Raw genomic sequence first — 72,089 nt, 5'->3', positions numbered from 1 at the left:
CATAAGCTGCTTGTATTTTCTAGTCTTTACCTTTTTAGTATTACATGCATAATATTCAATAATAAACAATTCTCCTAATGTTAAATGTTTAGATTGAATCCAATGTCTTCCTACTTAAAGCAGAAATGTTTGTGCATATTCTATTCAGTGATATTTTTAGGGTAATGAAATGGCAACCCACTCCAGTATTTTGCCTGGAGAATCCCATGGACGGAAGAGCCTGGTGGGCTACAGTCCATGGGGTCACAAAGAGTCGGACACGACTGAGCGACTTCACTTTCACTTCACTAGGGACAAGCATATTTGGGTCAAATTGAAGAGCTCTGTAGATCACTCTATGTTGCCACATAGCCTTTTTCTTTTTTACAAGAGCACTGTTTGTAATGTCCCCAAATAATTGCTAAAACTTTGCCAGGACTGGGTATCTGGGTATTTTGCCCACCTGAGCAGGTATAAATTGATATTTAAACACTGCTTTATGTCTGGTTTCTCTGCTTATTACCTAATAAATAATGGAAAAAAATGCTTATTTTACTTTCCTTGTGTGAACTGTTTGCATCCTTTGCCTATTTGCTGGAAACATTCTCATTAATTTGAGTTGTTTATAGCTACATAAATGTAAAGAACACACTCAAATTTATGAGAAGGTTTAAACACATTATATATAACTCAAAGGTATATATAAGGTATAAACCATATTATAAAGAACCACCTTGTTGGGTTATTTTTTGTACTTTGCTTGCCATTTACTTTCTACTATAAACAGAATTAAAGTTTTATATATCCAAAGCTTCAGTCTACTTCTTCAACACAATACTATGAGAAAAAGAAATCCTTACACTGGCAAGATCGAGAAAAATATCTTGCAAAACCATGAATTTAAATAAGGGCATAAAACAACAGGCTCCAAAGAACGTTAGAAATTCTTAGGAGGAAAAGTAGTGAAGCCAGAGAAACTGCGAAGACAAAGAATACCGGAATTAGCATCTCTTAAGTTTTGGTAGAATTAACATCAGTTGAGCAACAAAATCCAAGGAGTGAATTTGAGTTTAATCCCAATACTACCACAACCATTCCTATGACCTTCACCGGGCCATTAACAGCACTTAGGAAAAACAGTGGCACAAGCACTTACACTGAAAACCAGCCGGGGGGTGACAGCCCTGCTGGTTTCGGCTGCTCCCTCTCGGGTGACTGGCTCCCTGCAGCCTCAGTCTGCACCAGAAAAAGTCACCACCTTTCACTTTCACGTTGATAACTCATATGATGCCATCTCAAAGACCTACATACTTCTTGTTGCTTGTGACTTTCTAATTTTTATCCGAGTTTGGAAGCAGGATTTTACTTCAATGTGTTAAACTTTAAGCCCACATTTCAAAAAATGGTTCTTTCTTAAATGAAGATTCAACTTCTATAGGTTGACAAAGTACAATACTTTAAGGTTGAACAATTAAAGACTTAACAATAAAAGCAATTAGTAAATAAAAGTCACTTTTGGAAAACTTTAGTCAGTGAGCCTTTGACCATATTCAATATCCCTTTATAGGCAGAAAATGAGAAAGCTGAAGTATGATTACATAAAATTATGTTAAAGGAAATTAAGCACAATCTTTCCAAGCAGAATTTGCCACATTACCTAAGACTACTACTGAATATGAATTAAACACAGTGAATCCAAAGCATGCTGTGTACACAATCCTGTAAGTACAGAAAATTAGGTTTCTATACTTTTAATAGAATAAGACTAACATTTGAAGTACTGTGTTAAACATTTTACATTTAGTAACTCATTTAATAATTCAACTAGGCAGGATTATAATGAATAACTCACTGTTTAAGTCACAGACCTAGTAAGTAGTAAACAGGATCTGAACCCAGGCGTCCAGCCCCATTACTAATCAGTAACCCTAAACACTTCTAATAAGACAAAATTTAGTAACACTTAACATTATATTTTCAACAATCCCAAATGCACATTTTTCTCACTTTTTAATATTTCTGAAAACAAAATACATCTTAAAATGGATGACATCTTATAATTGGCAGCATTTTTTTTTTCTTGCTGTGACATAAAATCATGGTACATCTTAAAATCAATGATGTCTTGTTTTGATGAAGTACATGTACTTACTCACTGTAACTGTTACGTCTGACATTCACAGGTTGTTTACAATATTCAAAGTATTCAGAAAGAATGGGAATCCCACAATAATGGGGATGATAGTGGTGTTCCAACTAGTGGTATTTTAACACTAGCAGTGTGCTACAGTGTACTGAGATTATCTATGCCTAATTTTATGTGGATTCTATCCAGTTTTAATTGAACTAACCCTCAGAAAGGGGTACCTGAAATAACTACTCATTGAGGATAACAGTACCAATGCAAAGTATAAAGAATAAGAAAATAACAGCACTGTGACATTAAAAAAGATGGTTTGACAAGCACTGTATTAACAGAGTCCTGAAGACTATTTGAAATATGGCAGTATATAAACCTCACTTTAAGTATACTTTGAACCTTGACATATTATCTAATTGTAAACAAACATATTTGAAACATATTTCATTTTTTCCTATCTTTTTTCCTATCTTTTTCCTAATAAATGATGCACAATCAAAAAGTTGAGAGACCACAGAATAGCACATCTCAATTATGACTTAAAAACCCCTTAGTAACATCTCTTTGTGTTACATAAACGTTAAGTTATACCCTCTTACAACTGATGGGGTGGGGGAGTGGTTTGTGCAGAAAAGGGAAACCACCACTGTATTTCACATGATAAAGGCACCAATAAAAGGAATGGTTATTCATGGATTCTGTATTTGGAAATTTGCCTACTTGCTAAAATTTACCTGTAACTTCAAAATCAATACTGGAGGAGCTTTCTCTCTTTCACACATGCATAGAGTGGGAAAAATCTGAGTAGCTGAACATGCACATGTTCCCAGCTGAGATTAAACCTTGTTTCAGCTCTCTTACTGTAAATGTGTCCTTTTCACAGTCCTCTTTAGTGCCATGTTTTTTGCTTTTTTGGTGAACTGGCTGTTCAAAATGGCTCCCAAGGATAGTGCTTAACTGCCATCTAGTGCTCCTAAGCCCAAGAAAGCTGTGAAGTGCTTTACGGAGAAAATATGCGTTAGACAAACTTCTTCATTCAGGTATGAGTTATAGCGCTGTTGGCCATGTGTTCCATGTTAATGAATCAATATATATTAAATTAGGTGTCTTTAAACAAACAAATTTTTAAAAGGTGATGAAAATGCTGTGACCACCAGCTTACAGTAACCTATTTTTATATTTCTTCTAGGACTAACAGTTCAGCATGAACTAATCCAGCGTTTGTGGTGACTTTACAGAACGTAATTACTCAGGACACTGAGAATTGACTTAAATTCCTAGTCATTTTCACATTAATTAATAAGATTATTTTGCCTTAAACTCTAGTTCCAACATTTACAGACAGAACATTACACTATATTTTTTTAGTTTCTTTAAGTGCATTGTAATTGAAAGAGCTATTTATTTCAGTCCTTTATAAACAAAAGGAAAAATACTGGGTGTCATTAAAGTTAAACATTACAAAAAGTTTGTTTCAAATACGTTCAACTATACTTTCATTGTTTGCATTCAAAGACGCTCTCATAAAGTCACTAATATTGGTTGTATGAACTGTGACATAAATAGCAATGTACATTGTATTACCAAAAGAATTACTTTATTTCTTTTATAGTCATACAACACTTACCATGAAAAAACCCGTGCCTTTTACTACTTAGAACCAAACATCATAAACCTCAATCAATTAGGGCTTGGCAGCTCCCTTTGAAGATAGGACTATAACCTTCTAATTTAGACAAGTCAAGGCCAACCGCCCTGAAAAAGGCCACTCTTAAATGAATCTGCCCTGGTAGCAGCTTCTAGAGAAGGAGCAGCCCTGTGTAAGTAAATTAGTCTAGTAAAGTGGCTTTCCAGGCAGGACTTGGAAGGTAAATCCTAATCAATTTATATAAAGACGCCAATACACAGAGTGGGGCCACCAGAAATTACAGCAGACAGGTTGAGAATAAACAGAAGTAGGGAAAGACAGAAGAAAATCTAAGCAGCTACTTGGTAGCCAAACAGAAAGAAGCTCACGTTGGAGAATAACTAAATAATTTAAATGCTACTGAGAACCACAGTGCTGCCGCCGAATACCCTGAAGTCATGTAAGAGCCTTCCATAGTTTGGTTTTTAGACTATCTTAGTCTTCCTGTTACAGCTATGTCTGGTAAGATTCTGTTTTTTTAGTCCCATTACATCCCCCAATCTGAAGCAGCTTACCCCAAATAGAGGTTGGAAAATTGCATGTCGGAGAATGTAAGAGTCAAACACCCAGGAGTAGGAGAGTTGCTAGGTCCTTTCCAACCCCCAAAGGCCACGATTCTAAGCTATGATCTTACTTCATGTTTTCCTCAAGACAACACCATCACTAAACTGTAGTTCCTTTTAGAGCTCTAAAATGATCTTTTTAAACAGGTGTGCCCTAGTTCCAATATTCAACGTTTTCGGGAACATCCTAATTTTAGCTTTATGACTTCACAGATTTCAACAACTTTTCTTAAGCCTTATTTCCAGTATGTAAGAGTCCTTATATGCTATCCCCTCTATGACTTCTAACCTAGTGTTTTATTTTACACTATATATTATCAGTTTTCCATCCTTTTTTTTCCTACTGAGGACTGCACCTTGGGTATCTTTCTCTGAGCCATTAACATCTATTTCATTCTTTTAAAAGGCTGGTCTATTTTCCCATTATACTAATGTACTATAATTAATATTTCACTAGTCCTTCTTAATGGACCTTGGGTTGTTACCAATTATTTACTATCACATACAATACTATAGGTCAACATCTTTTCACTTACGTATTTGCGAGTATGCAAAAGCAACTAAATTATCATGGCATCATTTTAACTTGATACTTTCTGAACTGTTCTGAGCTTAAATATGTCTTTCAAGAGGAACAAAGACTAGAAAACATTCAAATTCCTGTTGCAGATTCAAAAATAATTAGCAATAAGTAGCTTTCCATTAAACATAGATCAGACTGGGGAAATGTCTGTTTCTTTTAATGCAGAGCTAATGACAAACCAGGACCCAAGGGAGTGAATGTGGCACGATGCTTTTCTTTCGATAATGTTCACCTAAAAAGGAATGACCGTGGAGGAAGGGCAATTAGAAAAATGGAGAAATCTCTTTTACGGAGGAGTCTCTTATTAGTCTACGACTGCATCTTAAAGGATTTCCAATCCAGGAAAATGCACTTTAATTACTGAATTTTAGACACTCGGATACGAAGTGAAGTAATAACTCTTAACAGGTGAAGCTTTACAACTTCAATTTGATTCTTTAATATTCCCAATCTCCAAAAGCTTAAAGATCCTGATGTATGTTTTAAAATTATTATATATGTATATATGTTAAACACACACACACAAACACACAGTAAACGTCATGGCTCTTGCCTTCTTTATAATCACTCCACCCCTAAGCCTGGCCGGCGGAGGGAGACCTGAGCCGCGCAGGGGCCGCAACTACGCAACCGCCCCGCCCGCCGGCCGCGCTCGGGCTCGGGATCTGGGGTTGGTCCGGCTGGGGGTCTGCAACGGCACCGGGGGAAAGGTGGGGCTTCCCAGGCTGACCCGGTGGACGAGCGGCTGCCCCTCTCGGCTCTCACCTCAGCTCTTCGTCGACACTCTTGCCGGGCTGTTCGGCCGAGGACACCACAGAGGAAGTCGTAGAGCTCTTGTTCTTCAGGATCCCCTTGATGGGCCGGTGCGAGGCCGTCGAGGCCGCCATTGCCTGCTGCTCCGGCGGTCGGCTCAGCGTCGCTGCTTGGCGCCGAGTTCAGGAAGGAAAGGGCTGGGCGCGAGCAGAAACTCGCCAGGCAGCCGCCGAGCCCGCCTGGGGCTGAAGCGGCCGCACCTGCTGTCGCGGAGACAGCCACCAGAGTTGTTGTCACGACACAACGACTCGGACGCTCTGGCGTCTAGCCGACGCCGCGTGGCTGGCGGCCCTCCGCGAGCCCTTGGCCACCGGCACTCTAACCGTGGCCCGCGGAGAGAAGCCGGCCTAGCGCCGGAACGACGCCGACGCTAATGCCAAGCGGGCCCGCCCTCTCGCGATATCTAGGGCGGGGCGGGGGCGGGGCGGGGGCGGGGCGGGGGTGGGGGCGGGACAAGAACAATGCCAACCTCCTCGCCCCGCCCCCTCCCCGAGCCCTCTCGGGGAGTTAGCGCCAACCGCGGCTGGGGCTCTGAGAGCTGTTTGATAGACCCTTAGGAGAGGTTTACAGTTTGACTCTGTACCGAATGGTAAATCTCTCCAAGCACCGTCGCTCCCACCACTTCATGAGGTTCTTATTGTTAGTTCTGTATTTTGTAGATCGGAAAATTGAGGCTCAAAGGTGACATCATTCCCCAAAGACATTAACTGACTTTCAGAGAAATGCAGTGTCTCTTCTTTCCTTCCATTTAACAACCATAAAAAGCTTAACTCTCCATTATAAAGTCATGAAATGTCAGCGTTGGAACGGTCCTTAGAGACCTATTGTGGGATCATAGAATATTGACTTTTATGAAATCATAGAACATCAACATTGAAATAGTCTAACATTTTTTACCATTGGAAAAGCTGAAGGCTAGAGAGAAGTGACCTAACCACCACTATTACAAGACCCATCTGTAGTGTGTGGTCGTAGGACTTCATTCAGACTTATGCTTCTGGTCTGATATTTCTCCATTTTACCCCATTCTGCCTCTGTGTTGGTAATCCCATGGAAGGGGTCGCTGGCAGAAGTTCCTAGAATGGTGGTTTAGCATCTGTCTCCGCCGCCCCCCAAATCTTGGGAACTCAGTGTAAGGAGCCATCCAACACTGTGAAATAGGCCAAAAAATTCTGGGACTGTCTAGGTCTTTGTAAGATGAGTCTCAAAAGAGAAATACAAAAAAAAAAAAAAAAAAAAACCCTCCCACACACAGTCTCCTCACCTTATCTCTGCCTGGGTGTGAAAGATACCAGGGATGACTTGGATGAGAGAGGAAAAGAGAACTCAACGCTGTAATGGGCCAGGATATGTGTATATCCTGGTTGTAGGTGCTGTGGCTGCTGTGAGAATTGGGTTCTAGGGAAAGGCAGGAGTTTAAAGCCCTGGGAACACTCTTAGGACTCAGGCGTATCTCAAGTCAAGCTCAGGCCAGCGGAGCGGGTGGTATCCACTCCAGCTACACAGGCTCTCTCCGTGCAGCGCCAGCACTCAAGTTGTACAGGTGGGAAAGGCAGAGGGCTCAGATTAAGCAAGTTGCCTCCTTTTATGGATTAAGTTATGTCACCCCAAAAATGTTAGGGCTTCCCTGATGGCTCAGACAGTAAAGAATCTGCCTGCAATGTGAGAGACCCAGGTTTGATCCCAGGGTCAGGACGATTCCCTGGAGAAGGGAAAGGCTATCCACTCCAGTATTCTTCCCTGAGAATTCCATGGATAAAGATGTCTGCCAGGCTCTAGTCCATGGGCTTCCCTCATAGCTCAGTTGGTAAATCATCTGCCTGCAATGCAGGAGACCTGGGTTTGATTCCTGGGTTGGGAAGATCCCCTGGAGAAGGAAATGGCAACCCACTCCAGTATTCTTGCCTGAAGAATCCCATGGACAGAGGAGCCTGACAGGCTACAGTCCATTGGATTGCAAGAGTTGGACATGACTTAGCGACTAAACCACCACCAGTCCATGGGATCATAAACAGTTGGACACGACTGAGCGACTAACACTTCACTTCTAAAATAAGTTATATTGAAGTCCTAACCTCCAATACTTCAGAATCTAAACTTATTTGGAAATACAGTCACTGCAGATGTAACTAGTTAACATGAGGTTGTACTGAAGTAGGGTGGGCCCCTAATCCAGTATGTCTGGTGTCCTTATAGGCAGAAAGCCATGTGAAGACAGAGGACTGGAGCGATGCATCTATAAGCCTAGGGCCACCTGGGGCTTCCCAAAGCTGGCAGAAACATGGAGAAAATTCTCTTTTAGAGTTCACAGAAGGAACCAGCCTGCTGACACCTTGATTTAGGGCTTTTAGTCTCCAGACTGTGATATATTAAATTTCTGTTGTTTAAAACCAACCCAGTATGTGGTACTTTGTTATGGCAGCTGTATATACTCCTCCCCTTCTGCTCCTATATTTCATCCCCAGCTCCCTCATCACCAGGCTTTTTCCCATCACCCTTTGCCTTTTTTAAAAAAAACTTTAAACTTTTATTTTGTATTAGGGTATAGTCAATCAACATATAGTGGTAGTTTCAGGTGAACAGCGAGAGGAGTCAACCATACATATACATGTATCCATTCTCCCCCAAAACCCCTCCCATCCAGGCTGGCACATAACACTGAGCACAGTTCCATGTTCTATACAATAGGTCTTGTTGGTTATCCATCCTAAATATAGCAGCCCATCACCCTTTCCTTGATCAGGCCTTCTTATTATCCTCATGACAGGTCCGAGCAGCAGACTAGTTCATCCAGAGTTGCCACCTCCTCAAGTGGACCAGCCCCCTGTGGATTCACAGACTACTAGGTCTAGAAGGGACCTTGTTAATCCACCAGTTAGCTATCCAGACTCATCAACAAATCCAGTGGCTGGGAGCTCTCCACCCCTCAACACAGTTCATTTTATCTTTGGATAGCTCCGAGTCAGAAAGTTCTTCCTTAGATTGATCTGACACCCTGGTTCTCAGCAACATCTGGCCACTGGCATGGGGAATGAGAGGAGAGAAGGTAAAGATACTGTTTCATACCCCGATGGCAATGGTCTCATTCAGGTCTCCTATTCCTGGCCCCAAACCTAGTCTCCCTTAACACAGGCTCTGTGCCCTGAAGAGCAACACTTAGTTCATTACTTTAGAACTTAGCTCCTCAGAAACAACTGCAGGATTCCTGAAAACTTGCTATTTAGTTGCTAAGTCGTGTCCAGCTCTTTTGCAATGCCTGGACTGTACCCCACCAGGCTCCTCTGTCCATGGAATTTCCCAGGCAAGAATGCTGCCATTTCCTTCTCCAGGGGATCTTCCCAACCCAGGGATCAGACCTGCATCTCCTGCATTAGTGGGCAGATTCTTTACCACTGAGCCACCAGGGAAGCTACTCTGTTTTCATTGCCTTGGCCCCAGCCTGTAGCTGTGTTTCTGGCCTGGAACAGGGCCTCAGTAAAGGAATAATTACTACATGCAGACAGTGGAGAGGGGAGTGAGTAGGAAGGGCAGGAAGGCAACAAGTTTGCTAGTCAGAGCTGTCTGTGTTCTGAAGACGCCTCCACAGCCCCTCTTGGCACCTCCTCTCCTGGAGCCACCTCTGTTCCTAAGCACAGGTCTTCCACTGCCCGGTGGATTTGTGCTCTTTACACTCCGATGGCCCTGCCCAGCCCCTGGGGCAGAGAGAGGCTTCTCATCCAGGGGGAAGCTGGATGGTCACCTCCCTTCCTGAGTTCTTTCCATCCAAGTTTCCAACACCTGCACTGCCTCTCTGTCAGCAGGAGCCCCGCTCCGCGGTGGTAATCCTGTTTTCAAAGGAATACACAAAACTTCTCTTCATGTTGTAAATTATTGGGCAGATTGGGACAGATTGCTTGGTTCCTGCTTGGACCCTGCAGTCACCTCCCTGGACCTAACATGACTGGGCTCTAAATTAAGCACTGCCTTGCTTTGAGACACTCATGAAAAGGGCTAGCACAGTGTGACCTAATGTGTTTTATTACAGTTAATAAAAAACACTGGAACAGGGAATGATATAGAGTTCTCTGAAGAATCTTGAAAAAATATTTCCATCATCAAAAGTCAAACTGTTGCCTCTTGTATTATTTCTTCTGCTCCCAACCCCACTAAAAGTGAATGTGGATGAAGATGACTTTCTTGTGTAAAAACATTAATGAAATATTAGCTTGACTGCAAGATTATGAATGCCAGTACAGTTTTTCTTTATATTTTAGAATAATTGAACCACTTTACTCCTTACTATAGTGTCCTTAGTATAGTGTTACTTGTTCAGTCATGTTTGACTCTTTTCAACCCCATGAACTGTAGCCTGCCAGGCTCATTGTCCATGGAATTCTCCAGGTAAGAATACTGGAATGGGTAATCATTCCCTTCTTCCAGGGATTGAACCCAGGTCTCTCACATTGCAGGCAGATTCTTCCATAAAGAAAACTGAGCACCAAAGCTGATGCCTTCAAATTGTGGTGCTGGAGAAGACTCTTGAGAGTCCCTCAGACTGCAAGGAGATCAAACCAGTCAATCCTAAAGGAAACAAACTTTGAAGATTCATTGGAAGGACTGATGCTAAAGCTGAAGCTCCAATATTTTGGCCACCTGATGCAAAGAGCCAACTCATTGGAAAAGACGCTGATGCTGGGAAGGATTGAAGGCAAAAGGAGAAGAGGGCAGCAGAAGATAAGATGGTTAGATAGCATCCCTGACTCAATGGACATAAATCTGGCAAACTTCGGGAGATAGTGAAAGACAGGGAAGCCTGGTGTGCTGCAGTCCATGGGGTCACAAAGAGTTGGACATGACTTAGCATCTGAACAACAACAACAACACTCTTTAGTGTGGCCCAAAGAAGGTTTCCAAATGACAGCCCAAGCACTGAATTTGGCTGTATTTGTGTTAAATTTCTTGTGTGGGTTTGGCTGCGAAGAGATGGATTGTGGATGGAATCTTCTATTCCGGTTTCAGTTTCTAGAGATAGCTATTGAAGCGAAATATATATTTAACAATATCTACATGTTTAAGAATTACCTGTTAGTTACCTCTGCTCTTCTTTTGAAGACCTCATCGTGGTTGCTGATTCAGTGCTACACATAAAGAGGAGAAGAGGAGCCGTGTTGAATGTACCTCCTTGCGTAGCTGAGCCAGCTGGCTCTCTTCTCACTGGAGTAGGCCACTGAGGCCAATACCACCTCGTTTCCCACCAGGAACAGTATTCCAAGCTAGAAGTGGCTTCTGTGACCAGCCTGCCTACGTCATCACCAGGGCTCACTAAGCAGAGGAGCACTAGTGCCTGCCCCTAACCTCTGGAAAAATACCCAAGGCTTGGGCCTTAATGACCACTGAGTCAGCAGCAGCTCTTTACTTGTCAAGAATAGCACTTTTTTTTCATTTCCTGTAATCCCTCCATGGGACAAGAAAAATCACAGATTTTATAGTGAAAGCGAAAGTATCAGTTGTTTGGTCATGTCTGATGCTTTGCAACCCGTGGTCTGTAATCTGCCAGGCTCCTCTGTCCAAAGGATTTTCTGGGCAAGAATACTGGAGTGGGTTGCCATTTCCTTCTCCAGGGGATCTTGTCAACCCAGGGATTGAACCCCAGTCACTTGCATTACAGGCAGATTCTTTACCATCTGAAATCACAGATTTTATAGTACCTGGTAGAAATTTGGGGTAGCAGGGGCAAGATTATTTAAACAAAAATACCAAAGGATTCAAGAGAGAGAAAGAAAACCAAGGATAGAGACTAATCATCTTTTTACTTTAAAAATGGCTTTGAGTTACAACTCTCCACTGTCTGTCATCTCTTCAAAGATGCCTATGAAAAGGATGTCTTTCACACACCACGAAACACTGCCAAGATACTTTTCTGAGAAGATCCACACAGCATAGGTACACCTGTCAACTACACAAGGTTTCATTAGTTCCTAGATATTTTCCTGACACTTTAAAAACTAGTTAAATTGAGGAAGTCTAGAAAAGTACTTATATTTTTCAAAACCTATCAGACAAAAAAGTAGAAAGAAAAAAGAAGGCAGGATGAGTAGTATGAAGAACCCTGAAACTGTAAGTAGGAAATGTGAATTATTTTCTTGGCTAGGCTACAAATGTCTCTTGTGCCTGCCAAAAATCTTTCAGCTTTTTTGTCATTGTAAATTTTCCGTAAGTGTCAATGGATCTGGTTTGTAAATTACTGTGCGTAGTAAGCAAGCAATGACATATATTGTAATTTTGTTGTGCTAATACTGCCAGATTCTATTGCATTTTATTATTCTGTGAACTCATAATGGAATAAAGAGTATAGACTTTTGATTCAGAATTCGTGTGATGTTGGTATAAATACTTCATGGAAAACCCTAAATATATTTTGAAGCCTATAGTCTTTGTTTACAGTGGGAAGACTTCTTATTTTAAAAACTGTATTTATGCTCACTTGCATCTGTTCTACTTTGAAATTTATCAACTATGTAATCTTATTTTTTAATTAATTAATTTTTAATTGAAGGATAATTGCTTTACAGAATTTTCTTGTTTTCTGACAAAGACCAACATAAATCAGCCATAAGTATACATATAGCCCTCCCTTTGGAACCTCCTTCCCCGTCCCACCCCATAATCTTAATTATTTTTATTTGACTGTTAACAGTTCTAGACTGGTCTTGGGCCTGATCTCCATTTTTCCTTACAGTCCATTCATCTTACTACTGCTGTCATGCTAAAAAAAAGTAATCATGTTATGTAATGATATATAATGTATAAAATCAACTCTGCTTTGGCAGATGCAGTGTTAGAAATGGAGCAATTAGACCCTTCCCCCCTTTTGTCTTTTACTCAAAGAGCTCAGTCTTCAGTGACTGCTTATGACATAGGATAAAGTCCAAACTCCTTGGGCCTTCACTATCTAGCCCTATCTGTTTTCCTAGGCCCCCTGTCTTTTCACATCCATTTTCTTTCTCTTTATGTTCTTCAGACCAGTCTCACTACCATTCTCAAGGTGCTAGAAAGAAACTGTGGCCATGAGTCAAATCTATTTCACCTACCTTCACTAATTCAAGGTTATTTTAAGACTCGCTTGTCCTCCATGCAGCATGTAGCCTAAACAATAAAGTATTTGCTAGAGTTGTTTTCTAGAAACTTGAAGTCAGCTATATCTAGTCTAAGCTGAGCTGGACATAAGTGAGTGTCTGCTCAGTGACCTTCTGACATCACAGGGTCAAGCACTCTACCCTCAAATGGTGCTCACTGCCCTCATTTTTTAATGTGCAGAGGCCCATAGCTTATTTACACCTGCACAGAAAGACAGTTACCACCCCTTTCCAATCACCTTTTCCCATACTTCCCACACCTCAAGATATCATGCAGTTTTATTCCATAAACGTCCGGAGCCCCAAGCATTTGGTAGGCATATCTGAGATTTGGCTCCTCTTCTGGATGCCTTACAAATCAGTTCTTGCTGCTACAGACCTCATCGTCTTTGTGGTCTGGCTTGCTGCAGGACCGGCAGAACAAACATGGCTCAGTAACAAAAGCACCCCATGTTCCTTCACTTTTTCACGCTCTACTAGTCTGTGTGAAATGCCATCCCCCATTCTTGCCCTGGAATTACCCCAGTTCAAGGGTCACCTCCTTCCCGCTCCACTCAGGCAATTAGTCTTTGCCTCCACCTGGATCCTGAGGAACTATTTGCCTGCCTCTGTCTTGTGGTATCGTAATTCTCCAAGTGCCTGTCTGTCTCTCCCACAGTGGCCTCTTCAGGAGCATTTCCTCTCTCAGCTCCACAACAGTATAACGTAACAGATGCCGTGTCCGCCCATGAGCAGCACCCTATGAATGTTGGTCAAATCTGTGAATAAATAAAATAAATACTTCTGAAATTTTCCTCAATCAATGGTTCCCTTAAAAATATCAGTTTCTTGGAACTCTATCTGATTATATATCTTGCTCCACATGGCAGAGTGAGTTATTAACCAGCTATAATGCTAGAAACAGTTGAGATAAGCGAGTCTGCTGAATAAAGCAGAGACGGCATTAAAGTGTGTGGAGGGGTTGTCTGTCAACAACAGTCTGTCAAAAATCTTTATCAAGGGCTTGTTATGTGCCAGGTCCTTTTCTACGTGCCACCAATGGTTTGGTTTCATACACTGAACGACAGCAACTATTCTTTAATTTAGGTTTAGAACCCTTTCTAAAAAAATTCTTTGTTCCCACATACATGCATTCAGTTTTAATTTGATCTGTACTCTTTTAGAGCAGTATTGCTGTGTTCATAAAGGATCTTCCCCTGCATCATCAGGTGTTCTTATGAAGTGGGCCTGTGGTCTGGGAGTCCAGACCCTCTTCATTCTTCTGTGGCTAAAGCAAGTGGAGAGGGGACCCTCACTAGGAACCACAAAGCCCTCACAAGAGCTTTGTGTCTGGTGACTAGATGTTTCCTCCGCCTGGACTAGCAGTCAGGAAAGCTGGATGGGAAGACTGCAAGAAAAGCTCACATTTGGGAAGCCAGCAGTGGGCCTCCATTAGTGGGTGGTTTCAGTGCAAACGTTCTCATCTGTGAAACATAAAGCAGGAAACACTGAAGATGGCCAACAATTTTCTTTAAAAAAATATTTCCTATCAAGAACATTCTAGGGCACAGAGGAATTTTCTTTTCACTTTTTCTCATATGTGGGGTTTTCTAGCTAGCGTCATGAACTGAATTGAACTAAAAATGAAGCCAAAGTGAATACTAGCTTTGTCCCTAGAGCTTTGTTTTTAAACTGTGGCACCTATGCTGCTGTATTGTAGGTAACTAACTAGAATGTTCTTGTTACTTGCTTGTCATTAATGTTTGACCTACTTGGAAACCCAACTGTGTCCAAGATAGACCCTTGCATGCATGCCAAATTGCTTCAGTCTTGTCTGACTCTTTGCAACCCCATGGACTGTAGCCTGCTAGGCTCCTTTGTCCATGGGATCCTCCAGGCAAGAATACTCGAGTTTGTTGCCGTGTCCTCCTCCAGGGGATCTTCCCAACCCAGGGATCGAACCTGCATCTCTTAAGTCTCCTGCATTGGCAGGTGTGTTCTTTACCACTAGCGCCACCTGGGAAGCCCAAGATAGACCCATAGTAAACATTGACTTTCACTCCAGTACTCCTGCCTGGAAAATCCCATGGACAGAGGAGCCTGGAAGGCTGCAATCCATGGGGTCACTGAGGGTCGGACACGACTGAGTGACTTCACTTTCACTTTTCACTTTCATGCATTGGAGAAGGAAATGGCAACCCACTCCAGTGTTCTTGCATGGAGAATCCCAGGGACGGGGGAGCCTGGTGGGCTGCTGTCTATGGGGTCACACAGAGTCGGACACGACTGAAGTGACTTAGCAGCAGCAGCAGTAGCAAACATTGACTTTATCTTAATTTTATGAAGATCCACTGTACCCCTAACACTCTAACATTCCTAATTACAATGCTCAGCTGAGCTTATCAAAGGCAATGAATTATATTTGCCACATCTCAGAGGAAAGTCCAGAAGCATATTTGATTCTGTGCTAAAATGGCTACAGTGCAGGATTGTAGACCTCATGGGTGACTATAGTTGAAACTCACTTTGATCTTGCTAAATCCCTCTAAATAGGAAACAATGAATTAAGCCTGCAGGATAAATTCCTTCCAGCTCTTTCAGGGTCAAAGAGAACACATAAACACATTAACTGCTTTTGTTTCATATTTCTTCTCCTTCCATAGCAGAACACAGAAATAAAGAAAATTTATACAGAGTGGGCAGGAATAAAGTCTTCTGGTTAATCAAGTTAGCACACTTATTAAATATAAGATTATATTTCTTGAAGAATTAGAATGTAATAAAGTCAGTACTAAAATAACTCTCAGTGGAATTTAGCATAAATGTCTTTTGCTCCCACCTCCCCCACACAGGCATCAAACTCCATTTCCAATCTTCCCAGGCTCTGGGACCTGGCCAAACCCTTTCTTTCTGAGCCAGCTGCTTCCAGGAGCCAAGTAGGCTAGCATGCTTCTCTCCTAGCTCAGGCAGCTTTTAGAGAGTTCACATGGCACCATGGACCAGCTGTTAGACACCCAAGGCCAGTTCCACTCACTTGGCCTGCAAGCCTGTTACCCCCAGCCTCCCTGGACCTGAGACCTCATTCCCCACTGTCACCTTCAGGCATCTCAGTGCTCATTCTCCTCCACTGCCTTTGCTGCTGGCACTCTAGCTTCCAAGCCTCACAAACAAGCTGCTCAGAATATTGGATAACCAAAACGGTGTGGACTAGCTCCAAACAGGCAGAAAGAAAAATGACCATTGTACAGGTAGGCAAGTGTTCCTCCTTTAGTTTCTGGGCTCACTGGGGGACCTAAGGACGGCCAAGTGATGGGGAACAGTCTGGAGACTCAGAAGAGTGGCTGTATACCAAGCAGGTCTGTTGTTATGGCATACATGCTGAGTGTTGGCCTGAGACTCCAAATGACTTTACCAGAATATTGCCTGCATTCATCACCTTAGCGGAATTCTGGTTTTTCTCTCCCACGCAGCTCTTATAAGTCATGGCTGGCAGCTCACCCATGTGTCATGGAACCCTGGGATTGGAAGGAAGGGTGGGCCTTTCTCCTTGATTCTCAAGGCTGCTTCCTTTATCATCACTCCCACTACCCTGACCCGTACCCCAAGGTAAAAACTCCTTCGGGCTCATATCAGCTAAAATATCAGATAAATACTCTGTCTGCCCCTTTCAATTGCAGCCATCTCCTAAGCTCCTGCCAGTCTCTAAATTGCATCCAGAACTTTGACTCATTTTTTTTTTCTCATATAAGAAATATTTGAGAATTTCCTGGTGGTCCAGTGGTTGGGATTTGATGCTTTCACGGCAGGGGCCCAGGTTCTAGCTCCAGTTGGGGAACTAGGATCCTATAGGCCACATGTCATGGCCAAAAATAAATAAATGAAAAGAAAGAAATATTCATTATTAAGCCTTCATTGTTCCAGTGTGCAGTATGTACAAAGATGTGTAAGAATTCTTATCTTTAAAGATAAGCTCATAGTTTAAAGAACCAGACTAGATAGTAAATGCCTGCACAGACATATAGCATTTACAAATATGGAAATATGAGCACAAAGTAATAGTTGGTATATTAGTTTTCTGTAGCTGCTGTAACAAAGTACCACCAAGCAGCTTGAAAAAGCAAAACTTAATTCTTCACAGTTCTAAAGGCTAGAGGTCTGAAGGCAAGGTGTCAACAGGGCTGTGTGCCCTCTGAGACTCTGGGCAGAATCCATCCTTAGCTCTTTCTGGTTTCTGTCGGTGGCTGACAATCCTAGCTTTCCTTAGGCCACTTCATCATTCTAATCTCTGCCTCCATTGTCACATGGTGTTCTACCCATGTATTTCTGTCTTCATGTGGCATTTTCTTCTTCTTATAAGGACAGCAGTTGTATTGGATTAGGATATACTTTAATAACCTCATCTTAATTTGATTAAATAGACAAAGACCCTGTTTTCAAATAAACTCACATGCTCAGGTCCTGAGGGTTAGAATTATCAATGTATCTTCTGGGGGGATACAATTCAACTCATAACAGTTGGGTAGGAAAGAAAGCAAGGGAAGGGCCAGAGAAGGCTGGCTGGACAGAACTGGTGAGCTGGTAAGTTGCAGTCATCCAGGAAGGGAGAAGGGGAGCGTATCATGTCATCTGGAGCTATGTGTACAAAGGGACTAAGATCTGAAGGGTAAGCACCTTTGGGAAACTGCAAGTGATTCAGTCAAGCAGGTGAAAAGGATCTATACTCAGCAGTGGCAAGAGGTAATCCTAAAAGGTAGCAGGAAGCAGGTCATGAGTCTAGTTATCTTCCCATACAAACATGCCTTCACACCTTGACTCTCCCTCTACACCTCCTGGTAACCATTTATCTTAGACACCTACTTCCCCATCACTTCCCACATCCAGTTGGTCCCTAAGTCCATCTGATTCTGCCTGCTAAGAACATCCTAAGTCTGCCTTGTCCGTTTCATACCCACTGCCTTAGTTCAGACCCTCAACATTACACACATTAGTGCAACAGCCACCCCACAGAAGATCCCACTTTTATGCTCACCTGTCTCTCTCCATCTTCCTTTGCTGCCGGGGCCATCACTCAGCTCAGAACAGTGTCCTTCCCAGGAGGAAGGTGTCTGGGAGGTGGTAGGTAGATGTGTGAAGGTGGACCCTAATCCAATATGACCACATCATGTGTGGAGTGGTCTTAGCCTGCTGTCTGAATTTCACCAACTTCTTCATCACACCCTGGCATCCCCTGCAGCCAGCTGAAGGCAGAGCACTAGCTTCCCAGAGGACTCCAGCTTCTGATCTACTCTTTAGGGACTGTTTTCACTGTGGCTTAGTAAGCTGGCATTCTGGTTTTATTTTTCTAATGCAAGTTCTATTACTTCCTAGATTTGAATCCTTCAATCCTTCCCCTTCACCTTCAAATTGACATCGGAACTCCTTGTCGTGGTTTACAAGGCTGTGGGTGATCTGACCTTGGTCACTTACCTAGCTTCATATTCCACTGCTCCTCCATAGACCATGGGCCCCAGATCTACTGAGTTCTTTGAGTTCTCTCGAGTGACAGTCTTTCTTCTGCCTGGGATGCCGCCTCTTCATCCTTCTATTTCTGGCTGCCTTCAGCTTGTGTTTCCAAAGGCGCATCAGGATTTGCTCCTGAGAGAAACCTCCCCTGACCCCTCAGGCTGGGGTTGGGTGCCCCTGCTTGGTGCTCCCAGTGCCCAATTCTCACCTCGATTACAGCTCCTAATCCTATGAGGCTTCTTAATCCTACATTGTAATGGTTGATTTTTCTTGTTTATCTTCCTCTCTAGACTGTGAGCAACTTAATGAGGCTCCACGTCGATTCTCCTAAAAGCAGTGTACCCAAAGCACTGCACTCTTGGCACCTGTGGAGGCATCCTTTGCTTTTTTGGCCTAATGTTTGACATTTTTGTTTTGCTTATTCTTGATGGAATTGCTGGATTCCCACAGACGTTAGAGGTGTACTCTAAGACAATCTGCTTCAAATAGGTAATGTTGGCAGTTTCCCTTGATGAAGCCTGAGCAGCAAAGCCCCAGTGAGGTGGGGATGGAGCCCTTGCAGGCAGCTGGACACATAGCTGCGGATGAGATGTGGAGGTTATATGGACTCTCTGAAAACCGTTGTCTGTGGGTGGATTCTAATTGTAAATACTTGAAATAACTTGCTCTCAGTCATCCATAATACTTGGTACAAGTTCGTTTTTATCATTTGTAGTACTTGTAATTGGAGAAGGCAATGGCACCCCACTCCAGTACTCTTGCCTGGAGAATCCCATGGATGGAGGAGCCTGGTAGGCTGTGGTCCATGGGGTCGCGAAGAGTCTGACATGACTGAGCGACTTCGCTTTCACTTTTCACTTTCACACATTGGAGAAGGAAATGGCAACCCACTCCAGTGTTCTTGCCTGGAGAATCCCAGGAACGGTGGAGCCTGGTGGGCTGCCGTCTATGGGGTTGCACAGAATCGGACACAACTGAAGTGACTTAGCAGCAGCAGTACTTGTAATTAACATTTCAGAATCCAGAATATTATTTAGCAATTTGAAGATCTTGACTCATAGTAAATAAAAGAAAAATAACAGCCCCAAGGGAACTAACAATATCATCCTTCATAAATGGTGCAAATCTATTATAAGCTAAAGTCTAAGGTGCTTTTGGTCAAAATAGTTTAAAAAGTCCTTCAAATGCCAAAAAGATAGGTATAAAGAATAGAACAAATAAAATTTTAAAATAAAGGGAATTGATTTTTTTCCCCACACTTTGAACTTTTTTTTTGTATTGGGGTACAGCTGATGAACAATGTTATAATACTTTCAGGAGAACAGTGAAGGGACTCAGCCACACATGTACATGTATCCATTCTCCCGCAAATCCCCCTCCTATCCAGGCTGCCACATAACATTGAGCAGAGCTCTATGTGCTGTACAGTAGGTCCGTGTTGGTTATCCATTTAAAATATAGCAGTGTGTGCGTGATAGCCCCAAACTCCCTAACTCTCCCTTCCCCGAAGCAACCATAAGTCTGTGAGTCTCTTTCTGTTTTGTAAGTTCACTTGTATCATTTAAAGGGAATTTGACTTTTGAGGCAGGCTTCACACCTGTCCATGTGTTAACTCCACTCCTCTGTACTAGAAGTGAGGGAAACAAAACTGAATGACTGCATCCCTGCGCTAAGGCCCTCATCATCTACTGGGAAAGGCCAACCAATGACTAGGAGTGAAGATTATTTAGCGTTGACACATCGGATTTGTCTTTGGAGTCAGTAATCCTAAGAACAAGAAGAGCTGCTTTCCTGTCAAAGCTAATAAGTGAGCTGTTGGCGTTCTTAGGCATAATTTTAATAATGAGTCAAACCAGTCCCCTGAGCAGAGAACTGAACACATTGCAGGAGTTACCAGTCTTTGTCCCTCAGGCAGAAAACTATCACATTGTTTCTTCACCATACTGAATTTGGTGGCCTAAAATCATGTTTTCTGGAATGTTCTTTGGATTCTGTTTTCGCAAGGTTTCTTTACTCCCTGAATAGTTAACTTTTATTATGATGAAATAACAATTTTTTCTTAATTTTAAATTGCTTTGTAATTATTTTTTTTTCAGTTTGTGTTTAACATTTAGGGAACCATCATTCTGTATTGAAAATTTTTCTCTCAGGTAGCCACCTGCTGGCTGTTCTTGGTGACTTTAAGGGAGTTGTCTTTTTTAAGATGGTGGTGGAAGTGGTTGGTACAATACTAGACATTATTGATAAACAATATCAATGAAGGTAAGGTTCGTTTGAGAGCAAAGAAAGAGTCTCTAAGTTAGACTATTCTTCTGTAAAACACTAGTGTTCATAGTCTCCCTTTACTGTGGGTAACTCTTTTGCTGTAGGTTGGCAGTGAACTTACTTACAAGAAGATCTGGTACCTCAGGGCTTTTATTTGTTTGAAAGGGAAAAATTCCTTCTCCTTTCAATGGCAATCATACTTTCCTATTATAATTCAAAACAAGTTTCAGAAGGAATGACAGTTTCAGAGTAAAAAGTAAGAAGGAGTGAATGAATGAGCAAGGTATACTTTCTATAGCGTTGTTGCAGTTGTTTAGTCACTAAATCGTGTCAGACTCTGGCGACCCCAGGTAGCCTGCCAAGCTCCTTTGTCTGTGGGATTTACCACGTGAGAACACTGGGGAAACACTGCTATTTCCTTCTCTAGGGGCTCTTCCTGATCCAGGGATTGAACCCACGTTTCCTGCATTGCAGGCGGATTCTTTACCGTTGAGCCATCAGGGAAACCCTTCTGTAATGTGCAAAGGGAGAGCTGAACACAGAGAAAGTATTCACATTTAGTAAGAAATTATGGTTTTCCAATCAACACATTAAGTACATAAAATCGGCATTTGTCCCTCAAATCAAGAGGAGGCCTCAGACACTCATGGGAAGAGGGGGTTAAAAGCTTCTGTTCTTCATGCTTCCTGTCCTGTCTTTGTCCAGATGGCTCTAGATGCTGGGAAGGCCTCATGAAGTCAGTAGGTTCCCTGCTTCCTGGTAGAGTTGCCGCTTGGCCATATGAAACCATATTCCTAATGCTAAAAATAACCAGAGTCTGAGTCCAAAACTTCCTTGTTGTTGACTTCTCATGTGTCTCGTAGCCCTGGGAAGCAGGACATCCTACTCTCGTCTCTAATAACATAGAGGATCACCAATCTTGGCCAAAAGTCCCGCCATAGTAACTATTCCTTGACTACAGCCCCATATAGAGAAGTTATTGTCTTCTCAAATGTAACACTGACTTTGTCCCAAATATTTTTCTCATAGCAGGTGTTTTGTTGTTGTTTGTGGCAAAAGGAACAGAAAAAGTTAAAAAAAAATTATCCTGTAAATTTCTTCTGTGGTAGAAATGAGTGCTCAAATTCAAGTCATCACTGTAACTAACCATGTAGTTTTGTTCAAGTCCTTTCACTTTGCTGGGCATCAGTTTCTCTATTTGGAGAATGAATATGCATATGAGGGGGATGATATTCCAGTAGTAAATTGTAGAAATGTAGCAGAAACAGCAAATTGGAGGCAATCTTAGCTGAATATGTCAAAGCACATTAATTAGGATATTTGTATTTATTTGGATTCTACTTTCATTTTCCATGACTGATTCTTTTTGGGCCCTAGGGCATTTATTCATTTGCTCATTCCCTCATTCATTCAATAAAAATTTACTTTGAGTGTCTATTCTGTGTCAGGCATCATTCTAAACTCTGAAGATGCAAGAACGTACCAAAAAGCAAGGTTCCCATCTTCAGAAAGCCTACATTCTTTTTTTGGCTGCACCATGTGAGTATGTATGCTAAGTCACTCCAGTCATGTCTCTTTGTGACCCTGTGGATGGTAACAGCCCGCCAGGCTCCTCTGTCCATGGGATTCTTCAGGTAAGAATACTGGAGTGGGTTGCCATGCCTTCCTTCAGGGGATCTTCCCGACCCAGGGACTGAACCACGCTGCATGTGAGATTGTATATCCCTAGCCAGGGATTGAACCCACACCCCCTCTATTGGAAGTGTGGAGTCTCAATCTCTGGATTGCCAGGGAAGTCCAGAAAAACCATATTTTAGTGGGACAAATAGATAATAAATACTTAAGCAAATAAGTAAACATGATAATTGCAGATTGTGAAAAGTGGTAAGTAAGAAATTTTTAAAAACATATGGGATGGATGGTAACTAAGGCAATCATCTTTAGGTATATGGCTGTTGTGATGCCATCTGAGCTGAGAAATGAATGTCAAAAGATATGCCAACAACCTCAGCTTCTAAGCCTGGCAAAGTAGAGAGATTATTCACATTAATAACTCATAGGTGCAAAAATGACCTATGTAGTCTGTTTCCCATGCACAGAACACTTTGTTGACACAGTGCCTTTAGGCAGAATGCAGAGATGTCAGATTTCCATAGCATCCTCCAGTAGGGTTGGTCTTGGTCATCACCAACCAATCCCTCATTTGGGGAGGGTGGACACAGGCAGTCCTCTGACTCTGTGCAGGCCCTAAGCTCACCAGTCCTGCTCTGACCAGGCTGCAGACAAAGAATGAATATGCGCTTAGTCACAGCCAAACTGTGCTGACAAAGGAGTGACCAACTGCTTTTCCATGTACCCATTCTGGTCGGGGAGCTTCTGAGCCCATTTGTCACCTCCTGGGGGCAGAGCAGACTCACAGAGCGCTGGTAACTCTTTTGACCTGGGAAGGGCTGGAGACAGAAGGCTTGGATTAAAGGTAGGTACAGCTGGTGACTGCCTATGTATTATGACTAGAATTTTTCTCCCCTGACCTGTCCTCAATGCCTGAAATTCTACTGCTAGACGTTAGCATCCAATCCACTCAGTTTTTGAAAGGTTTTTTGGAGGGAGATTTGTTTATTTTTTACTCTTCCAGTCCCTGAAGACTAAATTTTCTTCAGGGAAGACTTGAGTCTTCCTGAAGTCTTCTTCAGGAAAAGACTTGAAAGTCTTTTGGAGAAGTAAAATGTTTCACTCTCTAAACATTTTAATATGACACCTTAAAAGAGACTCACAAAAATTCTAAAAACAAGAGGAGTCAGTTTATAGGTGTCATGCCCTGAATCTTACCTGAGCCAGAATTGACCTGTGAAATGACAAATGCATACACCCTACTCTTAGAACATGACTCCTAGTTTTCTAAGCTTCCCACTGAGTTACTCCCACTACACCTGCTCTTCAATCTCCTGGAGACCTCTCCTTCCTCGAGAGGTTCATGGTCATGGTCAGTGTCCGATGTAAGATACACGCACAGATAACAGTATCTCATGGTAGACAGCTATGGGCCTATATGTGCTATCTCTCCCCATTGAGCTCAAGAAATAAAACATGGCTGTGGTAGCTGAAAATGTACCCCTCCCAAAGATATCAGGTCCTAATCCCTGAAACTTGTAAATGTTAAATTTGGAAAAATGGATCTTTGCATGTGTGCTCAAATTAAGGGTCTTGAGATGCAGGGGGAGGATTATCATGGATTATCCAGATGGGCCGTAAATGCCATGGCAAGAGTTTCATAAGAGGGAGGCATAGGGATATTCACATACATACATTTGTCTGCACAAGGAGGTCTTGTGAAGATGGATCAGAAAGAGATTTGAAAATTGGAGTGATGTGGCCACAAACCAAGGAAATGCTGGCAGCCACCAGATGAGGGAAGAGGTGAGGAACAGATTTGCCTCTAGAGCCTGCAAAGGAAGCATGGCACTGCCCACACCTTCACATTTTGAACTTCTGGCTTTCAGAACTTTCAGAGAATAAAGTTCTGTTGTTTTCAACCATCAAGTTTGCAGTAATTTGTTACAGCAGCAACAGGAAAATAATACAATTCCAATGCAATGGTAGCTACCTGTGTTGCAATCCAATTGCAACCCTCCTCTCTCTGCCCTCTGGAAGTAACCTTGAATTTGGTGTTTAATACTCTCTGAATTTCCTTATGCTTTTATTGCATATGTTTGTAATCTGAAATAATAAGCCACTTTATATATGGTATCATACCATATCCTTCTGCCTATTGCCATTTGCTTTTATCCTCTGCCTCCCTCTGCATATTTTATATTATATATATATGTAAACACATATTTTATAAATTATGTATGTTGACGCATGTAGCTATAGTTCACTTTAACTGTTGCATAGTATTCCTTTTACGTGTGCGTGTGTGCATGTGTGTGTGTGTGTGTGTGTGTACCACAATTTTAAGATCAATTCTGCTGATGGACATTTAGGTTGTCCCTGGTTTCTCAGTCCTTCAGGCAGTGACACAATGAACGTTTGTGCTCATATACAGGAATATTTCTAGGATATTTACCAGAGAATAGAATCACTAGGTCGAAGTCTGTGTCATTCTCAACTTTGCTAGATATTGTCAAACTGCTCTGCAAAAGTACTGATGTACACCTGGTGGTTAAATAAGGATTTTGACAGCAGCAGATGTTAGTAAGGGAAAGGATATGCATGAAAAGGATTGGGATGGGAGACACAGGGAGAGGTAAATAGTTCTAACAAAGAAAGAGTTCTTTACTGAGGCATGAAGCAATTTTGAATTGCTTGGGGAAATTTTTTGTAAAATTTTCCCTCTTAAGCCCACACTCTCCCCATTCTGGGATGTCTTCCTAAGGAAAGTATGTATTCTCTCAGGAAACCGGCCTGCATTAGTTGAGAGCCAGTAGACTGGGTGCCTGAGAAGTAACAAAGGGAGGAGAGACAGGAAAGCTGGAATTGAGGGACCACCAGGAGGATGGTGCTAGGCCAGGAGGGTGTGTTAAGCAAGGAACCTGTTACATGATGCAGGGAGCTCAGGTGCATGCTCTGTGGTGACTAAATGGGTGGGACAGGGGTGGGGGGAGGACCAAGAGGGAGAGGATATATGTGTACATATAGACGATTCACTTTGCTGTGCAGCAGAAACTAACAGCGTTGTAAAGCGACAGTACCCTCCCTCTGGAAGAAAAAATCAAGGGGCACCGAAATAAACAGAAGTGAGCACCTACCCCTCGCAGGTGTCCAGAGGCATCACTAGGGCTTCAGCATGCTTGAGTGAAGGGATTGGGACAAAAGTCCAAATACTTGACTGTGCTTATCCAACTTTGGCTCCTGACAGTGCTTGTCCCAAGCCCTCTTCGAAATTTTGTTATGGAAGAGTTACTTTATAATTCAATAAACTATTGCCCCCCTGGGTCTCTGAAGAGGCTGAAGAGTTAAGGTTGGCATTTTTACATTGGAATTAGCAGCCTAGGAAAATTCAGGTGAATTAAATATAATACTCCCAATGCATTTACAGAACATAACATGTTATGGAAGTAAAATAGTCATCCAAATACTGTAGAGTAGGAAAAAAGATACATGTACTGATTGAAAAACAGAGTAAAGTGTGCGTTTGTATGTGTGTGTGTACACTGATAAGGATGAGGAGACAAAACGATTCAAAGAATTGGTCTTTTAAATTTATGATGTCTTTTCTCTATAAATCTACAGGTATCCCTCCCCTCTTAGAAAAATTTACTTTATTAACAGTTAGAACTGGACATGGAACAACAGACTGGTTCCAAATAGGAAAAGGAGTACGTCAAGGCTGTATATTGTCACCCTGCTTATTTAACTTCTATGCAGAGTGCATCATGAGAAACGCTCGGCTGGAGGAAGCACAAGCTGGAATCAAGATTGCCGGGAGAAATATCAATAACCTCAGATATGCAGATGACACCACCCTAATGGCAGAAAGTGAAGAAGAACTAAAGAGCCTCTTGATGAAAGTGAAAAAGTTGGCTTAAAGCTCAACATTCAGAAAACTAAGATCATGGCATCCGGTGCCATCACTTCATGGCAAATAGACAGGGAAACAGTGGAAACAGTGGCTGACTTTATTTTGGGGGCTCCAAAATCACTGCAGATGGTGATTGCAGCCATGAAATTAAAAGATGCTTACTCCTCGGAAGGAAAGTTGTGACCAACCTAGACAGCAGATTAAAAAGCAGAGACATTACTTTGTCAACAAAGGTCCATCTAGTCAAGGCTATGGTTTTTCCAGTGGTCATGTATGGATGTGAGAGTTGGACTATAAATAAAGCTGAGTGTCGAAGAATTGATGCTTTTGAACTGTGGTGTTGGAGCAGACTCTTGAGAGTCCCTTGAACTGCAAGGAGATCCAACCAGTCCATCCTAAAGTCCTGGGTGTTCATTGGAAGGACTGATGTTGAAGCTGAAACTCCAATACTTTGGCCACCTCATGCAAAGAGTTGACTCACTGGAAAAGACCTTGATGCTGGGAGGGATTGGGGGCAGGAGGAGAAGGTGACGACAGAGGATGAGATGGCTGGATGGCATCACCTACTCGATGGACATGGGTTTGGGTGAACTCTGGGAGTTGGTGATGGACAGGGAGGCCTGGCGTGCTGCAGTTCATGGGGTCGCAAAGAGTCGGACACGACTGAGCGACTGAACTGAACTGAACTGAACAAAACTATAATGTACAGAACTACAAATGTTTGACCTGGAAGAGTCCTTAGAGGTGCATCATGTAGTTCAGTTCTTTTAATGACACACAGGTGAAGAGACAGGCCTGGAGGGGAGAGGGATGCTGGCTAAGTCCTCTGAAGACAGGACTAGAGCCCTGAATCTCATCTGAGGTCCCAACATGCTTTCCATTACACTCCCTCTCAGCTCTCCCAACAACGTAGTTCAGATTGTCTTATTCTGCTGGAAAACCTACATTTGATGAACCTATTTTCATCTTATATTTGATTTTAGCATAAAAGTTAACCGTATTTAACAAATATTCAAAATGTTAATAGTTTCTCCTAATTATTAAGATGAAAGTGATTGTGTTGGGGGGAACTTTTCAATAAAATAATACAACAATTAGACAACTGTGAAAACAGACATTTTCTAAATTTCTATTTTTTGGCATTTGGAACTCAGCTTGCCAGAGGGTCGGGCTGAACTAGAAGAAAGTTTTGGGGTCTAAAGTTTTAAGGCCTACATGACAAATACCAGCAGCAAAAATAAAAAAGGAAAGCACATCACTCTGTAATTCCACTATTCTAAGACATTAATTGCCTTCATTTCTTTGTTCACCTTCAGTCCTTGATTGCATGCCATCATTTTATGTAACTACAAGTACAACTTAAGTACAATACTGCTGTCTTTTTTCACTCAAAAAGTGAACACTTTTGTCTTAGGGCTATTTTAGGTTGCAAAGAACATTACTCAGTCAAGTTAAATTAGCTCAAAAGAAAAAAAAGTTGTGTGTGTGTGTGTAGGTAGGTGTATGTGTGAGCCTAATCTTAAAGAAATCCAGGGACAGAAACCTAAGACAGCTAAGCCCCACAGGAATTAGAGCTGGGACACAGCCATCGGCTACTGAAGCTGCTGTCAGAGGCCTTAGGTGGGGTATGAGCTTATCCGTGCATTTCTCTTCTGCACTCTTATAACTTCAGTTGTGGATCGACAAAAATGGCCACCCCAAACCACACGACCTCTCAGTTATTACTTACAGAGTTTTCAATTATCCTTTCTCTAGATCTCTTAAAGCCAAATTCTGATTAGATTGGCCTAATTTATCTTTTCCATCCAGGTAGGCCGTCAGAAGTTTCTGTTTAGCTTGTGGATTGGCAGTCATTAGCTCAGGTGGACACACCTTGGTCCTATTGGATGTGGCGGGGTCAGCACAGCACATGTTCCAGACTCTCTCTCTGCAGGCAGCAAGGCCACATGCAGGGACCCCTAATCTCCCTCCCCACTCCTCCTTCATCCTCCCTACCCCCATCAGTAGTGAGTGTGGCGGGCAGGCACCAGCTCTCACGTGACCTCTATCTTCATAACTACAAATTTATGGAGTATACCACATTACATCAAGTGGCTGTTCCATAATGTATGATCTCACTCCTCTGCATGCATGCTAAGTCGCTTCAGTCGTGTCTGACTCTCTGTGACCCCATGGACTGTGGCCCACCAGGTTTCTCTGTCCATGGGATTCTCCAGGCAAGAATACTGGAATGGGTTGCCTTGCCCTCCTCCAGGGGATCTTCCCTTCACTCCTCTGCTGTTAGTTTTCATTTTACTTTAGCTCCTTTTAGTTTGGGGGCTACTACTAGTAAAAGTATGATGAAGACCTCTGTACATGTATCTTTCCTTTCATATGGAAAATATAAAATAATTTTTATATTATATAACTTAAATTACATTCTCTGAGTACTTTCAGGATGTGAGATATAACCTTGCTTTTCTTTTTTCTTTTGGTTTAAAAAGTGCCTGTACTTGCTAGAGATTTATACTTAAGTAGTTAACAGGAAAAATAATAGGATGTGCTATTTAGTATTTGCTTCAAAACACTATTTGAAAAAACACCAGAGGTGGATGGGTGATAGCTGAAGCAAGATTGGTGAAATGTTGATGACTATTGGCACTGATGATGGGTGCATGGGGGTCATTTATTTATGGGCACATGGGGGGTTGCTACTGTCTCTATTTTGCTGTTTAATTCCCACTTCTCTTGCTTTCTCTTCTGAAATTTTTGTTATTTTACCCCATGATGCCCCCATGCTACCCTCTGAATTCCTCCCATTTTCTCAGATTCAATGACCCCTGATACTTGCTTCTTAGTTTCCTTATCCTTTCCCAAACACCTCAAGTCCACCCATCTATTGACTTACTCAGTAATTGATTCACACAAGAATTGTGAGCCTATGTTTGGTCAAGACACTGTAAAAGGTGCAAAATGTAGTCACGTTTGTTGTTTTAGATGCTATTAGACAGCCATTAAGAGCTATTAACACAATCATAACTTATCTTGTACTATGAGCTAAGAGCTAGACAATCAGCTTAACACTCTGGGAAGAACTATAGAAGTCAAGCCAGGCGCCCTCCACTGGGGTGGGCAGTGACATAAGGCACAGGAAGCAGCAGAAGGCTGAGATGTGGGAAGAGGCTCTTCTTTAATACCTACAGCTTCATTCCCACCTCTTTGTCTAGTGAGTTTCAGCCTTCAGGAATTTTGAATTGCAAGCTACCTTTTGAGGTCATATTTATTTAGTAAAATGAAAATGATACTATTAAGTTTCTTGTAATTTTTATAACCTTTAATATAAAGCAGTGAAGAGTCTCAAAAGCTCCAGGAAATGAATATTTTATATTTGTGCTGAAAATGCAAAAATCTAATCAAATGGCTTCATTTTCTATTCATTTCCCAAACATTAATGGATTACAAATTTTGTGCGAGATAAGAATAATCGCAGGGTGATCATTTTGAGGTTGTTTTGATTTTAAGAGTTAAAATGTAAAAAAAAAAAAAGAAAAAGAATCAGCAGCAGACTCCAGGTGCTTCCTGACTCCTTGAAGCCGGAATGCCCCAGTGTGTGACCGTACCACCTTGTAAGCGCCTGTGTCTGGCAGGGGTTGAGATTTTCTCAGAGCTTCCCGGGCTCCCGCCACACGCCTCTGCCTTTGCACCCCTCAGCTTGGATTAAAATCCATATCTCTACTTGTCAGTCTCCCTCGATAGTCTGTGAGCTTCTGTGGGAGGAAATGGATTCTATTTCTCAATGTCTGGAATGCTCTTGAGTCCCAATAAATATCAGCTGAATAAAAGACAAAAAAATTATTTTCTTAAAAAATTCCCATAGCTTCTCCCTCACAGATTCTCTTCATTGCACAGACTCAAGCTGATCCCATTCTTCACGTGGTTCTGAAGACCTCCTGAGAGCAAATGTTTCCAGGAAACTGCCTGTCAGAGACTCAAAACTTCCATAGGATTCCCCCTACTAAGGACTGCCCATTGCAGGATGGGGGCACCTGGATTTGGGTCACTTGGAATGTGTCTTTGCCATCAGCTTTCTCTTTCTAGAAACAGGATTGTTACCTTTAAACTGTTCAGGGCTTCATTTTTTTTTTCAACATCACTGCTTAAGGATTTCCAAACATAAGCTTCTCATTAAAACCCAACAATAATTAGTCCAGTTTAGAATCTACTGTGAGCTCAGCAGGTCAGCAGCAAGTTTATTATCAGACTCGCAAGGTAACAGAAAGGTGCATGGCTAAATGTCTGGGCCAGCTTGCCTTGGGTTCTTCTCCATTAGCTTCTGCTGCCACGTTTCCCTTCTGGTAGGTGTAACAGTTTGCTCTGGTGGTTTGGTTTGTCTTTATGAGGGTTGGTATAGGGGGAAAGCAAAGCAAGGGAAGGAACATGGAGTGAATGCAGCTCCCTTTAGAGCCTGGTTACATGGACTCGGGACAGTTCACCTGATCTGTGATCGTCATTTTCTCAATTTCAATGTTATTAGAGGTCAGGATATCTTTGAGATAGGTCACTGTTTCTGGAGGGAGATAAGGGTTTCTTCCCAAGATCCAAACATGATCCATGTGAAAAAGCCAGATGATTGTGGTACAGGAGTACACGAGGGCGTAGTTCTCATAGTCGGTGGCCAGGACCCAGTACGGAGCTGACGGCATGACTGAGAACCAGAGGAAGGCAGTATTAGGAGGGACCAGGGCAAGAGAAACCTTCATCTCCAGGGTCCTGGAAGCCAGGCTCTGGGATTCTAGTTCTTCTACATCAGTGGGTCTGAATTCTGGCTTCATGTGGGAATCATATGGGACCTCTGAAAAACACCAGGCCCATCTCTCCCCACCCCAACTCCCAAAGGCTGAACTGGAGCTTATTGGTACTTTCGAAAGCTTCCCAGTAATTCCAATGTGCAGCCAGAGTTCAGAGCCATCATTCTGGATCCCCATTCCCTGACTGCAGGTTGGTACCTGGAAGCCCGTAATATCTGGAGGTTTGGCTGGATCCCCTGGACAGGTGCACTGAGCACAAGTGCCTATGGAGCCATTACTCAGTAAGTGGAGTCAAGAATGTACGGTCAGGGGCCCCAGGCTTTCCAGGTTTGTACCATCCAGCTTCCTCTATAATCCACCTACAGGAGGAGGTAGGGGCTAATGTTGGTTTGCCTGTTTTTCTTCTTGTGTGAACTTTGAAAACCCCACTATTCTTAAGAATATGGTAAATCAGGTGATGGCTGTTGTTCAGTCACTCGGTCATGTCTGACTCTTTGTGACCCTATGGACTGTAGCCCACCAGGCTCCTCTGTCCATGTGATTTCCCAGGCAAGAATACTGGAGTGAGTTGCCATTTCCTGCTCCAAAGGATCTTCCAAAGGGTCAAACCCACATCTCCTTCATCTCCTGCATTAGCAGGCGAGTTTTTCACCACTGAGCCACTGGGGAAGCCCAAATAAGGTGGTAACAGTTTACAAATTCTTCCTCACAAAGGGCCTATAGAGATTCACTGATTGACATCTGAGTAGTGTTGAAAGTTCAGTATTAAAAGGGTCTTTAAGAAGACAGATGGAGGGTTTACTTTCTCCATTTGAATCCAGAAATGTCCTTTGTGAACTTGACCTCCACAGCCAAGCCAAGTGTGTGGCTCAATGGCACTGGCTCCATTGTGTCAGCTCCATCTTAGGCCTGAACTCCTAGCCCTCCCGTTTTTTGCCCTACTGAGCTTTAGCTTACTCACAAGGAAAGCACCCAAGCCAAATAAGTTCCCTACAGTCTTTATCTGATATGAAAACTGAAAGAATGTCTTTTGCTGACACAGGTGGTTAATGGTCATGAGACCCCTGGGGTGAGGGTGGGAGGAGGCAAATCCCTCAGTTTCCATCAGTGTGGACATGCTTCCTTTAGTAGTCAGATTCTATTTTTAGCTGTGGCCCCATTGAGTGTCCCTGTCCTCCTTTTGGCAGAACGCAGTGCAGCTGGGAATACCTCTGATGGTCGTCTACATGATTCTGCCTGGATGTAAGTTACCCATAATAAACATAACCGTTCTTTATGGAGTTGCCTGCTTTCTTTTCCAGTCTCAAAGCTCCTTTTAAATTCAGAGGATATTATTCAATAACTCCACCTCCAAACACCAAGGAAAACCCATTGCCCAACTGGAAGGGGAACCAAATGAAACCCCCAAAATTTGGCTAGAAAGTGGCAAAAAGAGCCAGAACTCCAACTTACCTTTACTCTTACCAGCTCTTGTTTTTAAGCTTTCTCACATGTTAGTCGTTTTTCTAATAACTACTAATTTTGCAGTTATTAGTTCCCTCTGGGAAAGAAGACTGGCTTGAGTCTCCTAATACTCATGCCCAACGGGCCTAAATCTGTGCTTCCTCCATTGACATACTTCCTGTAGTTTTATAATAAATCACCTGGCTGCTTGTCAGTATCCACACTGACATGTAAGCTTCACAGGGACATTGGCCAGCTCTGTCTTGCTCATCTTTGCATCTCCAGGGCCTAGCCCAGCATATGGCAGGCAGGAGGTCGTCCACAGGTAACTATGCATTGAATCAGTATAGGTGACACTCAGATGTGACAGGACTGCTCCGACCCAGGGCTCTAGCCTTCACTTTGTCGAGCTCCTGTCCCCGACGCCTCCTGAGAGAAGTGTATACTTACACCAGAAAAACTTAACCGCCAGCTTGGCAGGCTCTGTGATGTTCTCCTGGGTGGCTTCACCTTCAATTTGATTCACAGTTCCATCAGCTCTGCAGTGAGTAAAAAACAGAAACAAAAAAACCTGAACCAGTTAAAAGCCACAAATCAATGAAAGGCAAGACTTGTGACACCAACAATCATGGTGGCCAACAGTGCAATTTCTGGGTAGGAGATTCTTGAAGGTAGGCTGGGTCCTGGGTCCATTCCCTCCCCTTTGCTTTATTACTGTCTCTGGACTGAGCAGAGAAAGACAGTTTTGGGGTAATAAGGATCAACAATTGCAATGGCCAAGGACTGGATGATATGCGAGACCCTGGCACTTCAACCCTTTTTTTCAGAGTATATGTAGTGGCCTGCAAGGCTGTTTCTTGCTCCTGGACGCCAAAGCATGACAGAGGAAAAAGGGAAAATTTACAAACAAATGAATCAACCTCACACAAAAAGAATATTCATTCTTTAAAAATGACAAGGGTCCAAAGGAAGACATAAAGGCTGACTAGATCACTAAAAATCCTGCAAAACATGAAGTCTGCAGATCTGCAAAGTTTTCCCCCTCTTTGGGCCTCAGTGATATCAGAAGCTCTGAAACGAGTCTGATTTTTCTTTATTCAAGACTCTTCCAGTATTGTTTTGGTTCATGCAGGGTCAGAGAATCAGCCACTGTGTTGCAGCTCACAGGAAGCTTAATGGGTAATATAATGGCCACGGGAAGTCTTTCTGAGCCTGTGTGACTACCAGTCTGACTGGTACTTGTTTTCTTGGAGTTGAACACACTTCTTAGACAACTTAGGAAACAGGAATGGCAACCCTTCATGCCCAGCTTCTTTCATTTGTCTTCTGGTTTTTTCTCCATTTCACTTCTCCCTGGTTTTAATTTACTTTAAAACTTTTTAATTTATTTTCTAATTTTTACTTTTTGGCTATTTCTGCTTTATTGACTATGCCAAAGCCTTTGACTGTGTGTATCACAATAAACTGTGGAAGATTCTGAAAGAGATGGGAATACCAGACCACCTGACCTGCCTCTTGAGAAACCTGTATGCAGGTCAGGAAGCAACAGTTAGAACTGGACATGGAACAACAGACTGGTTCCAAATAGGAAAAGGAGTACGTCAAGGCTGTATATTGTCACACTGCTTATTTAACTTATATGCAGAGTACATCATGAGAAATGCTGGGCTGGATAAGCTCAAGCTGGAATCCAGATTGCCAGAAGAAATATCAATAACCTCAGATATGTAGATGACACTTCCCTTATGGCAGAAAGTGAAGAGGAACTCAAAAGCCTCTTGATGAAAGTGAAAGTGGAGAGTGAAAAAGTTGGCTTAAAACTCAACATTCAGAAAACGAAGATCATGGCATCTGGTCCCATCACTTCTTGGGAAATAAATGGGGAAACAGTGGAAACAGTGTCAGACTTTATTTTTTGGGGCTCCAAAATCACTGAAGATGGTGATTGCAGCCATGACATTAAAAGACGCTTACTCCTTGGAAGGAAAGTTATGACCAACCTAGATAGCATATTAAAAAGCAAAGACATTATTTTGCTAACAAAGGTCTGTCTAGTCAAGGCTATGGCTTTTCCAGTGGTCATGTATGGATGTGAGAGTTGGACTGTGAAGAAAGCTGAGCGCTGAAGAACTGATGCTTTTGACCTGTGGTGTTGGAGAAGACTCTTGAGAGTCCCCTGGACTGCAAGGAGGTCCAACCAGTCTATCCTAAAGGAGATCAGTCCTGGGTGTTCATTGGAAGGACTGATGTTGAAGTTGAAACTCCAATACTTTGGCCACCTCATGCAAAGAGTTGACTCATTGGAAAAGACTCTGATGCTGGGAAGGATTGGGGGCAGGAGGAGAAGGGGACGACAGAGGATGAGATGGCTGAATGGCATCACTGACTCGATGGACATGAGTTTGAGTGAACTCTGGGAGTTGGTGATGGACAGGGAGGCCTGGCATGCTGTGATTCATGGGGGTCTCAAAGAGTCGGATACAACTGAGCAACTGAACTGAACTGTGGCATCTTAGTTCCCTGACCAGGGATCAAACCCTCACCTCCTGCATTGGAAGTGTGGAGTCTTAACCACTGGGCCACCAGGGTAGTCCTTTCTCCTGGGTTTTGAATCTCTTGAATCTCAGCTTTGTCACTTACAAGCTCTGTGACTCTTGGGCAAATTACTTTACCTCTCTGTATCTCAGTTTCTTCATCCACAAGAATGGATTTAATAATAGTACCTACCTCAGGTTGCTGTGGGGATTAAATGAATAGCAATGCTCATTTACATATACATAAATACATGCACTTGTACTCACACAAATATATATGCATACAGAAGAGTGCCTTGCACATAGGAAATGCTTAATTAATATTAGTTATCATTGTTTATTGTTACTCTCATGTTTGTTGATGGTGGATGGGTAGCAGTTCTTACTGGGTTTCAAGTTTATATTTGCTTTTAAAATATGAATTTTGGGATCAGTGAAGAAGCCCTCAATGATAGAAAAGTATATCTCTGTAGGCTCTCCTGTTCACAAAACCTAGAATGTGACTATGTATGCATTTCATTCTTGCTTAATAAGAAAAGGAGTTGTCTAACAGTTAAAACTGTCTGAAGATGGAATAAACTGTCATGGACATTGATGAGCTCCCAGTTTCTGGAAGGATTCAAGCTAAGCTAGATGCTCTCAATCAGCAGGTGGTATAGAAAGGGCTTCTCTTTTGGTACTGGAGATCAGACAAGAGAGTCCCTGCTGTCTTTTGCTTCCAGAAGGTCTATTTTGGAGGGAGAGCAGGAAATCTTGCAGTATGTGTTACCATTAAGTCCCCAGGGTCTCTCACAGGCTCCGGGACACAATAAGTTGCTCAGCAAGTAGCCATGGAAATGAATGAGTGACTTGTAGTCCCTACCATCCTGCCTGCCAAAAGCTGTCTTTTCAGGACCTGTTGTGAGCAGGCAACCAAGACCCAGCGATGTCCCCATCCTTTCACACTAGAAGGCAAGGGCACCAGTCATCCCAGGACAAGTCTGCAGGGCTGCCTCCAGGATGTACAATGCCTTTGAAACCACAACCACTCACCTCAGCTCCTTGTTTATCACTTTGATGTTTCCATTTTCCTTTAGTGAGTAGTTGGCTTGGATGCAACTTCCCTTCTCAAAGCTCACTGGGATCTTCTCAATTTCATACCATTTTCCAAGATACTGCAGAGACAACGACAGGCAGAGAAAACCCTGCGGCTCTCTGGGGACCTGAAGACTCTTCCCCATTGTTGTCTTTCAGAGCAGAGCCCTTTCTTGGGGAAGCCAGGCAAAATGGGCTGCATTGTTCCCAGAAGCCACTGAGCAAGATATTGATTCCAATGGGAATAAGTGAATCGGATGTGTGGGCATTGGTTGAATGCCACCATCCATTCCTAAAGTGCTCTTATTTAGCTATGTTCTTGGTGTCCCCTTCAGTCAAAACCTATGTGAAATTCTAAACTCTGTAAAAGGAAGGGATTGGTTTAGATGATGTAAGATGTCATCTCAAATATTTTATGATTTTACAAGGCATCTTTGAATTGTGTGCAAAGTCAGATATGTATACTGTGGGGAGCTGGGACTCCAGAATCGACTCAATTCTCCTCATAAGATCCCACACGAGGAGTTGGTCACAGAGGCTTTTGGCATGAGATTAGGATTTAGAAGACCTATATCATTCTTCCCCTGGGAGCTTGCTCTCAGACCATAACTTCAGTGCAGAATCAGCTTTAGAGGAACTGAGCAACTGTGGGTGAGAGTGAAGGGAGACAGTCACACCCTGCTTCTACACATTCCCCGGCATAGCGACTGCTTCAGTCTACAACCTTCGTGAGGGCAACTTGGTAATGTCAAGCAAAACTAAAACTACATTTACTCTGGCCCAGCAATTTCACTTCTAGAAAGGTATCCTCCTGAAAATAAGAAATGATGTATGTCTAAGATCATTCATTGCAGTTCTCTTTGTAATATTAAAAGACAGGAAGTGGCTTGAGTGAGCATTAATAGGATTAACTAAATGATGACACATCCATACAATGGAATGCTATACACCCTCTTTTAAAACACAACAGGCAATTATCTCCAAGATACACTTAATGGGAAAAGAACCAGGTGCAAAATAGTGTATATATATTAAGCTACCTTTTATGTAAAACTGGGAGAAAAGGTTATATCGGTTTCCTATTGCTAATGTAACAAATTACCACAAGCTTGAAACATCACAAATTTATGGTCTCATAGTTTGGTACATCTGAAGTCTGACAAGGATCTCACTGGGTTAAAATCAAAGTGCGGCAGGGCTACATTCCTTTCCAGAGGCTCTAGAGGAGAATCTGTCTTCTTTCCAAGTCCTTTCCAAGTCCTAGATGCCGTTTGCATTTCTTGATTTGTGAATCCCTTTCTCCATCTTCAGAGCCAGCAAAAACAGGTCAACGCCTTCTCACACTGCATCTCTCTGAGTCTTCTTCCATCATCACACCTCCCTGACCACAGCTGGGAAATGATCTCTGCTTGTAATGATTAGATTAGACCCACCTGATAATCTAGGATACCCTTGCCATCTCAAGCTCGATAACTTTAATCACAACTTCAAAATCCCTTTTTCTATATAGAGAAACATTACTTGCAGATTCTGGGGAATAGGACATGGACAACATTCTTCCTACTGCAATTATATATGTGCTTTTTAATATATATACACATTATCTCTCAAAAGACACCATAAGCTGTTTTTACTGGTTGTCACTGGGGAGAAATGAGGCTGGGTTACAGGGGTGGAAGCGAAAGTTTTCATTGTATCTTCTTTTGCACCTTTAGAATTTTGAACCTGGTGAATATATTTACCTAGTCAAAATATTAATTGAAATGATTTTAGAAATTTAAAAATGTATTACTCAGCAAAACAAAGCAAAATTAAAGAGATGCAATCAGAATTTGAAATGAGAGCATACTGCAAATAGGTGGCAGTATTGCTTCAGTCACCTGGCTCTTTGTTAAAATATATGTCCACATTTAGGACATAAATTTTCCTCTCATTTGTTAAAGGACATCTTTCAATTAAAATCACTGAACTGAACATGCATTTAAAGCATCAGAGAATAAGCTAAAGGTCAATTGGTTTCATAGGCATCCTCCAAAAATATCTCCATTTTATACAGTGCATTTAAAATAGTTCCATTACTGTTAAGGTGACTTTAATGGTCCACAATTTAAAACAAGGAAGCTTAATTTTCCAGAAAGGAAGAAACTCAGAGGTGGAAGATTGCTCTTCGTGTCATGTTCCCTCATGATCTCATACTATTTTTGTGAAGGGTCTTCGTTTCTCTATCTCTATAAGGAGAATGCAATGTTTAGAAATAATTATGAAAAGGAAGAAGTAAAACTATCTCCATTTTCAGATGACAGGGTTTTGTATATAGAAGATTCTAAGGAATACACACACACCCCCACACACAACTATTAGAACTAACAAATGGACTCAGCAAGGTTAAAGGATAAAATAACTAATATCTAGGAAAAAAAAGTATTCCTATACTTACAATGACAAATCTGCAAATTAATTTAGAAAATTTCCACTTATAATAGCATCAAAAAAATAAAATTCTTATGAAAATTTTACCAAAGAAGCATAAAACACACTCTGAAAACTACAAAAGACTGCAGAAATAAAGAAGATCTAAATAAATGGAAAGACATCCTATGTTCATGGATAGGAAGACTTAAACTTGTTAAGATGGCAATACTCTTCAAATTGACCATAGACTTAATAGTACAGTCTCTATCAAAATTCCAACTAGCTTCTTTACAGAAATTGACAAACTGATCCTAACATTTATGTTGAAATACAAAGGACTCAGAATACCCACAAGAACAAAGTTGAAGGACTTATATGTTCTGACTTCAAAACTTACTACAAAGCTGCAGTAATCAAGACTATATAGTGCTGGAATAAGGACAGACATATAAATCAATAGAAGAGAACTGTGAGTCCAAAAATAAATTCTTACACATATGGTCAATTGATTTTCAACAATTGTATCAAGACTATTCAGTGGGGAAAGACTAGTCTTCTCAACAAACAGTCTGGAACAGCTGTATATCCTCATGCCAAAGAAAGAAGTTTCCTTGTACAAAATATAACTTAAAATGAATCAAAGACTTATATGTAAGAACTAAAACTATAAATCCCTTAGAAGAAAATATAGGAGTAAACCTTTATAAACATAGACTAGGCGGCTTTTTTTCTTTTTTTTTAAGATATGCCACCAGAAGCACAAGCAAAAAATGAAAAGATAATTTGGGCTTCATTAATATTGAAAAGTTTTGTGTTCAAAAGACATGAATAAGATGATGAGACAATCCTTACCATATATGGGGGAGTTGATTTTATTGATATCTTTTTAGCACAGGTGACAAGAAGGCCCCTGGGGGAAGTGCTATCCTATCCTGGGTCCTATTTGAGTCACCCATGGGATCCTGCACTCCTGGGAAGCCTAGTTTTGAATCCTACTCTGCATTTACTGGCTGTGTGACCTGAGCAGGTGGCAAGCTCCCTGACGTTCAGCTTCTTCATCTGTAGAGTGAGGATAACACCTCTGCAACATCTGCTGTTGATGTCCTGTGTCCCATTGTCCTCTCAGCCCACCTCTGGGCTCACCTCCATCATGGCAAGCACTTCCCACACACACTGCCAGCTTCCACCTCAAGCCCCTGGGTCTCCTTCCCTGCGAGAGGCTTGTCCAGTGTCATGGGAGCTCCCACTGCCTGATGGCACCTATCCATGGGACAAGCTGAGGCACATTCTGTGCATTTCCTCAGAGGACCCCCAGCAGAAGTGAACCCTGTTCACAGAGTAACCTGCTCGTGAGCTCACCCTTTACTGCTTGCCTGCCTGCTCTGTTTCCACACAAGCCCACTCAGGCTTCTTGGGATCATCTCCCAAAACCTCTCTGCTCCGCAGTTCTTGTCTCAAAGTCTGCTTTTGGGAACTCTTTGGAGGCTAAGTACCTACCCCAAGGCTTGCTGTGGTCATTAGAGCAGGAAAAAAAAAAACCCAAACCTGGTAGGATGCTTATTCAAACAGGAGACAGCAAAACAAGCAGGGATTTATTCTTTTACTGCACCTTATTCACGTCGAAATTCTCCTGCACGGGAGGATGGGGGCATTTCCCGAGATGGAAAGCTTGTCCCTCAGCTGCTCCGAAGAGGCCAGCCAGGGCAGGGAGCAGCAGCAGCGCTGGCACCATCCTTGGGCTGGGTGGCTGGAGACGGACCTGGAGTGGGGAGAACAAAGCAGCTGGAGGCGTTCGGAGCCTCTGAGGCCACAGAGTCCTTGGAGGAACATGTCTGGGCTCATCAGTCTCTGGGTGGGCAGCCTCCTACTCAGCCCCTCTGAGCCCCTCGTCCTCCGGGGCCACCTCAGTCATCGGTGTGGCTGTGAGGTCTTCCTCCTCTGTGAGCCTCACTAGAACCTTCTGTGCCTCCATTAGAACACAATCTGCCTGGCATTACAGTTTGTTGGGCTTATTTGGCCAGCTCCCCTGCTGACCCCACACAGCTAATTACATATTTTTCAAGGATGGGCATGATGTTTAATTCTCCCTGGACTCTCCCACAGAACCTCCCAGTGCCAGGCACAGTAGATGCTTGTTGAATGAACAGAAGCCATGTGTGTGTGTGTGTGTGTGTGTGTGTGTGTGTGCGTATGTGTGTGTGCACTTGTTGAATGAACAGAAAAAAATGTGTGTGTGGGGGGTTGTGGTGGCGGGCATTGGGAGAGAGTGAAGCCCTCAAGTGAACCATGAGAGAAAAAATCAATCGAAAACAAAACCTGCATTTAGCGCCCTATGAGGTTCATCAAAGAAATGCCTCCCCTGACTCCACCTCCCCACACTACCCTCCACTTGCTGGCTGTTTACCAGGCCGGGAGTAGGCCTGGGAACCTTGGGGACCCCAGGATCACCTTGACTGGCTTTGAATTCTGGCTCTTCACACACTAAGTATAACTGTGTCCAATGGATGCTTTAATTTCCTTGGCTGTTAAGTGGGAATAATAATCATACCAACCTTGTGAACTTCCGAGGGAATTAAATGAGAAAATATAGACAGCATTTAGAGCAGTATCTGACACAAATGCTCAATAAATGCTAGTATGAAATGCAGAAGCAAATTATTGTATTTCCTGAATTTCTCTTCCTTCCTTACTTTTTTCCTTCCTCCTTCCCTTCCTTTCTTTCTTAATATTCTGTTGAGGCTACTTTTCGTACATGCTATACATTTAAGCAGAGAAGGACCAGTAGCTGATGTGAGCCCAGAGCCCTTGGGTGTGGAAGCTGCTTTGCGGGGGGTGCACAGTGGGCAGGGGTGGGGGCTGCAGCGCTGCTGGCGGGGTCGAAGCCTGGGTTGCTCCCCGCTTCTTTCACTGACTTGCTCTCAGCCTGTTCTCTTCCTTGTGAGTCCTCGCCTGTAGCTGCATGAGAGCTATTTCCAGCTCTTTGCCTTTCTCCCTGTGATGAAGAGGCCTGAATTGAGGCAAGCAAGATGTTCTCAGATTTGAGTTTTTAAAAGAATGTGTCATAACTGGGATAATTATAACCACTTTCTTAAGAATCTCTAAATCTCCAAATAACCTTTAATAATCAATAGCTCTTCTTCTGGAGGTTTTGTTGCGTGTTTTTCAAAAGAACAGTTACATAATGAGTAAAAGTTGATGTGAGGTTGAGGGGAGGAGGGACGGTCCCCGAGTCCCCGCCTTGAGCACGTCTGCCCGGTGGAGCGGGGAGGGCTACTTTCCTTGGTCTCTGAGGCTCCGTTTCCCATCAGCCCCTGCCACCAGGTAAACAACATCTGTTTTTAACCTTTTGCGGGGTGATGGATTTGCCAAAATCCAGCCTAAACCCACAAAAATTTGCATTCCTTTCCAAGCCCTTCTTAAAACCACTGAAGTTCTACTCTTGGCCCCTAGTCGGCTCCAGGCTCAGTGCCCTGCCCAGGAGTTCTAAGCTCAAGGATGGCCACACATTATGCACATTCGCCACAGCCCCTAAACCGGGCAGAAACTTAGAGGTCATTTATCCACCCCCTCCCCTCAGATGTACCGATGGGGAAGCTAAGGCCCAGAGGGGCAGAAGGCCAGGGCTCAGGCCCCGTCTCCAGCTCTCCATTCTGCCATAGCCCTGAACTTTGCTGCCTTCTGTGACCACCTTCAGTGGCTTCAGTAAACACCTACCTCTAATACCTGATGAATCTCATTTTACCACATGACAGTTAGACCCAAAGTCAGCTCCTGACAAATATCTTGTTACAAAATGTTCTGTAGTGAGCTGAAATGTGTTCTTTAGCTCTGCAGGATTTCAGAGCATAACTAATTTTCCCTGCCTGCATCTCTTCCAAAGATGCTTCTTTATTGCAGTAGTTTTAGTCCTATGACTAAACTTCTTGTGAGAGAAAGAGTTGATAATATCCATCATTTTTTCCCAGTGCCCCTTGTATTCTAATTCATGCAACGCTTGTTGAGCAACTTCTGAGAGTAAATCACATTATTAACCTGTATCTATGAACTCGGATATGTATGACTTACTTTTGCATCTTCTTCTAACACTAATGGGAAGATGGTCCTAACGAAGAGACTTCAAATACTTTTAAAAATAGATATAATTTAAATGTTATATTAACTGAATATTAAATAATTAGAAAAGAATTCTACTAAGGTTATGGTGCATCCACCCTGGGCCAGAATTGACTCTGTGTATTACTACTTACACTCCTTGAGCTTCTCCAGGGAGAAGCCCTGGTTTCAGTATTTTACATGGACCTGAGTCTCTACAACACCCAGTCTGGAAGAGTCCTGCACTAACATTCTGCATGTACTCAGTGAGGTTACTTCCTGATAAGCTGTGAAGCCAGAACTTAGACCAGGTTTCCTAAGAGTCTACACACTTGCACAATACTGTGGACCTGGCATCTGGTCTCGAGGAGCTTCAGAATATTAGGGGTGAGACTTTTAGATTTCACATGACAAAATAAAATACATTTCCACAAGTATATGGGTCTTAAAAACCATTTTGCTATTGAATCTAATAAGAAAACATATCGCCTGAAGAAAATTTTTCAGGAGATAAAAAGCTTTGCATTTTCTGTTAATATTAATATTATTTAATTTAATTATTTAATAATTAATTCTATCAATACTAAATGAATTTTCAATTCACACAGCACATTCCAACACACTTTTTGGTCAGTTTTACTGAAATGCACACTGGATAACCCCCTGAGAATTCATCTAGTACAGTATTGATGTAGGAATAATTCCTCATTGTCTAATAATGGTATCAAGGGGGTTGCCTGATGCAAGCAGAAGACTTTGAGGTGAGTCTTCTCAGGGTGACACCCCAGCTCTGGCATTTGTTGGTGGTCTTACTTTAGGCCTGTTGCTTAGGACATCTGAACTTCAGTTTCCTCATTTGAAAAACGGCACTAAAAATATCCCCCTTGTAAGGTCGTTTATGGAAAAATGAAACCAAGTGTGCAAAGCAACTGGCCAAAGGCCCTCAATCATGTTAGTTATTATTTTTAGCTGAAATGAGAATTAAAACCACAGTACATACCTTTTTTATCGAGGTGAAAGCAGTTTCCACACGCAAAATCATCCACTCTGAGATGCCCTGTCTTGGTGACTGACTTCTCCCAAGCTATTTTATAAGCTTCCTCAGGTCACTGATGTTTAATTTTAAGGCATGCCCCGCCCCCTAAGTTCAGGAAGGCTGGTCTAAAAGCTTTGCTCTGTATGAAACACAAAGATGGGATGTTATGTTCATCTCCCTCCCCCAATTTCTTTCACAGCTGCTCTCTGAAGAAGAAACAAGGAGATATTGTTCATGTGTGTGTGTGAGAGAGAGGGAAAGACAAAGTGTATTTCATTCAAAACATCCTTTTTGCTGTGTGGATTTTCTAATTTAATTTTCTCAGGCAGAATGCACTTTTAAGTTCCAGTAAGAAGAGTTGTGACATGTGTTCAAACATCTGTTATTTATTTTTCATTTTTTGTGTAAATGAAAAAACAACAAACCCCGTTTCCCGAAAATAGAGCCTGAATTCCACCCATGTGGTCCCTGGCCTGGAATGTGACACTAGCCACAGAGTGAAGGTTAGGAAAGAGCGTTGGCTTTCTATGTGATCCTGGGCAAGCCACCCACTCCTCAGAGCTTCAGTCTCCCCACTGTGAAGGACAGACTTGTCATTTCTATCTCCACCAGAGATAGGTGTGTAGGGCTAAAAGCTGAGAACGCCGAAGACTTCTTCTGCAGTTCCTCTCTCTGTGCCTTGGATGACCCTCCCAGCTACAAATTCTAGGCAGTCTGTTCTGCTCGGGGTGAGAGAGGGAATGGGGGCGGGGGAGGGGGAAAGTGCAGTTGTAAGCCCTGGGGCACTTTCGGTTGGGCTTCTCTCTCTTTGGAATAACCAGCTTTGGAATGATTCTTTCTTAGGAATTGGATTCTATGCCTTTGTGAATATACAGAGGGTTTTCTTTTATTGTTTCATTGAAGTATAGTTGATTCGCAACGTTGTATTAATTGCTGCTGTACAGCAAGGTGGCTCAGTTACACATATATATTCCTTTTCATATTCTTTTCCATTATGGCTTATTACAGGATGTTGAATGTAGTTTCCCTCGCTGTACAGTAGGACCTTGTTGCTTATTCATTCTATATGTAATCGTTTGCATCTGCTAATCCCAAACTCCCAATCCTTCTCTCCTTCCACCTTTCCTCCTCCTTGGCAAACACAAGTCTGTTCTCCATGTCTGTGAATCCATTTCTGTTTCATAGATAAATTCACTGATGTTGTACTTTAGATTCCACATATAAGTGATATCATACGGTATTTGTTTCTCTTTCTGACTTTCTTACTTTCTATGATAATCTCTAGGTCCATCCATGTTGCTACAAATGGCATTATTTCATTCTTTTTTATGGCTGAGTAATATTCCATTGCATCTATCTATCTATATATCACATTTGGCAGAAGGTGGCATTTAGATAAGACAGTACTTTTATAACAGACTTACATTCCTAAACAAAATTCATTCTCAAATTTGTAAGCAATAGAGAGAAATTTACAGCACTAGGGCTTATAAACATTATCACCATATCACAAGAGTGAAACCATAACATACCAAACTTTAAAAGCTCTTTCTTTGAGATATTTACTTTTTAAGGAAAAGAAGGAATTCTTTCTGTTCGGGGCAGTGACTCTGACTGTACTCCTTAATGCTTTTCACTCAGAACTCTGAGTGGCCGCCTCCCTCGCTTCAGGTCTCTGATCTAATGTCACTTCCTTTAAAGGCCTTCCTGACCTTTCAAAAATAGCACTCTTGTCACTATCATTTTACTTGGTTCATCACATCCTTACTATATCTTTACCTGAAATTATATCCTTTATTTTTGTCTTCTTCTGCTTATTGTGTTTCTCTCAGTGGGAGCTAAGTTCCACGAATGCAGAGAATTTGTCTCATTGCTAGTGGCTAGATATCTTAAGGGCTTCCTGGTAGCTCAGCTGGTAAAAATCTGCCTGCAGTGCAGGAGACCCCAGTTTGATTCCTGGTTTGGGAAAATCTCCTGGAGAGGGGATAAACTACTCAATCCAGTATTTTTGGGCTTCCCTGGTAACTCAGATGGTGAAGAATCTGCCTGCAGTGCAGGAGACCTGGGTTTGATTCCTGGGTTGGGAAGATCCCCTAGAGGAGGGCATGGCAACCCACTCCAGTATTCTTGCCAGGGAAATCCCATGGACAGAGGAGCCAGATAGGCTATTGTCCAGGGAATCGTGAAGAATTGGGCAACTAAGCACAGCACAGCACAGATAGCTTAAGTGCTCAATAACTACTTAAGAACTGAATGGAAGCGGCCTATCTATTCAAAAAACTCACTGAGTATTCTAAGATATGTAGAAGAAACTAGAAGTAATATTCAAGAGACTTCTAGCTAAATTGTTTTCTGGGCAAAGTACTACTGGTGTATAACTATTACACTAAATAATCACACACTTTTCCACAAAGCAATGTTGCTAAAGTTCCAAATATGTAAGTTAAGACTGATATACTTATATATTTTAATGCTCAGCACAAAATCAAGAACTGTGGAGCTGAAGGTACTAGGAGTCACAGTATGAGAAAAATCACATCATCTTTCTGGGTCTCAGTTTATTTTCTTCTGTAAATGTTGGCAAGTGATATAATTTAGGGAAATCCTCTTTTTATATGTTTCTGGAACATAGAGCCAAGCACAAGTTCTTAAGCATCATAAAACCAATCAGACCGGTGTTCTAAAAGATCTTTACTTTTTCCAAAATAGCACACATTGTTGTAAACAATTAAATTAGTACCAAATGTAGGCCTCAGAAAGTTTAAGTGTCTCATAATCCCACACCTCAGAGATTGTTATATTTGCATTTATTCTTCTAGGAAGTCATAGACAAATCCCAACATAATAACAATAATATCAAGAATAACCAGTGTTCCAAAACTTTCTTATTTTCATTGAATAATGTCTGTTGATATCAATTCACATAGATCTACTTCATTCTCTCATTTGCTCTAAAACCTTGTCTTTACCTGACAGCACTTTTTTTTTTTTTTTCAAGGAGATGGCCTGTGGTTTAATAGGGAAGTAGTTCTTCAGCTGGGTAATCTTTCATCATATAGGTAATTGCTTCAGTGTTTTCACCATAAGACCCTCAAGGAAGATGAAATTGTTTCGGTGGACTTTTCATAGCAAGAAACAGAGAACTATCCCATCTTTAAAAAAGAAAATTTCCCTGATGGAAATTTATCTATTTATTAATAAATGGTTATTTCAACTGCCAGAGTCATCCTGAATGTTTTCCTAATGTGATTTTTCTTTTGTCAGTTAAAATGAAGGGAAAAAACAACTGTTCTTTTCATGTGAAAGCATAAACTATGAGTTGTCGATTACAGGTATTCACTCCTTAAGATAGTTCAAAAATTCCACTCTCTGGCTGTGCTCCTGAATTCTTGCCCACTCGGTGTTATGGTCCTAATTCTCTGCTTTGTGTTTCCACAGCACGTGTTACTTCGTTCTCAAGCCCATCACACCATGCAGACATCACCACAAGGCCCACCATCTCCTTCTGGAGACTAGCACATCCTTCAGGGTAGGTTTGTCTTTTTGTCCCTGGTAAATTGCATAATGCCTGGCACATAATAAGTGCTTACTAAATGTTACTGGATGATTGAATGTTTAATTCTCATTATTTGTGGGGATGACCACATGCCTCCTGATTTATTCAGATGCCCTCTTTCCTTCCTGTTCCTTTGTGGCTATTTCCTTTATCACTAGGAGCTGGACCCAGTTGTGAATTGAAGGATGCCAAGCATCTGCTAAACAGCAAGAAAACAATCAAACTGGTGAAAATTGCAGCTTGACATGGCACAGGGAGAGGACCACAGAACTGGAAGGCAGGAGGCCTGGTACTGGTCTTCACTCTGTTACTAACTCAGTTATCTACTCATTCACACTTTCAACAAATATCAAGCACTTCTGTGTTCAGGCACTGTTCTAAGTCCTGCAGATGTAATGATGACAAGATCCTAGCTCTTCTGGGACTTACCATCCAGAAAAGAGTCAGACACACAGAGAGGAAAACATATATGAGAGAATAGGTTGATGTCATAGCGAATGACTGGATGGGCTACCTCAGTTTTGAGGTCAGGAAGGGCGTCTCTGAGTACTGACATTTCAGCTGAAGTGTGAGTCACTAATATAAAAAGGAAACAGTCATTCAAGGATCCTGAGGAAGAGCATTCCAGGATGAACACCCAGTGCAAAAGTCCTAAGGTGGAAACAGATTTCGGGTTTTCATGGGACAAAAAGACCAGTATTGCTTGAGTGGAGAGATGAGTGGAAAGTGATTTGAAATGACTTTGAAGAGGTAGGCAGAAGCCATGTAACATCTTGCTTTAAGGAATTTGGACTTTATTTCAAGTACAATGGGAAACCACGGGAAGGTTTTCTGCAGGAGGGTGACAAGATTATTCCGGCTACCTTGTCAAGAATGGATTGTAGAGTGGTTCCAGGTAGATCAGCTGGAAAGCTAGTGTGGTCATTGAGGTAATGGTGGCTTGGATCTCAGTGACTTTAATGAAAATGGAGAGAAGCGGATGAATCTGGAATATGTTTTGGACATAAAGTGGACAAGACTTGCCAATCCACTGGATGAAGATGATGAAGAAAGAAAGGAATCAAGGCTGACTCCTAGATTTACAGGTTGAACAACTGGGTGAACACTCATGCTGATGACTAAGACTAGGAACTGAGGAAGGAGCAAGTGTGGGAGGAAAACTGGAGTTCTTCATGGGTAAATTATATCTGAGTCGCTGGTGAGATATCCATGTGGGAATGTGAAGAAGGCAGTTGGACACTCAAGTCATGTTTAGGAAAAAGTCATGGCTAGAGGCAGAAATTTTGGAATCATAAGCATATAGATGGTCTTCAGAGTTGATGGGGTTAGAGAGCACACAGAAATGGGAGTAAAGGATGCTCAGGACAGATCCCTGCTACCCTCTAACCTAGAGAGACTGAGAAGAGGAGAAGGAGCTAATAAAGGAGACAGAAGTGAAAGAAGATGGTGGTCTATCCTGTCCTGAGCCAAGGGAAGAAAAGAGCCGAGGGAAGAAAATGTTTCAAGGAAAAATAATCAAGTGTGCTGAAAGTTCAAAAGAGATAAGAATGAAGAAGTGGCCCCTGGATTTATCAGATGGAGTTCACTGATTACCTTGACAGCAGCAATCTCCGGATAATGGGAATAGAAACCCACTTTGAGTGTGTTAAGGAAGGGACGTGGAAATTGCAACTCATTTTTGAAGGAAAGTAGAGAAATGAGTTAGCTGAAGGGAGACATGGAGTTTGAGGGAGGTGCTCAGGGCATGCCCATGAGGACGCTTCCACAAAAGAGGATTACTGACTATGTAAGAGAAGGGGAGACTGCAAGAGCAATCCTGAGCAGCAAAGTGGTGTGGGATCCAGAGACAGTAAAGAGGCTGACTTTTGAGAGGAACAAGGGATCTGGGTTCACAGAAACAGAAGGGGAGGCAGAGGGGAGGCAACCAGATATAGGGAGGTGTTTGGATCTGGTGGAAAAAAGATGTGGGGCTTTCTCTCCATGTGTCTGTGATCAAGTCACTTATCTTACTGAGATCTGTTGGAGAAGCTAAATAGGCCTGCTCTGATCATGGTAAATGTACTTCTTTGAGCCCAGTCATTCTGCTAATGACACATGCCTTAATACCTGCTTCATTCATTAAGGGACAGAATGGGGAAGGTGCGGGGTTCAACCTAGAACTAATTGTAATTATAGCTCCTGACAACTGAACACGGCAACACTAGGTCTTATATGGTGCTGTCCTTATATTAGCTCTAACCACTACACACTCCGCAAGGCAGAATTAGTCCTATCAGAGAGATGGAAAAACTGAGGTGGGAAAAGGTGGTCATGTAACTTTTCTAAAGTGATGAACTGATGTATATACATGGCTGAGTCCCTAAGTTGTTTACCTGAAATCATCACAACATTGTTAATTGGCTATACTCCAAAACAAACAAACAAAAAGTTTCAAAAAATATATTAAGGGATGAAGTGAGAATTTAAACCTAATGTGGGACTCCAAGTCCATACTTTTACCCATTATATCTATTGCCCCAGCAAAGAAAGGGGTGAAAGTTTCACTGGGAGATTGGTTGGGGGGTGGGGTGGTTAATACCTTCCAACATTCTCACCAACTGCTTACTAATTCCTGAGACTTGTTAAGTCAAGCAGGAGGCTGAGTTTTCTACACCAGGCTCAGTAACTAGTATTCTGGACTCCTTGATAAAGGCACCCTGAAAGTAGAGGAATTGAACCCATCCAGCTAGTCCATCCTTCTGCACAGTCATCCAACAAATTCCAGGAGCTGGGACATATGCTACCAGTTACCAGTGTTCTAGATGAATCCTCAGTCAAGTTATTGTGGCCTTAAGACTTTCCAGATGTTTCCTGGGAAACAATCTTTGTCCAGTTTTATAATCCAGTACAAAGTGAGGCCAGTTCTTAAGAATATATACAGGCCCAGAGGGGCTATCTCCATGCCTTTCAGTGGGACTAAAATTCATCAGTTTTTAAGTGCAGAAACAGTAAGAGTTCAATTTTCTAAGATAATAAATAGATTAATGAGCAGAGCATGGGTTCAGGAATAGAAAAACAGGGTTCTTGCCTCAGCTCTCTTATTTCTTAGCTGGGTGACTTTGGAGAGTCTACCAAGCTTTCAGTCCAGGGTTTGACTATCAGGTGCTTATAACATGGAATCTAAGGATCTCCATGGGAGGTTGACAGAATCCTATTTCAATAACACTGAATTCTTTTGTGATCCTGTTTTGTTTTATGCATTCATGGGCATTTTTGCCAAACTGTCAGTGGGTCCATGACACAAAGCAGGTAGGAACATGCCAGAGGATCTATGGGATCCCCGTTTGATTTGACAGAGTGTCCACTAACATACCTTCTAAAAGTGAAAGTGTTAGTTGCTCAGTTGTGTCTGACTCTTTGTGACCCCAAGGACTATAGCCCACAGCTCCTCTGTCCATGGGCTTCTCCAGGCAAGAATACTGGAGTGGGTTGCCATTTCCTACTCGATGGGATCTTCCTGACCCAGGGATTCAACTTGGGTCTCCAACATTGCAGGCAGATTGTTTACCATCTGGGCCACCAGGGAAGCCTTCTGAGAGAGAATTATTTCTTTTAATGAAGTCCAAATGAGTTTGGAGGAGTGAAGGGCAATTCCCCAATGCAGGTGAAAGAGGTCAATGAATAGGAGGTGATGGAGCATCACACATGAGCTGGGGCCTAGGTGGCAGAGGGAGAGAGCCCAACTCCAGGCTCTCACATACTATTTTCTTCAAGTAGAGGGGCCGAACCATCCGGAATTAACAGATATGTACTGCTGCTGCTGCTAAGTCGCTTCAGTCGTGTCTGACTCTGTGCGACCCCAGAGACGGCAGCCCACCAGGCTCCGTTGTCCCCAGGATTCTCCAGGCAAGAACACTGGAGTGGGTTGCCATTTCCTTCTCCAATGCGTGAAAGTGAAGTCACTCAGTTGTATCCGATTTTTCGTGACACCACAAACTGCAGCCTACCAGGCTTCTCCGTCCATGGGGTTTTCCAGGCAAGAGTACTAGAGTGGGTCGCCATTGCCTTCTACAGATATGTACTACTACATATAAAATAGACAAGCAACAAGGTCCTACTATAAAGCACAGAGAACTATATTCAATATCCTCTAATATACCATATGGGAAAGAATATGAAAAAGAATATATCTGAATCACCTTGCTATACACCAGAAAATAACACAACATTGTAAATCAATTATACTTAAAAAAAAAACCCAGAAAACTCTGCTGATGATTTCAACCTGCAGGGAGGTGAGTGCCGGGGTCCAGCCCCAGCTGATCCAGGGTATTCGAAGGAGAGACGGCATAGGCGAGGGTCAGGGAACAACTGCTTAATTAAATGTTAATTAAGGATATAAAGAGTAATGGAATAAGGATAGCTCAGTAGGAAAATTCAGTGGAGAAAAGAGGCTGAGTAGCTTGGTTTACGCGGGGGACCAATAAAACTTCAAGACAAGAAGCTTGCACCACTTACGTAGGCCGCAGGCGTCCTTCCGTTCTCCCGAAGGAGAGGAGACACTGAGGCCTCCCCGGTCGGATCTTAGAAGCCCAGGCATAATTAGTAAGCATGGTGGGTTCCGCGCTCCAGATGGAGACTCAACCAGAGTGAGAGAGAGAGAGACATGGGGAGACTAGTCTTTCGAGGAACTGATCCCAATTCTTTATTTTCCATGGTCTACTTTTATACACTGAGATGTTATGCAAAAGTCACGCGGGGTCAGCAGTCCTGACCTTTATCAAAGTCAGGTGCTTCATACAAATGTATACAGAGGTCTTAGGGGTGTTACATCATCTTCTGGCCAGGGGGCCTGCTGACAATTTACGACCCTCTCCTTGTGACAGCGGTCAGTCAACCAGGACACTTATTTCTCCAGGGGTGATTATTCTTAAAACAGACGCCACCCAAATAAAGTTACATTCCTATAGGGAGAGGGTGTAGTGGGTTTTAGTTAAGGAAAGAATTTACTTAGCCTAAGGTCTAACGTGATTTATATCAAAGGTTAATACTTATTTCTTCTATATATTCATTAATGTGTATAAGGGCAGGGGATGTGGAGACTTAGCAGTAAACATTGGCTCAACAAATGAAAAAACCCTTCACCAATACAATTTCTAATCAGCCCATTATACTTATACTAATAATTTTCTAACTTTTCTAAAGAACCTGTTTTTAGAAGGTTTAAAGCATCTCGTGCCTCTCACGGTTGGGAGGCTGTGAGCAATCACATGTGGCCGGACAAGCCTGTCAGGCAGGCTAGAGAACCTTCAGAGGAGTTTGTAGGTTAAAACACTCCTATCACGCCCAGGAATTATTATTAACTGGAGCTCTAAGTTAACTCCTTCTCCGAAAGAGGTGGTGGGGGACAGCCCCCCGTAAAGCCAGAGGTGTAGGTGAGAGCACAAAGTAGTAAAGTAGGCAGGCTCTGGTTATGGGGGTAGATGCTCGAGGATTTCCAGGGGGACTCCTGAGGCTCGATCCCGCCTTTGCGTATGTCGAGCCTCCTTCCTCATGACCTTTGCCATGGGCGGAGTGCCTCACGCCGGCCCCCAACAGGTGAGAACCACTGAGTCATGTTCTTCCTTGCCTTTGACCATCCTGCTTGCTTCTCCCTTACCTGGAAGCCCTCCCTGTCCTCTTCAACTGGTCACCTCTTGCTGGTCCTCCAGAAGGTCTTATCTGAAAGTCTGGCTGTGCTCTGTGGCCTTCTCTGTGCTCCCAGGGCTGCTTTAAAAACACCTCTCTAACACCCGCCCCCCAGCATTCTGGTCTGTGGTTTGCCCATCTTCCCTACAAGGCTGTATGTGGGAAGGGATGTGGCTTCATTTCTCTGAAGGTCCAGCTTCCAGAATGGTGCCTGGCGCAAAGTAGGAGCGTGGTAAATGTTTGTTGAGTAAATGATGGCATGAAAATGTTTGGGGGGAAAGAACCAGAAATGTGGCCAGACACATGTCCAGTCCTTCTCAGTTCCCTGACACTTTGGGAGAGCTTTAGGATGAGTATGTTTGGAGAGGTCTGAGGCTGAATGTGGACCTGACATTTGGAAATACACGAGTTTGGGTTTTAGAAAGGTCTCTCGTACGCTGTCGTAGTTTGCACAAGGACAAGCACTGAAATATCGGGGGCTCAGCCCCAGCTGCCCCTGTCCAGCCATCTCTCAGCCCATAGTGTCTGCTCGGCTTCTGAGTCAAGCTCCCTCTTTGTGCCTTACAGAGATGTTGGTTCTGTCTCAGAAGAACAAAGAAGACATTCTGACTGTGAGAGAATGGCTTTCAGGGTTTTCTGGTGCAGCCCTGGAGAGAAGACACTTTTATTTCTATCTGTTCAGTGGGGACCAGTAGAGGCAGGGGTGTGTCCATGACCTTCAGTCATGAGATTCGGACCACTGGTAGGGCCTCCCTGGGGTGGGCACCTTGAGGTTTTCGGGTGGGATAGTCTTACCTTTATGGAGAGGGATGAGGACGAGGAGGAGGTGGAGAAGGAGGAGGAAAGCTGTTTTTATTAAGAACCTAAATAAGGGTGTGCATACATCTGTGCTAAGTCACTTCAATCATGTCCAACTCTGTGTGACCCCATGGACTGTAGCCTGCCAGGCCCCTCTGTCCTTGGCATTGTCCAGGCAAGAATACTTGAGTGGGTTGCCATGCCCTCCTCCAGGGGATCTTCCTGACCCAGGAATTGAACTCATGTCTCTTACATTTCCTCCATTGGCAGGAAAGGTCTTTACCACTAGCACCGCCTGGGACGCCCTAACTAATGGCGCTAACTAATAGGCACCTACTGCAAACAGCAACCCTGTGATGTAGGTATTACCTCTATATTATTTTTACCTTTGAGTCACTTTTCTTCAACCCCCACATTCTTTGTCTCCAAATTCCCTCCATCCAGCCTCCTAAATTTCTATTTCGTCTTTTCTCTCCTTCCCCAGAGGCAACGCCTTACCTCAGGCCACCATCTAATTTGCCCTGAGAAGGTTCACATGTCATCAGCTCATGACATACGACATCACAGCCTTAGTGGGAGCTGCATTTGGATATGGGTCTTGTATCAAAGGGACATTCTCTATTGAGTCAAAGATTCTGAGACTCACCAAGATTCCCTTGAGGTTTCTGACTAATCCCCTCAGACTGACTTCCTTCTGTCTTCCCAACCCCAGGCCTAAATCTTTGATCTGTTCTCATAAGTCAATCATTTATTAATTTAATAAATGCTTACTGAGCACTTCATAAAGACTGCTCATTTTGCTAGGCAGCAGGAAGACAAGATGAAAAAGGTCAAATCCCTGTCATTGAGGACTTCACTGTTCTGGCTCCTTTCCCCTCTGAGTAAGTTGCTCTGGTCACATGTTTCTCAGCCTCTCTCACCTGAATCAGTTGCCCTTGTAGAAGAAGCTGAACATGGCCATTAATGACACAAACTCCTAAAGACTCAGGAACTCTGCATCCTGCTGTGAAGGGCCCTGGGCAACTCTGTTCTGCCCATCTGGGGGTTGCACATGGTCTCATACCTTCCCCCTCCCCCAGCCATACCCAAGAGAAGGACAAAGCTGGGACCCTTAGCATCTCAGGTGCCTAGCTCAGCCTTGCAGGAACCACTCTGGGTACTTGGGACTACTGGGGGCCCTAGTCTTTAGGGAAAAAGCCTGCTAACCTGTCAGCCAGAAACCCTCTTATCTTTGGTGTCGTGAACTCTCAAGTAAACATGCCTTAAATACATTTTGCCTTTAATGATCCAATGTCTGCTTTCCTGGCAACTTCTGTGTCTTTGGACTGGTCTGCTTTGATATAGTTAGATCAACAAAAATTTAGGAGAACAAACTCAACTTTTAAAAGAAAAATATGTAAACAAAAGAGCTCCAAATAGGGAGGTTTCGATCATGACCAGAAGGCCAGTGATTTTCTTAAAAGGGCCAAGGACGGGCTCCCCTGAAGAAAGTCTGCTGGGCCTGAAGGAGGGTCTGACCTCACAAGCCTAAGGGATGCACACACACACTCTGCCTTTTTTCTCTACAGTTTGGCTTGAGATGCCATTCTTGTTATCATAACTATCCCGGCTTGAGAATTTCACTTCGTTGAGATTCACCCTAACTCACTCCAAAGCACCCACAGACAGCCTGAAGATTTAGGCATCAACCCAATTTACCCCTTCCCCTCCTCTCCCACTAGCCAGGACTCAGAGCTGTGCAATTTTCCAGGAGCTGGTGCCTCCATCTGACTGGATTTCTCAGGACCTTCCCACTTCAGGAGGGTTATCTGAAAAGATATCCATGACCTGCTTAGGGAATAATTACAAATTGTGGTGTGGGGATATGCTTGGGCAGGGATGGCTTCAACTGAAGCCCTGAGGGACTGGATTTGAAACTGGGGAGAAGGAGAAGTTAAAAAAAAAAAAACACCAAAAAATAAAAAAGCAAACAATGGTACAAAGGAAGTACTGTTCCTGTGAGCAGATGGGGTGGCGGGGTCAGCCCAGCCCAGGTCGCTGTACCAGGCCTCCCACAGCATCTGTGCGGGGTTGGGAGAAAGTACATCTCTGGTCCAGGGACAGCATAGGCCAAGGAAATGGCTCAGGGGATAAATGGCTACATTAGGACATCCTGCAGAGCCGAGGGATCCCCACAGGACTTCAGATTAGAAAACTGGATAAGTGGGCAGAGGGGATTTCTAGCTCAACTATATAGGAGCCCTGCAATGCAGACTGCCAAATAGAATAATGCAAGTGGCATAGTGAACATTCTGCCTTGAAATACATGGCTTAACAGCTACCTGTTAATATTAACTAACCAGTAAACTGCCAGATCTTTAAGTCCCACAGGGATCTGTGGACACAGGCATAGGAGGCTGCCTTTAGACCTGCAGCTCCTTCTAACGTATGTGATTTCCTATACACCCAAACATGTGGTTATTCTGTATGCTCTTTAAGGCCTCTTCCTTTCCTGAGCATCTAGAATTTTACAGAGACCCATAGCTAAACATGTTACAGATGAGTCATGCTGTGAATGGTTACTGGGTGGACGGCAGAAGGAAGAAGGATTCATGTGACTGAACTTGTTCTTGGTGATACTAGACCCTACTCAGATCCCTGAGAGTCTCAGGGATGAGGGAATTCATAGTCTCCTCTCAACGATGTTATAGCCAACTAAGGTTTATCCCATTTTATCTTATTTCACTTTTGGTATCTAGACAGGCCATTATTATTTACAGTCAAGAATCTGTGAGAGGGACTTCCCTGGTGGTCCAGTGGTTAAGAATCCACCTTCCAACGCAAGGAACATGGGTTCAATCCCTGCTAGGGGAACTAAATCCCTCATGCCTGGGGCAAGTAAGCCTGTACACCCACAACTACTGAGTTCAAATGCTTTGGGGCCCGTGCAATGAAAGATTCTGCATGCTGCAACTAAGAGCTGACACAGTCAAGTAAAGAAAAATAAAAGAATCTGTGAGAATCTCCTTAACAGCTCAGTTAAAGAATCCTTTTCCCATTAGGGCTTCTGGAAAAAGCACAGGTCTGTGAATCGAGACTGGAAGGTTCTAGGCCAAGCTTTGTCATCAGTTTGTAGCTGACCTTGGCAAGGAACTTCCTCTGCCCAGATCAAGATCATCCTTTCTTGCCACTTTAACATTCTATGACTGTGACGTGGGCATATGACTGTGATGTGGATACCTAGTGTGGGACGAAGACAGGACCCCAGATAGGCTGGGGGAGTAAGAAAGGAAAGTGAGAGAAAGGTCACATTAGCGTGTGTGTGTGTGTGTGTGTGTGTGTGTTAGTTGCTTAGTTGTGGCCGACTCTTTGCAACCCCATAGACTGCAGCCTACCAGGTCCCTCTGTCCATGGGATTCTCCAGGCAAGAACACTGGAGTGGGTTGCCATTTCCTTCTCCCAAAGGAACTATAGAAAGAAAGAAAGTGAAGTCACTCAGTCGTGTCTGACTCTTTGCGACCCCATGGACTGTAGCCTACCAGGCTCCTCCATCCATGGAATTTTCCAGGCAAGAGTACTGGAGGGGGTTGCCATTTCCTTCTCCCACATTAACTTAGGAAACATGAAAATCCTTAGATCCCTACAGAACTCTGGTCACATCTTTAAGTCCACTGGCTGCACTTTTCCTTCCATGGGCCTCCTCAGAAGCACCAAGACTCACTGGGTCCCCTTTTCTTTTCTATGTATGCACCCATCATGGGACCAGAGAGCCAAAGGGACAGGCTATGAAGTGAGAAAGGAGAGGGTGTGGAGCATACAGGTGGGGAAGATGCCTCCATCTTGAAACCATGTGCTGCAGATCCTCAGTACCAGGAGAGGACTTAGTCATGGGTAAATAGCATATGCTGTTTTCTTAAAATGCAATTGTTTACATGAAATAGACAATGCAAACACAGGTTCTATTTTTCTGCACTGTTTCCCTGATGGGGATAATAATAGTTGTGCAATCCAGAGTGTAGTTATAAACCTATCTTACAGTCACCAAGAAGCTGTGAGAAAGCCAAGCAGCACAGACTTGTGGTTTTGCAAACTCCAAACTATTTTCCTGATGAACTGCAATAACCCACCATGAGACAGAAGAGATAGAGTCAAACTCCAAGTACATTTTGTCCTCACAGAGTTTGTTTTGACACCAGAAGAATTTCCTCTGTGTGCTGTTTTCACGCTCTTACCCCTATGAATTTGTTTCACACTCAATCTAGTGGACACTTGGTAAATATAAAGGTCTGTCTCTCCAGTACAAAGTAACTGACCAAGAATGGGAACATTCCAGAATTCCACAGGTTAGTTTATTTGCAGGACTCAAATGGTCTGGTGGGTTCTTACACTAAACTGAAGAACTGATTATTTGAGAATGAGGGTTTCTTACTGATATATAAATTATATATCTATGTGACTGTGTGTGGCTGAGAGCTGTATATTGTGACCCTGCTTATTTAACTTATATGCAGAGTACATCATGAGAAACGCTGGGCTGGATGAAGCACAAGCTGGAATCAAGATTGCCAGGAGAAATAACAATAACTTCAGATATGCAGATGATACTACCCCTATGGCAGAAAGCAAAGAGGAACTGAAGAGCCTCTCAAAAATGAAGATCATGGCATCCAGTCCCATCACTTCATGGCAAATAGATGGAGAAACAATGGAAACAGTGAGAGACTTTATTTTGGGGGGTTCCAAAATCACTGCAGATGGTGACTGCAGCCATGAAATTAAAAGACACTTGCTCCTTGGAAGAAAAGCTATAACCAACCTAGACAGAATATTATAAAGCAGAGACATTATTTTTGTGACAAAGGTCCATCTAATCAAAGCTATGGTTTTTCCAGTAGTCAAGTATGGATGTGAGAATTATAAAGAAAGCTGAGCACCAAAGAATTGATGCTTTTGAGCTGTGATGATGCAGAAGACTTTTGAGAGTCCCTTGGACTACAAGAAGATCAAACCAGTCAGTACTAAAGGAAATCAATCCTGATTATTCATCGGAAGGACTGATGCTGAAGCTGAAGCTCCAATACTTTGGCCACCTGATTCGAAGGGCTGACTCATTCAAAAAGACCCTAATTCTGGGAAAGACTGAAGGCAGGAGGAGAAGGGGATGACAGAAGGTGAGATGGTTAAATGGCATTACTGACTGGATGGACATGAATTTGAGCAAGCTCTGGGAGTTGGTGATAGACACAGAAGACTGGCATGTCCATGGGTCGAAAAGAGTCGAATGTGACTGAGAAACTGAACTGAACTGATAAAGATCAAAGAAAGTCTAAACCAAGTTGAAAACCAACAACATTTAACTGATAATAAACTTCCCCAGGGTGCTACATCTAGAAGAAATTCAGTACTAAGTGATCTTCCCTGGTGGTGTTGGTGGTAAAGAACCCACTTGCCAATGCAGGAGACGTAAGAGACATGGGTTCAATCCCTGAGTCAGGAAGATCCCCTGGAGATCAACCCACTCCAGTATTCTTGCCTGGAGAATCCCATGGACAGAGGAGCCTGGCAGGATACAGTCTATAGGGTCACAAATAGTTGGACATGACTGAAGCAACTTAGCATACATCCATGCACCAAGTACAAGAACCAAATTGTTCATACATCACAGGTGTCTCAGTTACCAATGACATTGTAGCTTAGAAGTAGTATCTACAAGTTGTTCATGCTGAGATATAAGATGCTGCTGGCAATATTTATTTTAAAAACATACAAACAATATATCTCCTTTTCATTGCTCTAGCCACCCTTACTTATTATATTGAGAAGTACTTTTGTACTGTTTTTTTGTGTGTGATTTTAGAGGTAATTCATGTTTAAAAAAAGTGGAAAACACAAGAAAGCACAAACAAAAAGGTATATGAAAGCCAGCAATTCCACCAGCCAGAGAGAACCATGGTTACAATTTGGTATTTCTAATATACTGTATAGAATTATAGAAGCGTTATAGAGAAGCATATATCTTTTAAAATAAAATTGAGATCAAAACAAAAATTGAGAGGTAGGGAGACAAAAAGGTGAAAGAGAGACTCCAATTGCATCAGAGTTCATGCAAGAACTTCCAACAGACACCTTCCAACAGAGAAGTGGAAGATTTGAGCTAAACCTTGAACTCTTCCAGGACTAAGTTCCAGGAGTCTGCCTCAGGGTACTGTCTGGTTGTAACTGAAAGGCTCTGGCCCTGTGGCATCCATGGCCTGTCAGGTTTCACAGGTTTCAAGACCCCTTCTAGGATTTACTCTGCTTTGTACCTTCCCACGTGGACCTGGAGGAAGGCCATGAATAAAATGCTTCTAACCCACCCTTCCTTTCCCCTCTCTTCCCCCTTAGCCAGGATTCTTGGCTCTCAGTAGACAAGTTTCTGTATAATTGATATATAATTATATGCTCCACCGTCACTACAATGACACGCTCCATTGTCACTACGGTGATTTTATATTTTGCTCCCTTGAGATACGTTGTAAGAGAAGGAATATGGTTTCCCCTTCGTTTCACTTCATGCTTATTTATGCTAAATGTATAAAATGGCTCCTCATTCATTTCCCACACTCTGTATCAAAGAAAAATTTTCATCCAGTTGTGTCTTTTAATGACTCCACACAAGTCCCTTTGACTTTGGACCAGAACCATTCAATATTCATTCCACAAAATTTTCTTAAGCACCCACACGGGCCAGGCATCATTCTAAGGTGTCAGGAATATAGTGATGAATGAAATCAACAAAAATCCCATCCCTCATGGAGTGATCATTCTGGTGAGGCCAGATGCCAAAGGCCTCTTGCTGCATGCCGGCTCGTTCATTAATTCATTCAACAATCGTGAGTGCCTGTTATAGTGGCTTTTTAATGTGCTCACTTGGCCAGACTACATCACACTTGCCCTTCCTGCATGTTTTTGGATCGGGTGGATCACAAGAGGGATTCTTATGTGAGATTTGGAGGCTGGGGGTGAAGCAGCAGTCATTTTGTCTAGTTGTTTATCTGCCGGCCCATCTCACTGGCATGAAGCACTGACCAGGCCCATATCTGCCCTCCCTTCCCCTAAGTCCTCCCTTGGCCTCCCTGACTCCTGGACAGTGGTGGGCATTTGCCCTTATGATGACGGGCACCTTTGTTTGACTCGTCAGCTCTGTTACCTCTGGTACACTCTACTCTAGTCTCCAAAAAACCCAATTCTGACATATCTGGCATTGCATGCTATCCACTCTCCTTTACCTCGTATTTCCCCTTTAATTAACTAAGGAAATTTATTTATGTTTGTTGGTGGTCGTTTAGTCACTAAGTTGTGTCCGACTCTTGTGACCTCATGGACTGTAGCCCGCCTGGCTCCTCTGGTCATAGAATTCTCCAGGCAAGAATACTGGAGTGGGTTGCCATTTCCTTCTCCAGGGGATCTTCCTGACCCAGGGATTGAACCCAGGTCTCCTGCACTGCAGGCAGATTCTTTACCAATTCAGCTACCAGGGAAATCCTTATGTTTGTTAAATTTATTTAAATTTAATTAGCTAAGTGATACATCAATTATGAATGTTCTACTTTATTTATCCATTCAACAAATGTTTATTAAGAATGTCTTATATGGTAGACACTTTGCTAGGTGCTGGGGATACACAGGGAAGACAGATGTGTTTCTTCCCTTGTGGAGCTTACAGCCCAAGAGGGGAGGACAGATCAGAAATTCATACAAACAAAACTAGATTTTAAAAATGAGTGGGGCTGTGTAAACAGAGAAAAGTTGGCCAGGAGGACAGGAGGGTAGGACCTATTCCAGTAAGATAGATGAGGAAGGCCTTTGTAATCCAAGTGCATATTTAAATATTAGAAAGTCAAAAAGATACAAACCCATTAAGTGTTCATCCATTTGAAAAATACTCCGCTGCAGTTAAATCTCTTAAGGAGAAATATGAGTAGAGATGGAAAGCTAGTGGTTTGGGAGACCCATGTTCAGGAGGAAAGAGACAGTCATATAAGATTAACTGGAAGAACAGTGGGAGAACAGTCCTATTTTTTTTCTTTCGTTCTGATTTGATGTTGAAAGGGGGAAATACATGGAAAGCAAGCCTTTCACTCCAACAGAGATGGTTTACTAAGAATGAGTTACTGAGAGTGAGTTCAGGCTGTGCCATAAAAACCTCTCCATTAAGATAGGAATCAGGGGACACAACTTAGCAACGAAACAACAGGAGGGGAAAGGATGGGACACAAGCTGACCCTGAGAGAATATGCAGCACATGCTTGGGGTCAACAACTGGAGCATGCGTGTGTGCATGTGTGTGTGTGCATGTGCATGCGCATGTGTGTGTGTGCGTGCGCGTGCGTGTGTGTATATGTGTGGTAGGATGCACTTCTTCCTTCACAGAAAACCTGGTAGACTAGCCCATTCTGGGGAAATGAGTGAGCTGATGGCGCTGCATTTTCTTTGACTCTTTCCAGGAATCCAGGATGAATCCATTCAGACTGGCTATGAACATCACGTATTACCTGAGTTGGAAATGCTCCCCAGTGAGAATCATTTCCCTGGTCAGGGGTTCCCAGTGACCCTGGAATGAGTCACAACTGTCCCCAGAGTGTAAGCGCCCTGAATTTAATCTTTTGGTGTCCCCTCAGTGTGCTAAGCAACATGCTATGCACCCAGCAGGAGAATCGATACTTAAGTGATGCTTTTATACGAAAGCTACCCATATGTGCCAAGTCAGCTTTTAAAGACTGGGGCCTGAAGTGTGGACTCAGGACATGGAGACCCCAGCAGGGAGCTAGTGGTCTTCTAATGTTTCTCATGATATTTTCAGGTCAAGGAACTGGTTTTGGATCCAGAGGAACAATGCTCCTCGTGTTTGGAATTCTACAGAAGAGAGTAAGAACTCAGACAGAAAGCTAAGAAATGAACCAATGTGATGAAAAACACATGAAAGCCCCTTTCTTCTTAAACGAGGACATTACTTTCAAAACAAGGATGAACACTGTGTTGGGAAATTTCAAGTTCTGCTTACTGTTTTGCTCTTAGGGCAATTTTGATAAATAAGATCCCATTGTGATTTGTTGCCTTTTCCAAATTTGCTGTAAGCTCCTTTAGCTTGGTGGTGGTAGGTTGATAGGTTATAAAGAAAACAGGAAGAGAAATCCAGGCTCAGTTCAGTTCAGTTGCTCAGTCGTGTCCGACTCTTTGCGACCCCATGAATCGCAGCACGCCAGGCCTCCCTGTCCATCACCAACTCCCGGAGTTCACTCAGACTCACGTCCATCGAGTCAGTGATGCCATCCAGCCATCTCATCCTCTGTCGTCCCCTTCTCCTCCTGCCCCCAATCCCTCCCAGCATCAGAGTCTTTTCCAATGAGTCAACTCTTTGCGTGAGGTGGCCAAAGTACTGGAGTTTCAGCTTTAGCATCATTCCTTCCAAAGAAATCCCAGGGCTGATCTCCTTCAGGATGGACTGGTTGGATCTCCTTGCAGTCCAAGGGACTCTCAAGAGTCTTCTCCAACACCACAGTTCAAAAGCATCAATTCTTCGGCGCTCAGCCTTCTTCACAGTCCAACTCTCACATCCATACATGACCACAAGAAAAACCATAGCCTTGACTAATGCCTTTTTAAGAGTTAGTGCCCTTGAGGGCACCACTTGATTCAGCTTCTACATCTTTCCATGTATCCTATTATTTCTGAAATCACTTTGCCTATATGTCCTCAAAATACCTAAAAATATACACTCCTTACTAGATGGCACTAAATTTCATTTTAAATTTTAAAAGAGGAAAAATGTTAGTGCCTTTTATCCTAGAATCTGACATTTCTTCTTGGGTCAGAATATCTGGAGTTTCTGTGGTTCATCAATGTCCAGGAAACTAAGCACTAACCTTTCACAGATTTATGCTATAAAGATTTTTACAAACACGCACTGATGCAAAGGCTCAGTTGTCACCTCTAAAGACAGTGGTGTTCCTCAGCCTTCCTGTCTGGCCCTGATTAGCACAGACATAAATAGTATAGGCCTCTGGTGTGGCCTTGTCACAGTTCACTCACCTTGGCTATTAATGGCCTTTACCTGACAGAGCAAATGACCTGTCATGGATCGAGTGAACAAAAGAAATAATAAATATTCAAGAAAAAGGGGAAAAAATATAGGCACATGTAAAGTTCTAACCCAAGGTCACCCAGCCTACAGCTCTCAGCCAGAAAATGTCACCGTCTTTCCTCCCATGAGGCATTACTGCATGGAGAACACATAAGTATCATTATTAGAGTCTGTCCTAGGGTGGCTGGGCAATTCTGACGGAGGAACCGCAGCCCAAGCCCCACTCTTGCACAGGTGTTCCTGTGACCTGGCTTCCATCTTGGACTCAGACACCAAGGCCTGGATTCACCACACTCCATCACTGCAGCGGGAGCTCAAGGAGTCTCAGGTCAAAGCTCAACATTTATTGCATGAAGCACTTTGAAAAGCTTTTGTTATCAAAAGTTTTCCCTTGAGCCTTGGAGAGGATTACCAAGTAATGCTTTCTTCCTGCAGCTTATTTCTTAGGAAATTACCTCCAGGCCTGCCAAAGTCACAAAGAGCTGTGGGATTTCACTCTTGTCTTTGCACATGGAACACTTGGACATCCCTCATGATTTTTTCCACTCCTATTTACTGAAGAGAAAACAGAAGACCTGGGAAAGATCTGGGCTGCTTGCCTCTGGTCTCTTGTCTGCCTTGCTGGCAAGCATCCAGGTGACAGTTCCAGGAATGAGTGGGGACTGTGAACAGATCCATACCTGCTTCTTCAGTTCAGTTCAGTTCAGGTCAGTCGCTCAGTCGTGTCCGACTCTTTGCGACCCCATGAATCGCAGCACGCCAGGCCTCCCTGTCCATCACCAACTCCCAGAGTTCACTCAAACTCATGTGCATCAAGTTGGTGATGCCATCCAGCCATCTCATCCTCTGTCATCCCCTTCTTCTCCTACCCCCAATCCCTCCCAGCATCAGGGTCTTTTCCAATGAGTCAACTCTTCGCATGAGGTGGCCAAAGTATTGGAGTTTCAGCCTCAGCATCAGTCCTTCCAATGAACACCCAGGACTGGTCTCCTTTAGGATGGACTGGTTGGATCTCCTTGCAGTCCAAGGGACTCTCAAGAGTCTTCTCCAACACCACAGTTCAAAAGCATCAATTATCCGGCACTTATACCTTGTTATTTCAAGTGTGTGGCTCACTGTCAGGAGAAGGCCACACTCCTGTCCAGGTGCTTCGCCTTCACCTTGTTTTGTTACCATAATTTCCTTTATTTTCTGCTTTTTTTCCATTCATATCTCATACATCCATTCACTATCTATCCATCCATCCATCATCCATCTATCATCCATCCATCCTTCCACCCATTCATCTCAAACAGTGACTGCCTATGTACCAGGTTCTGTGCTATACACTGACTCTAAAGAGAAGAGAGAATGATTTCTGTCCCCCAGTCTTGTGGGAGAGGCATATGTAAATATGTAATGTGTATTTAACATATGCAAATGACTCTAACATGTTGCAGAGGCTGAGGTGTGCGTAAGACTGAGGGACTGCCTGCATTCAAAGGAGGGGCATCACCTCCAGCTGTCACCTCCTGAGGTGGACTTTCTGTCATAGTGGTCCCTCTGATCCCACCTTCTGTTGTTCACGCCCTTGTGTGATCCCCTCCTGTTGAGTGTGCGTAAGAACTTGGGGCTCACTTGATTCCACCATAAGGCAAAGGTGACAGGATGTAGGTGACTACATGTGTATAGTTACATTATCAGGTTGCATAACCCTGAAGTGACTGTCTTGCTGGAACTTCTGTCTCCCTTGCTAGCTTTCAAGAAGCAAGTGGTCACATTGGGGAATCCCACATGCCAAGGAACTGCAGAAGGGCCCTAGGAGCTAAGAACAGCCTCTAGCCAACAGCCAGCAAGAAACTGAAGCTCTGGAGCATGTGGCCTCAGGAACTAGGCTCTGCAGACAACCCAAGAGAATTTTGGAAGTGGACCCTTCCTCAGCAGAGCCTCCAGTGAGATTCAGCCCCAGCTGACACCTTTTCTTTAATTGAAGTTAATATACAATGTTAATAGTTAATATATAATGTTTTAATTTCTGCTGTACAGCAAAGTGACTCAGTTATACCAGATAACACCTTGATTAGTTTTATGAGACCCTAAGTAGTAGACTCAGATAAGCTTTGCTGGGATTCCTGACCCATAGAAGCTGAGATAAAACACATGTGTTTTAGTTACTTATTCTTCTGGCTACACCACGTGGCATGTGGGATCTTAGTTCCCTGACCAGGGATGGAACCTGTGCCCCCTGCAGAGGAAGCTCACAGTCCCCGGACCACCAGGGAAGTCCCTTATGTGTTGTTTTAAACCCCTGAGTTTGTAGTAATTTGTTATGCAACATTAGAAAACCATCACACCTCCCCCCCGCTGTCAGAAATGTCAGGTTCTGGGAAGGGGCTGACAGATGGGGGAATGTCTCCAGCTTCCACATCCATTCATTCAGCAAATATTTATTGAGCATTTATGATATACGAGGCACAGTTTTAGATACATTAGTAAACAAAAGAAAATCCCTGCTCTCAAAGCTTATACTCTAGTCAAGGAATAAAAATATTAAATTCATAAATAATTGTATATAGTATGTTATTCAGTGATGAGAACTATAGAAAGGATAGAGGGGCTGGGGATGCTAGGGAGTAGGTTGAAGTCTTTCATAGGGTCCTCAGGGTAGGCCCAATGAAAGGGCAAAAACTTGAAAGGAAATATCACACAAGAAACTCCAGGTATCATCCATGCGTATGACTTCAAGCACAGGTTCAAGGTCTCATCCTGCCCTGGGGGATCATGGCGTCATAACTGCCTTTTTCGACCTCTTCTCCCACCTCCACCCTCCATGCCCAGGTCCACCCTGCATCCCTACCTTCTAGCCTTCTGCTGTCCTCCAAACCCACCTACCAAGAATCCTCACTCTTCATTGTTTCCCTGACAAAATACTTCTCCCCCACATTCAGCTCAATGGCCTCCTCCCCTGAAGCCTCCCCTGGTGCCTTCACCCCACTCCCAGCAGAAAGTCCGCTCCTCCTGCACATGCCCTCCAGCTTTGCTTATGACTTATCCTGAGCTTCAACTTTCCACACGTGTTACAGCTGGCAGCCTGTGTCTCTTGGAGAGACTGTGGAATGCGGGGGATGGGGCTTGTTATCACTGAGCTTCCAGGCTCTAGCATATTACACTTGGAATTTGTTGAAGAAAAAAATTAGTTAGATGGGACTTCACTGGCAATCTAGTGGTTAAGACTCTATACTTCTAATGCAAGGGGCACAGGTTTGATCCCTGCTCAGGGAACTAAGATAACACATGCTATGCAGTGCAGCCAAGAAAATATTTTTTAAGTTAGTTGGAGATCAGTCCTCTGTGGGTTTTTTCCTTTCTCTTTAAAGTCCTTAGAGGAGGTTTATATCATTCTTTATTTGGTTTGTTACTGAGAGAGTATTTGGACAGAGTATTATTCATTTTCCAAATTCTACTTTTGAGCCAACTTCTTCCACAGCATAGCCTGACCCAGCTCACAGAATTGTACACATGTTCAAGACACAGCCTTGGACACTAAAACAGGTAATTCATGCAGCCACATGTGTCTTTTCCAGAGAGGTTCAGTTCAGTCACTCAGTTGTGTCCGACTCTTTGTGACCCCATGGACTGCAGCACGCCAGACCTCCCTGTCCATCACCAACTCCCAGAGTTTACTCAAACTCATGTCCATTGAGTCGATGATGCCATTCAACCATCTCATCCTCGGTTGTCCACTTCTCCTCCCGCCTTCAATCTTTCCCAGCATCAGGGTCTTTTCAAATGAGTCAGTTTTTCACATCAAGTGGCCAAAGTATTAGAGTTTCAGCTTCAGCATCAGTCCTTCCAGAGAGGAGAAAGACAGAATAATGATGACTTTTCAATGTTATTAGTAAGCAGCAAACATCTTGAGAAAGGAATGGTTTCCCTGCTTGAGTACAGAGCCCCAAATATGATGACTAAAAGTCTAGCTGTTTAATTAATTATTGCAATTAAAAATAAAGCAAGCACTGTAGGAGCAAAAGCCCTGTGGATGGCAGCTTCCTGATAAAAAACAATGATACCACTCACCACATAAGCCAATGACAGGGGGAAAGAATTTGTTTGCCTCTGATTACATCTGATTGCCATTAGTGATGACAATAAACCAGGCAGAAGGACCAAGTGATACTTGTGGGAAGCATGAAAAAGGGCCTGGGAAATACTTTCAATTGAGGATACACCAGAGAAAAATACTAACTGGGAGTCACAGAGATAAAAGCCACTCTGACTTAAGTCAGTCATCACAGTGTACAAATTAAAATAACAGAGCCATATCACTTTTTACCTGTTAGATTGGCAGATGTGAGAAAACTTGAGAATGACAAGTGTTGTGAGGCGGTGGGTTAAAGGAAACCTGAGCTCCTGCTGGGATGGGGCACTTATAGCCATTCTGGACAGAGTCGGGATTTAGGCTAATCACTTTCTGGCAAAATTCCTAGCAGAAAACCTAGGCCAAATTCTTTGTGAACTTGAGTTAGGTAAATTTTCTTAAGACACAAAATCTATGTGCCATAAAGGAGAAATAATCAATTGGACTTCATACATTTTTAAAAATTTACCCATCAAAAGACATTGTTAAGAAAATAAAAGACAAGCCACAGGCTGGGAAGTAAATATTGGCAAATACATCTGATGAAGGTCTTATATGCTAAATACATAAAGAACTCTTACAATTTAGTAATAAGTAATAATTTAGTTATTATTATTAATCTTAATTAAAGAAATGGACAAAAAGAATGAACAGACACTTCATCAAAAAAGTTGTATGAATGGCTAATAAGCATGTTCAACCTCATTAGTCACTCATTTCAGTTCAGTTCAGTCACTCAGTCGTGTCTGACTCTTTGAGACCCCATGGACTGCAGCACACCAGGCCTCCCTGTCCATCACCAACTCCCAGAGTTTACCCAAACTCATGTCCATTGAGTCGGTGATGCCATCCAACCATCTCACTCTCTGCTGCTAAGTCGCTTCAGTCGTGTCCGACTCTGTGCGACCCCAGAGACGGTAGCCCACCAGGCTCCCCCATCCCTGGGATTCTCCAGGCAAGAACACTGGAGTGGGTTGCCATTTCCTTCTTCAATGCATGAAAGTGAGAAGTGAAAGTGAAGTCGCTCAGTCGTGTCTGACTCTTAGCGACCCCATGGACTGCAGCCCACCAGGCTCCTCCATCCATGGGATTCTCCAGGCAAGAGTACTGGAGTGGGGTGCCATTGCCTTCTCCGATCTCTCTCTAGGAAAATACAAATTAAAACTGCAATGAGAGAGAGATCAGCATACACCCACTAGAGTGATTAAAATTAAAAAGACTCACCATACCAAGTGTTAGTGAAGATGTGGAGCAACAGAATGTCTCAGGCATTGCTGGGGGAATGCAAATAGTACGACCGCTTTGGAAAGCAGTTTGACAACCTCTTATAAAGTTAAATAATACATATCACGTGTGTTTCTATACACAGGTATTTACCCAAGAGAAATAAAAACTTATGTCCATATAAAAGCTGCTACATGAATGTTCATAGCAGCTTTATTCTTATTGACCCAAACTGGAAACAACCCTAATATCCACCAACTGGTGAGTAGATGAATATCTACATGGTGAATACGGCAAATTGTGATAAATTCATAAAATGGAATACTACTCAGTAACAAAAAGGAATGGGCTACAGATATGTATGAGAACAGGTGAATCTCAAAGGCATTATGCTGAGTGAAAGAAGCCAAACACAAAAACTACATATCATTTATACAACATTCTAGAAAAGGCAAGAAAACAGTGATAAAAAGCAAAGTGGTCCACATGCCATGGGGCAACCAAGCCCCTGTGTCACAACTACTGAAGCCTGCACACCCTAGAGGCCATGCTCTGCATCAAAAGCAGCCTCACACCGCAACTAGAGAAAGCTCCTGCTCATCACCCAGCAAGGGAGACCCAGCACCGCCAAAAATGCATACATTTATTAAATTAAAAAGTGTTATAAAAAGTGAGTGAATTTTATATGTGTACATTTTACCTCGATTAAGCAAATTAAATATGTGTGTGTGTGTGTGTGTATAAGACAATGCTACTTGAAAAAAAGATGATGTAGGGGAAGTTGAGTGTTGGTAGGTGAGAAGAGGGAAGCCAAGAGAAAATAAGAGAGACAGACAGACAGACAACCAGAAAGGAAAGACAAGGACACAAGAGATGTAGAGGGTGACATTCAAACATGGGGCAAACCCCTCATCAACAGAGACATGCTCAGAGAAACATAGAAACAGAGAAAGGAAAAAAGAAAGAAACGCTTAGCAGATATGGCAAAGATGGAATAATATTCGTTATTCTTACCTTTTGGAATGGGGCTTCCCAGGTGGTGTTAGTGGTAAAGAACTCACCTGCCAATGCAGGGGACATAAGAGACATGGGTTCGATCCCTAGGTTGGGAAGATCCCCTGGAGGAGGAAAGGTGGGGGGGTGGGGCCCAAAGCCCCACAGCTGCAGCTCTGAGGGTGACAGGGATCTGTCCCTCCCTTCTGGCTTCTCTCTCACTTCCTCCTCTGGGATCACAAGGGGTATGGAGGATGCTTCCTGCTCCCCTGGAGGTATTTGAAGGCTGGGGGTCTATGCCCCTTTAACCCTCTTTATTCCAAGTTAAACATTTCCTGTTCCTTTCACTTTCCTCACCCTAGATAGTTGCCAAGTCCTCCAGCATCCAACCCACCCCTTTCCCCATCCCCTGGGCTCTGATTTATCAGTGCTCTCTGGGGAGTATGGTGCCACCACGCGGCAGAACTGAGAGAATGAGCCCATGTCTAGTGGGGTGGGGCGGTGGGGAGGGCATGCGGCTTTCCCTCTGTGTTCTTCTAAGCACGTGTAACACCAACCCCAAGGCTCTATCAGTTCCCTTGGGATAGCAGTCTGATCAGTCTGAGAACTAAGAACAGACACACACTGGGGAGCCTCTTGCATCTAAAACAGGAAGACTCAGGCACTGGCAGGTGGGGTGACAACCATGCCCTTCCCACCGTTAGGGAAGGGAAACAATTGTCAGTGAGAACCTTCTCCTTGCAAAGGTTCACGACAAAAGGTAAAGATTTCTGAGGCTAGGGGAGAAATGATTAGGTTTGCACTAACCACAACCCACCCACAGAGATGCAAATCCTATTTCAAGCAGGCAAGTGGTGGAAACAAGGAGAGAGGTGTATCCCCCTCCAGTACCCACCCCCCACACACCGGGAGCTGCACAAAAGCTAAGTCTTCTCTGTAAGCATAATTGCCATGTAACTTCAACTTTATAAACATCTTTTAAAAATAATAACTGTGGCTGGAATGAGAGTTTTGAAAAGCAGCAATGAGCAGGTTGTAAGTCTAGGTTAAATGGTTTAAAGAGATTGAAAGTGGCCTGGGACAAGGATGGAGAACCCTGTTCCCAGGGAAGAAAGTTTCAAGGACTTGAGGGCTGGTTATCACGCTGATGGTATGCATAGAATCACTTACTTGAATTAATCATTTCATCATCAAATAATTCTCACATTAACAGATCTTGGAAGAAAATAATCAATTGTAATAAAAAGCAAAAGAAGAAAATTTACCTTAGATTCTATCTCCTCCAAATTTTACTCATTTTCTGGGTTCCCCACATACAGTCTTACTCAGTTAAGATTATACAGTTAAATTGTGAAACTTTTTTTCTGGGCATAGTCCTGAGAAAGGGGTCATTTGGGAGGGTTATGCCTTCAGTTCAGTTCAGTCGCTCAGTCGTGTCCGACTCTTTGTGACCCCGTGAACCACAGCACGCCAGGCCTCCCTGTCCATCACCAACTCCCAGAATCCACTCAAATCCACATCCATTGAGTCGGTGATGCCATCCAACCATCTCATCCTCTGTCGTCCCCTTCTCCTCTTGCCCTCAATCTTTCCCAGCATCAGGATCTTTTCCAATGAGTCAGCTCTTCGCATCAGGTGGCCAAAGTATTGGAGTTTCAGTTTTAGCATCAGTCCTTCCAATGAACACCCAGAACTGATCTCCTTTAGGATGGACTGGATGAATCTCCTTGCAGTCCAAGGGACTCTCAAGAGTCTTCTCCAACACCACAGTTTAAAAGCATCAATTCTTCAGCACTCAGCTTTCTTTATAGTCCAACTCTCACATCCATACATGACCACTGGAAAAACCATAGCCTATTTTGGTGCAATTTAGCAGAGTGATTATGCCTGATGAGTCCTTTCTTGGATCTGTCTTGTTAAGTGATGAAACCAGAAAGCCATGAAATCCTGGGAAGTGTGAATGGTGGTGGCTGGAGTGTAATGCATGAGGGAGCTGACCTTGAGCAGGCTACCACTTGGGGGATGCCCAAAAATGAGTGGGGCAGTGGGAGATGCTGGCGGGGTGGGCCGAGATCCTCAATCATGTGGGTGTGGGTGACAGAAAATT

General features: G+C 43.0%; 2 protein-coding genes and 1 long non-coding RNA gene across 3 annotated transcripts in view; 1 reads left to right on the top strand and 2 right to left on the bottom strand.

Annotated features, from left to right (window-relative positions):
- PPP1R2 (protein phosphatase 1 regulatory inhibitor subunit 2) overlaps nucleotides 1–6,160 on the bottom strand; it is a 19,915-nt gene extending 13,755 nt beyond the window's left edge. The window contains exon 1 of the mRNA XM_055568625.1: nucleotides 5,718–6,160. Within this exon, the coding sequence (XP_055424600.1) occupies nucleotides 5,718–5,839 (122 nt within the window). The 5' untranslated portion in view covers nucleotides 5,840–6,160. The remainder of the gene's footprint in view (nucleotides 1–5,717) is intronic.
- Nucleotides 6,161–30,351: 24,191 nt separating this feature from the next.
- APOD (apolipoprotein D) lies at nucleotides 30,352–43,646 on the bottom strand. The gene is made up of 5 exons (XM_055568623.1): nucleotides 43,490–43,646; nucleotides 40,007–40,156; nucleotides 35,944–36,065; nucleotides 32,828–32,916; nucleotides 30,352–30,831 (listed from the first exon to the last, which is right to left on the bottom strand). Exons 1-5 carry the CDS (start codon nucleotides 43,529–43,531, stop codon nucleotides 30,596–30,598), a joined length of 639 nt encoding a protein of 212 aa, XP_055424598.1. The 5' UTR covers nucleotides 43,532–43,646; the 3' UTR covers nucleotides 30,352–30,595.
- A 455-nt stretch (nucleotides 43,647–44,101) lies between these two features.
- Nucleotides 44,102–63,150, top strand: LOC129643689 (uncharacterized). Its single transcript, XR_008710427.1, has 4 exons — nucleotides 44,102–44,253; nucleotides 46,964–47,054; nucleotides 47,240–47,370; nucleotides 62,368–63,150. It is a non-coding gene; the product is annotated as an uncharacterized LOC129643689 (long non-coding RNA).
- The last annotated feature ends 8,939 nt before the right edge of the window (nucleotides 63,151–72,089 follow it).

Source organism: Bubalus kerabau, chromosome 2, assembly GCF_029407905.1.
Source record: "Bubalus kerabau isolate K-KA32 ecotype Philippines breed swamp buffalo chromosome 2, PCC_UOA_SB_1v2, whole genome shotgun sequence".
NCBI classification, from domain to species: domain Eukaryota; kingdom Metazoa; phylum Chordata; class Mammalia; order Artiodactyla; family Bovidae; genus Bubalus; species Bubalus kerabau.
This window is presented reverse-complemented; position numbering and strand designations above follow the sequence as displayed.

What these genes read in the sequence shown, in the direction of transcription:
- APOD (XM_055568623.1), bottom strand. Translation starts at nt 43,531, where the DNA reads ATGATTTTGCGTGTGGAAACTGCTTTCACCTCGATAAAAAAG. An exon ending in AGAATTTCGACGTGAATAAG is followed by an intron (nt 36,066 to 40,006) that starts GTGCAGTAAAAG and finishes TTGTCTCTGCAG; the next exon opens with TATCTTGGAAAATGGTATGA. An exon ending in GGCGGTTAAGTTTTTCTGGT is followed by an intron (nt 30,832 to 32,827) that starts GTAAGTATACAC and finishes TCTGGTTCTCAG; the next exon opens with TCATGCCGTCAGCTCCGTAC.